Raw genomic sequence first — 72,089 nt, forward strand, 5'->3', positions numbered from 1 at the left:
GACAGACTAGTTCTTTTTATGGATGTAGTAAAGACAGCAAGGACAAGTGGAGTGATTTGTCCAAGGTGACTAAGCAACCTCAAGCAGCAGAGTCATGAAGGTTACAAAGGTCTTCTGAGACACACGATTCTTTATCTGTTGATGTGTTCAGACTCTTTGCTAGAGAAAATTGCTGTTGCTTTTGCCTTTTGTTGCTCTGCAGAACCAAAGCATCTCTCAGGGAATGAACCAGGCTTGGTTCCAGCTGGCACCTCTTCAACCAAATTCCTCACAGTCAGATTGCAGAGTCTTTGCAGGAGATGTGCAAGCCAGAGAAAAGCCAGCATCACTTTCAGAGTCTAGGATGAGTTTGGGATTGGAGCAGTTAGAGGGAAATACCACAGCTTTTTTACATTTAAACTGAGAGCTAAGCAGGGGTAGTATGGAAATCATTGAGAGACAATAAACAAGAAACTTCCAATCCTTCTTTAATTATTTAGATTTTCATTTTGGGGCCAATTAAAACTCAAAAAGGGCAAAGCACCACTTTAAGGGTTGCAACTGCTGTGGTCTGACTACATCTACTTATCTCTCCTTACCAGCCTACTAACTCCACACACAAGAAATGAAATCCTCAGCATGTTAAGGGATACTTGCCAAAAACCTCTACAACTCTTTACCTATATTTCTAAAAATATTTTAATAAACAAAGTAAAAAGCAAAAATACAGTCTACTTTTTATTATATCTATTGTTCATTTGCTTAGAGATGAAAAAAATATTTTTAGGAAAATTTTTTCTGCCATATTTAGTTCTTATGTATCATTCATGAAAAGACTATGCATACTTAATCATTTGTTCACTATTCATTGTTGATTGAACATGTAAAAGTAAATGCAAAAAAACCCCCAATGTAATGAAATATGAGTTTTTAAAATATTTACTTGTTTTCAAGGTAGGCAATATAAAACATTAAATACTAAGTAGTGCGGAAAAGACCTGAAGGTTGGCAATCTAGAAACTGGTATAAAGATTTTTGTTTATTATTCTCTTATCAATCATGTTGGTCATTGCTCAGCATAATGCGATCATAGTTTCTCTTTCCTGATCTATTTAACAGCAGTAGAAGGCAGTTGCAGGAAAGAAAGGAAGGAAGTGGCGGAAGGAAGTGGCGGAAGGAAGTGGCAGAAGGAAGTGGCGGAAGGAAGGAAGGAAGTGGCAGAAGGAAGTGGCGGAAGGAAGTGGCGGAAGGAAGTGGCGGAAGGAAGTGGCGGAAGGAAGTGGCGGAAGGAAGTGGCGGAAGGAAGGAAGGAAGGAAGTGGCGGAAGGAAGGAAGGAAGGAAGGAAGGAAGGAAGGAAGGAAGGAAGGAAGGAAGGAAGGAAGGAAGGAAGGAAGGAAGGAAGGAAGTGGCGGAAGGAAGTGGCGGAAGGAAGTGGCGGAAGGAAGTGGCGGAAGGAAGTGGCGGAAGGAAGTGGCGGAAGGAAGGAAGGAAGGAAGGAAGGAAGGAAGGAAGGAAGGAAGGAAGGAAGGAAGGAAGGAAGGAAGGAAGGAAGGAAGGAAGGAAGGAAGGAAGGAAGGAAGGAAGGAAGGAAGTGGCGGAAGGAAGTGGCGGAAGGAAGTGGCGGAAGGAAGTGGCGGAAGGAGGGAAGGAAGGAAGGAAGGAAGGAAGGAAGGAAGGAAGGAAGGAAGGAAGGAAGGAAGGAAGGAAGGAAGGAAGGAAGGAAGGAAGGAAGGAAGGAAGGAAGGAAGGAAGGAAGGAAGGAAGGAAGTGTCAGAAGGAAGTGTCGGAAGGAAGGAAGGAAGGAAGTGTCGGAAGGAAGTGTCGGAAGGAAGGAAGTGTCGGAAGGAAGGAAGTGTCGGAAGGAAGGAAGGAAGGAAGGAAGGAAGGAAGGAAGGAAGGAAGGAAGGAAGGAAGGAAGGAAGGAAGGAAGGAAGGAAGGAAGGAAGGAAGGAAGGAAGGAAGGAAGGAAGGAAGGAAGGAAGGAAGGAAGGAAGGAAGGAGTTCTCTGTCATTTTGGTTTGCTGTTGTTTTCCCTATAACTGTATCCCATGCTAAACAGGTCAGGTGTCCCCCATCAGACCTGTGTGCTACAGAAAGAAATGAAGAACCAATTTGCTCTAAATTGGCTTGGGCAAACTCTTTTATTTTTTCAAATTAGCCAGAATACTTGATTTCAAATTTATGACAACTTTTATGGGTTTTTTATGTTCCATGCCCCAGAACAGACCAGGCTTCATTTGGCAAAAAGTTGCTGATAAAAACTTAATTCATCAGGGTGCTTGAAGATACCTGAAAACAGCACAATAGAAGCAATCTGGACTGGCACTCTACATCATTTAGCCACACTCTTTTTGATCTGTCACTAGAAGCCATGCAGACAGTTTAACATATTGTCACACCAGGGCCAGACAGAGCTTTGAATGAGATAATTGGAGGGCTGGAGAGAGTGTTGCCAGCCCCGTGCAGCTGTACCAGCACTGAGCTGATAGCACTATCTTGCTTTTGGGGTCTTAACTTAGTCTTTCAGCTTGACACCTCACTGTGCAGTGTGAACATGCAGTGTTCTGCGACCTGAGTGAACAACTTGATTTTGGCTGCATGCTCTAAAAGAGCATAAGATTTTACTTTGGTCTCTTAGACTGTTTTTCCTCATAGCTGGAACAGACGGATTTTTATCATTTTCAGTTTGGGTTGTGTCTTCAGACAGATTTTTTTTTTGCCATAAAAAATAAGATTAGAACCAGATCTGATTTACAGTTTTCTATTATTTTTTAAATGAAAGGATTGGACTATTACAGTGTTAAAGGAAAAAACACCATCAAACCAGCATATTCTTTTTTTTACAATCAGAAAAAAAAGTGTACTTGCTTCTTTGAAATGATTAGTGAAATGCTGGCAATGAGTTGCCATGAGCAATGGTTGCATTGCTAGAAGATGTTTGGTATATATAGTATACACATGATGTTTCAATGATTTATCAGACATATTAAATATTTAATACTTATTGGCTGAAGTAAACAATCGATACTCAACTGAAATCACTTTAGACCATTTATTCCAGGCATCTGTACAAGACAAAATGAAAGTTTTTAATCAGAATTGGCTTGAAAACTGTTTATGAATAGAAAACTCAATTTTTATTATATAATATACTCACAAAAATCTTTTTTATCTGCTTCTTGATGGTTTGGGTGCTTTACCGTGTCTGTGAAAAGGGTTTCTGGAATCACAACCTCTATCTGTAACTACTCACAGTCTTAAGATCACAGTGTTTGGTTGCTCATAATAATCTGTGTAAATATTTAGGAATATTTTGAAACACATTAGAAGCAGTACTAAGCCAAAAAATTGAAAATTAGAGCCATGAGCAAGAAACAAGGGTCAGCAATACAATCATCATTCTTAAGATATTGTCAGGAAAACAGGTTTTAGCATGCAACTCATGTATAAACAAAGTTACCAATAATGACTGCCTCACACTCTTCACAAATTATTTGCTTTCTGAATTTCTGTCAGATTATAAAACCCAATACAGTGGTCAATACCAGCCTATTTTTTACTGTCAGTCACACTTTCTGGTTTTCAAATACTTCCTTTTAGCAGTGAGGGAGAATGCATAAAACACTGCAACACTCACATCCTATTGAAACATTTCTGTTTCTGCTAAATTGCATTACAACCATTTGTTTGTGTTAAAAGAGTTTAATATTTTGACTCTCTAGAAGAATAGCAGAACTATGGCTGAAATACATGTTGCATGCATCACACAGAAGTTACCAATTAGGACAGGTTCAATACATTTTCCCATTATGTTCTAACTGCTGTGGAAAAAGTTAATTGACCATTATCCAAATCCTAGCCATCTTTTCTTTACTTCAGTGTTCATCTCTTGGCACAGGATTTGATGAATTTCCAGCACTTGGCTTGTATCCCTTTTCTGTGAGATAAAGTATGCATCCAAAATGTTGAACCAGTCCTCTCATAGCTATTTGGTAGCCAGAAGAGAGTTCTGTAAAATAACTGCAGTTTCTAGAACTTTCTCATTTCTTGCCTTGTTTAGGGAAAGAATTTGGTTTATGTCTGACTGACTTTCAACAATACCAATCATAATTTGATCCAGTTGAGAGCTTCTGCATTTGCTGTAGTTAAATGTTTCAAAATATGAATCAGACATCACTCTGTGCCAGGTTTTGTTTAGATGCTGATGCTCTGCCAACAGACAGAAGATGGAAACCTACTTTGTCAAAAGAATCAGACTTGGAAGGGGTCCAACTGCTTATTACATTATGGTATTAGGCTGATTTAGCTTGTTAATGCATTTGTACTGCTTAAATAAATCTTTGAAATGAGCCCTTTGGATTCATACATGAATGTTTTAATGGAGATCCCCCATCAGGGGTTACATGGCACAAAATCTTTGAAACACTCTCTATGCTTATATACCACATGGCACTGTTTTCTCTGCTGTTTGCAGGATATTATACACAGTTTTTATAATACTGTTATTTAGAATCATGGCTTATTATGCTGACTTTTAATATCTGAACCTCAAATTTTCCCATATGAACGTGATTGAAACTACTCTAAGCAAACCTTCCACAACTGTGTATATTTATTCAGAATGCCACCCCTGTTAAACAGGTCCCCACCAGTTACCTGTAGAGCATACTAATAGCTCACCATCCAGACCAGGACAGAGGTGACACATCTGTTCACATGCTCTTATGGCCAACCACAGGCAGGAATGGAAATATTTAATGATGTACTTCATGTTGCTGCTTTACAGGAGACAAAAAAATGGAGAAGGAAAGCTAACAGCTCTACAAATCTGTGCAAGATTCAGTATCTGGCCTTTCACAAGTTTCAGCCATCAGTGGCTGTGGGAAGGGTCTCTGTCCTGCAATCATAGAGTGATGTAGCAGAGCACACACGAGACACAGAGTAAGATCCAAGGAGGTTAGTGGCTAATTCTATAAAATAACACCAACATGAAGAAAGGATTAATATATCCCTAGCAGAATGCCTGTGACTGGTAATGAGGTATTTCTGCCTCCATGAGGGCGTTCTGAGATGGCTGTAGAAATCCAATTAAAAACTCACTGCTCATTTCTGGGATGTGTCCACCAAGACTTGCATGCCTCATTAGGGTAGCTCATTGTCTACATGCTGCAGATCTGGGGACACAGATTCTGACAGGTTATATTCCTTGCTACCCTAAATCTATTTATAGAGGCACTTAATCTGGTGCTTCTATAAATCTTCATATAGATTTATTTGCCTTGGAGGCAAGGAAAAAAGAGGCCCTAGGATTCTGTAGAGAAACAATCTCAAGGAAAAGTGTTTTCTGTGTCCCCAGTCACTATCTGCATTGCACATAATTTAAGCACTATGTATACTATGAATATAGCTGGGAGCAGGTATAATGGTATCATTTCAGTATTAATTTTCAGTAAAATTGTTAAGGACTTTACTGAAATTCTAAAATCTGCTCCAGATGGTTTTGGGTGTTGTCAATGTAGCTTTGGTACAGGGAAAGGAAAGATAGTCAAAACCATCCTTTCTCATGACAAAAATCCAACATGGCCGTGAGTATTTTAGCCCCATTATTAATTACAACTGTAGAATTGAAAATGCAGTCTTGCTGAATGAAAAATGCACTTTTTTGATTTTTAAATTTTAAATTTTAATTTTTAATTTTTTTTAATAACTGTGGTTATATTTCTCCTGATAATGTGGAGAAGGATGAGGTAGTAGTGCTCAAATTTCAGGTTAATTGGGTTGTTTTTATTTGATGATATTTGTCAAGTTCTTAAAATATGGCAGAGATGTTTCTGCAAATCTTGCTAAACTCACATCAGCATGTTCTTCATTAATTATACATTCTGTACTGCACAAATACCATGAAGCCTTTTGGAAATGAAGTAATTTTTATATTTTTTATATAGGAATAGGTATGTATAATATCTATTCATTATACTCCATAAGTTTGCTGTAGGACTCAAGGGAGACAATGAATATTTCTTGCCATCCAAAAAAGAAATAATCATTTTCCTAGCTGTCCTATGCAGAAGATACTTTTACTTTATCAGGTCCATGATATTATTTGTTTCACTACACTGTCTTCAATCATCTAAACATTTAACTGTAGTTTAATTTTATTTGTTTTAGTGACTGCTTTCCATTTTTCATTAGACATGTATTATTCTCTTATATGAAGAAATGCAACCATTAAAACTTGATTCTGAGAGATTTTAAAGACTCCTACTTTTGTAAATAGAAATACTATATTTATGACACTTTGCTTTTTATTCTGATGTGATTGAGTGATGTATATAGAATAAAGAAAAATTCTTCTTGATTCCTTAGAATCAAGCCTCAGTTTATCACAGGTCTTTGATACATCCTTTACAAGTATGCACCTGTGATTAAGTGAAGCCATTCTAAACATTGGTATAGAATACTCTCTGTAGAGGAGCATTTTAAAATAAAATATTTGCACACATGAATTGATATTTCTTAAAAAAAATTATAGTAATCTTGGTAAAAACCCCCCCAAAAATTGTCTTCGTATTAATTGTTCTGGAATCCTACTTGTTCAATGAAAATGAAGAAACAGGCATACAAATAATATTTTCTAAAGGGAAACAGACAAATGAAAATTATTCCTACATTCATGTTTGAAATATCTTTAGTGAATTACTAGATACAATTGATACCATTACAGCTATTTTTTTCCTAACACATCTCTATTTTTAAAAGTTATTTGCTATTATTTTGCATAAATACTTTTGTTTTTACTGCATTTCTTAAACAATATGTATTAAATTTACACACAGACAGCAACAAAAATTTAATCCATTAACTCTCCATGACAAATGGTTTAATACTGATGAAGTAGTCATTGGAATCTTTCCTGCAGCCACAAGAAGCTGCTGGCTTATCAGCTGGAAACAAAGAAGGATCATAAAACATTTCGCAGCAAAGCCAAGAAGAATGATTTGATAACTAAGCCCTCCAGTAATTGAAAACATATAACCCATATACTTCTGAATTATAGCTGTGACTAATCTTTTATGAAATAATTTTTTTCCTCCCAAATACTCTCTATAGTGCAGCAGAAGTGCCTGTGAGTTAGCGGGATGCTCTGATATAGTCATCATTCAGGGTGAGCAAAGTCCCCAACAGTTCCTACGTGCTCTTATATCTAGTAATGTCTTGCTTGGCTTTATGTTTTTCCTGTGCTCTCTTCCCTGGACGCCAATTCCTTCCCTTACCACTAGCAACCACACAACCTAAAAGGCAAACTGGAAAGAGACAGAAAAATTTTGTTTTGTGATCTTCCTTGAAGTCACATGTCATTTTATTTATATCTCTATCCTTCAGGCGGCTACATTCATGAATACAATAATATGAATAGTTAAGAACATTTTTTCATCAAACACTTCCTTAATTTACATGAATTAAGGGATGTGGTAATACAGGTGGTATGTTAAAACTTGGGTTTAGGTAAATCAGTTAAATTTGATGAGTCATTAGCAGTAGTTTTGTCAGACACTTGTTCCTTGACCTGCATGGGATAAGTGGGCGGTCTTTTTCATGGGTCTACACAGATTGCAGAAAATACTGTCACAGTTGATGTGATCTGGCAGAAGGGATGGATGAACTTCCAAAGACCCATTGTATAGTAATATCCATATAATTAAATCTCAGAGCTTTATTAACATCTTAGTACAGGATGAAAATGTCCTAAAATGCAACTTTTAGCCATGCTTTTTATCAGACATTATTTTCTATTTAGGATATTTAGAATGATTTTATTAACATGAGACTTGCAAAGATATCTTGGATCAGACTATCCTGTTCTTGCTACAACAGGCAACAGCATTTATTCAGATTGCTTTAATAACATAAAACTCCATCTCAGATCATCAGTCTTTGTTATGAGTCTTTCAAGACGGTTTCACAGCAGTTTCTCAGCAGGACACCACACTGCAATTTCCAGCACAATCTCCCCTGTGTTATATATTACTGTGAAACAAGGCCCTACAGTTTTGTACCAAGTATTGTTACTGATTTAGGGTAGTTTAAAAATGGTAAAAAAAAGTATTCAACATGTTATGTCATTGTCCTCAACAGGATTCTTTTAGTGTTTTCTATTAGCATATTACCATCAGGAGAGATGTTAAAGCGTGGGAATTTCTGCTTTCAGATTCTTTCTGAATTCTTTTGGAAAATGACATATGGTAGACACATTTTTAAAACTCTAAAGCTCAAACATGAAAAGGAAAATACAAATATTAACATAGTTAGCAGATTTTTTTAGGAATCCTTCTGTATGCTTGGCTCAATCAATGTTTATCATGATGTAGCCAGTTTAGGATTTTATTATGCTTCATGCTGATATTTTGCATTATACAAAAAGAGTTTTCTTTACTAATTTTAAAACAAAAAATTAATTTCATTGAAAAATAAGCTTCATAAAAAATCTTAATTTATTATTACATGAATATTTCAATTAAACATGTCTAACAATATTGAATTCTGCTGTAAGAAATTTCTGAAATAACCTGTGAAAATGACTGGAAATGAAAGAAATTGTAGTTCAAGCTCTTCTAACTCAATACAAGAGAGCAATAGTTCCCCAGCTTCACTTTTGAAGCAGAGATGGAGCAAAATCTCTAAAGACAATAAAATTACAGGGGGAAAAAGGTCTTTTTTTTTTTCTGTTTCCCCCAGAATCTACTTTTCAGACATCAGTGAGTTTCTTTAAGGAAGGAGAGGATTTCTATATGAGAGATTTTGCTGCCAGTTAAGAGTCTGAAAAAAAAGACAGCAGAACTTCCTATCAGACTATAGTGACTGAAGTTCTGTGAGTTCTTAGAGGAATAGAAATCAGGGCATAGATGGAAGCCATATTTTTACACATCTTTTTGTGGTTTATGTATTTTCTATTTCCTGGTGTCTGCCCGTGTTCTTGAAGGATTAAATTCCATTCTTATCAGACCCTCACTGTAAGTGGTGCTGAGGTAACTTGAATTTTACTGCTTCTGATAAAATGAGGAGGTGTTCATTCCATGATCTTTTGCTTTTGTTCAGAAATTGTACTTCAATTATAAAAAAAACCCCAAGCAAACAAACTGAATCAAACTGAATCAAACCAAACCAAACCAACCACCAACCAGCCAATGCACCCCTACTCCAAAACCCACAAAAAAACCCCAAAAAACCCTTAAACAAATAAGTAAACAAAAAAGATTGAGCAGTATTTCCCCATTCATGCCTCTTTATCCCTGCATCCAAACGTAAAGATACACTTGCCGCGGAATTTATAGAAAAAATACTGTTAACTTCTCTAGTTTGCTTGTTTTGTGGCCATTCTCCAATTGAAGTTTCCTGGTGCCTAAGGAATGTGAAAGACTGAATTTTACCAGTGGCCCCCTTAATCACTTATCATTAGATAAATGCCAATGTAACTGTCACAAAAGGAATCCTAATTTTAAAAAAATGCAAAAGACATTTTGTATTTAACAATAGTATAGGACAAGAGTTGCTACATGCTCTTATATCTAGTAATGTGTTGCTTGGCTCTATATTTTTTCTGTGTTCTCTTCAGTTTAGAAGGTTGTCAAATTAAGCTAACTCTTGACATTTTTCACACACCTCCTCAGGGGATGGAGCACATTCTTTGACAAGCCCTGTCCTTAGGCTTGTTTCTCCATGAAATGAATATAGATTCAGAACATACATCTTCCTTCCTGAGCAGAATATCTGTTGAGTAGAAATTCACCCCTGGGGCTGGCAGACACCTTCTTCCTTGCTCTTGCCCTGCACTTCCAAACCCGATAACAGGTGATTTATCACCTAATCCCTGAATACTCTGTTGTGGGGATACAAACCCACAAGTGGTAGTTAATAGTGACTTTTGAAGACCTCTCCTAGCTGGCTGGGTTTCAGGAAAGCATAACAGTTATGTAAACAAATGTATTTAACCACCAATTTTTTTTCTTCTCTTTGTATCATCTTTTTTTTTTTTCAATTCTGTAGACTTAGAGTATAATGAGAGATCAGTAAGGCTATCTTTAGTATGCATAAATGACTTTCAGAAAAAAAAACAAACAGCTAAACTGTTCAAAACTGTCTCTTTCAAGAATTCTAAAAGTCTATTTTTAGTGAAAATAATACTTTTTCAATCACTCAATATTTCCATATTAGAAAATAAGAGACTTTCTATGAGATTCTTTGACCTGATTTATTTTAGGATAAATAATTAATTCAGGATAAATATTAGTGGCAATAAAAAGGAATAGGATGTTACTAGAATGAAGATCTTAAATGTGAGGCTCCACAAATAGTACTGTGATTTTTGGCTGAGTGGAAAGAGCCATGTGTTGGATAAAATTCATCTTTTCAGAGTGCAATTGTAGAAGGAAATTTTATTTAGTAAATTCTAGACAGTATCAAATTTAAAATATCCATTCATGAGAAGAAGTTTTGAGTTTAAAAGATCCACTTCAGTGTGCTGAACAGACAAAAGGAATCTATCATATACAGCTTGCCCTACAAAGGACTGGTTTTTGTAGGTGTGATTGTGTTTTTACATGTTTACATTGGTACCAATTCTGTAGTAACATGTTTAAGAAAGGGTAAAAACTGCTGCACAACAGCTTCTGGGAGAGAGGAATGAGAAAATGTAAGAGGAACAACCCTGCAGACCCCAAAAGAGGGAAAGGAGGTGCTTCAGCTGCCAGATCAGACCTGTGGAGATCATGGTGATGGAGGCTGACTTTCTGTAGCCCATGAAGGTCCATGGTGGAGCAGACATCCGTCCTCAGCCCATGGAGATCCACATGCCAGGAGGAGTAGGTGGATGTAAGCTCAAAGAAGTTGCAGCACGTGGACAGAGCATGCTGGAGCAGGGAGCATCCTGGCAAGACTGTGAGCCCACTGTGAGCCGTTTGGGAACTCATGCTGGAGGAGTGTTCCTGAAGGACTGCACCCTGTGGGGGGACCCACACCAGAGAAGTTACTGCAGAATGAGAGGGAACTATGATGGAGTAGGGGAAATATAAATAGGAAGAAATGGCGGAGATGAATGGTTATGAACTGACTGAAACCTTCGTTCCCCAGCTCCCCACACTGATGGAGGATAGGAGATGGAAATATTCATAGCAAAGTTTAGACAGGCAGCAAATTTAACCCCCCGCTAGTTCTCATCCTTATTCTATAAGAACATGTCAAAAGTCACTTACCGAGATCTCCTGCTTGGATTTTAGACCAATTAACATGCAACAACAACTACAGTCCTCTATCTGTTAGGATAATTAAAAAATAATAAAAGCAAATTTTAACTGAAATTGGCCTCTTACCAAGGCCAAGGAGGATTACTTAGACCCTCTACATAATATAATTTTCAACTTTGCTTTTCTTCTTTTCTATATTTGCCTCTATGTCAGCAGGGAACAGAGCAAGTCAGCACAGAACAAGTTTCTTGCCCCTCTAAGGCTTCCATTGATTTCTTGTTGCATTGTGATTGACTTACAGCCCCACTAAGTACTATTATGTAGCATTGCAAAAATAAAACACATAGTCAAATTTTTTTTTTATTTACACAACCTTTATGATAGAGACAGTTAAATTTATATTGTGTGTTTCAAAGCTTAACACAGACAGATGGTAGAAATATCTGAACTGAAAATTTTGTTTGATTTGGTAGGTTCTATGCCCAGACAAAGTTAGGAAACAACTACTTATTTTTGAAATGGGGCTTTTTTTTCACATTAAAATATGATATATATCTGCTTGCCACAAGGCTATGGAGGCAAAAGCATATAGGCATACATTGTCCTCAAACTATGCTGTAGCAGTTTTTGTCTTCAGAATCTCCGACTACTTTTATATTTAATTTCACCAGAAAATAATGTTCCTTTGTTCCTCTCAGAGGGCTACTTTACCCTCTGGGGTGATGTGATTAGTTTGAAGGAATGCAGAACCACTATACCCAAGGGAAATGTCTGTCTTGAATTGCCCTGCAAATCTGGGTGTGTATTGCAAGATTTCTCATAGACACAGCCAGTCCCATCCTGCCTTCAACCTTTCTCAAAACTTAGGAAACAGGGGTGGAGTAAACAAAGTCTTGCATGGTTTATACTGAGAACCTGATATTCAAGTATTGATAGTAGTCATCATACAGATCACTTGTGTATTGTTGTGGCTTTGTGCTCATATGCATATAATCCCATGAAAATCCACACTTCTGACTCCAAATTATGTATTTCATTAACTCACTCTGTCAATAAATTACCACATTTTTACAAGACTTAAGCCTAGAAAAATGCCCAATAGTCAAAGTCAAAAATTGAACAAATGTGGGAAAAGCTTGAACAGTGATTGGAAAAGCTTCTGGCCTCAGATTTCTTTTTAAAGCAGCATGAAGAAAGCAGTTACAGATTTGCAAAAGGGTCAGGCAAATGATTTATTGTCTGTGTTTTTAATCTTTATTTTTCATATTAACTAATATGTTTCAGTTGCTTTGCATGGGGAATGTAGAACAGCCATCAGCAATATTTACTGGTCCATTAGTCTGGGTAGGTGAAAAAGTTTCTTTGTGGAGTTGAGGAATGAATCTATACTGTGGTATTAAAGCATTATAAATATGGCTCGAATACTCAGGATTTTGGACTAATTCATTTCTCTGTATGCTAGTCAGCAAGATTTCAGAGAAAGGATGCTGATCTTAGTATTTTAGCCACTCTGAATTGGCATAAGTGCCTGATTGTTACTTCTGCTCATCCTCATTTTCTCTGTTGCAGAGTACGGAGCAAGTACTTAAACAGGGCCGGATGGGTTTTCCTGTCAAAAAACAGTCTGCATAAAACTAGAATAATAAAACAGAAAATAGAATAATAAAACATAGCACTTCAAAATGTGCAGATCTATCTCATGTGGGATTAACATAATGACTTTAGTGGAGTTGCTCCATAAGTACACTGCTGGATGTCACTAAACCCACAGCATTCAATGCAGAGCTAGTCATTGTCTCCCACAGAGTTTTGACTCACTAATTTAAAAACTAGAATGATCATATAAGTCCATTACCCTTCCAGTCTGTAGAAGACATAAATCTGGAAGAAGCTTCTAAACAACTGTGCTGCTCAGCAGGAATTTATAAATATGCCCAAATTAAAAGTATGTTTCCAAAATGCTATTTCTTTGCTATGGACAACCTCTCCATGTATATAAAGGTAGTGGGAGAATTAAAAATCAAAATATTATTTTGTGACTCATCTTAACAAACTGTCTTAATTTACATTTGAAGTTTGTATTGGGTTTGCATGACCAGGTTTTGGTGTGTGGGGGGCTACAGGGGTTGCTTCTGTGAGAAAATTCCAGAAGCTTACCCCATGCCTGGCAGAGCCAATGCCAGCTGGCTCCAGGACTGGCCCACTGCTGGCCAAGGCCAAGCCCATCAGGGAAGGTAATAGGCCTTCTGTGATAAGATATTTAAGAAAGGCAAAAAAATGTCTTTCAGATTTAACTATGCTCCAAGAAGAGAGGAGTGAAAATGTGCAAGAGAAACAACTCTGCAGACACCCAGGTCAGTGGAGAAGGAGGGGCAGGACGTGCTGCAGACACCGAGCTGGGACTCCCCTGCAGCCCATGGCGCAGACCATGTGCAGCAGCTGTGCCCCTGCAGCCCATGGAGGTGCATGGGGGCAGAGACCCACCTGCAGCCTGGGGAGGACACCCACACCAGAGCAGGTGGATGCCTGAGGGGGCTGTGACCATGGGAAACCCACACTGAAACAGGGCCCTGCAGACCCACAGCGGGAGGAACCCACACTGGAGCAGGTTTCCTGGTGGGACTTGGGACACTGTGGGAAGTCCACAATGGAGCAGCCTGTTCTTGGAGGGACTGCCCCCCATGGGAAGGGACCCACACTGGAGCAGTTCGTGAAGAACTGAAGCCAATGGGAACGAATCAAGTTAGACAAGTTCATGGTGGGCTGTCTGCTGTGGGAGGATCCCCATGCAGGAGCAGGGGAACATCTCCTCTCCCTGAACAAAAGCAGAAACCAAATGTAATTAACTGACTGCAGCCCCCATTCCCTGTCTCCTGCACTGCTGGGGGAGGACCTAGAGCGTGAGAAAGAGGGAACAGTGAGTGGAAGTTGAGTTTTTAAGATTTGTTTTAGTTCTCATTATCCTGCTCTAATTTTCATTTGTAATAAATTCAATTGATTTCCCCAAATTGGTCTTTTTTGCCCATTACAGTAATCAGTGAATGATCTCTGTTCTTACCTCAACTCATGAGCCTTTTGTTTCCTCCCTTGTCCAGTTGCAGAGGGGAGTGATGGAATGGCTTTGATGGGTACCTGGCATCCAGCCAGGATCAACCCACCACAAAGGGAATGCCTGGGACATGTTCACCTAAACCAAAGTGTCAGCCTGTTGGGGAACCTCTTGTGTCCTACAGCACACATTTACCAATGAAACATTTCCTTTAAGACAATGGATACTGTAAAGTCTTCTTATAAGCTTCATGATCTCTCTCAGAGGAATGTACCTACTCAATTGTGCAAGACCACAAAGTTCTTCAAAACATTATAATAGACTCAAATGCCTATGTAAATCAGAGTTGTAGAGAAAATAACCTTTTGAAAAGTCTGTTTCTCTCTTTTCCATTGGTAGTGAATTCAAGCATAGCCTGTTGTATTTATAATCTTGTTTATTTATTTTTACTGCCCATTTTAGAACAATTATTCTGGATTTTCACATGAAAGTCTCTCTGCTACAGTTACCAGAATATATTTTCCAAAAATCTGAACTTTGCCTCACTTGTAATATTCTTTTCCATGCAATGTTTCTCAAAGTAATGTTTGTAGCCTCCAAAACTGAATTTCCATCACAAATCCAACCCATTCTCTTTCTAGATTTCCATCAGGAGAGGAAGAGATGGGGAAGAAAAAAAGAAAAGACCTTAACTTTGGTGCTGGAATAAGATTACCCTACTGTGCTGATTCTTTCAAGATTTCTTGAGAATTGTCTGAAGCATTTAGAGCAAAACCAGTGTTGAACTCCCTTTGTGGAGCACTTGCAAGCAGCCATATGTGGAGACAAAAAATGCAGAGATGCAAATCTATGCTCTTTTCTATATTGGATGAACTGATCTAAGACTTGATTTTAAGGTATAATGTAAAATTTGCCTGGCCTTATAGCACCTCCCAAGTTCTGTACACACTTTGGGCTCAAGCATTTTGCTACTTTAGCAGCGTGCAAAGGCAGCATGGGTGAACTAAATGACAGTGTGCCGTGATCATTGCTGCCTCATGGAAGCTGTGCTGCTGCTGAAGTACATGGTGCAATACTTCCTGGTAATACCACAAATGGTTCCTGTCACCACTGGTGATTAAGAGCTTTTGTGACATTTAGATATTTTGTTGCCTTTTTAAAAAAATTATTTTATTAAACTTTCTGTTTACACTTTGATAGCTTTTCTAAAGCAAATAATAAACAGAGATGTCTTTTGCACTACATACATAAAAGGAAAGGGCTTGCCTGCTGTATGTTCTAGTCTCACAGGACTCAGATCAGAGAGCTGGCTTAATTCACTGTCATTTAAAACCAGATGTTTTTTTCTGGCACATTGTCTTGCAAAAGCAGCAATGAAATCCATCAGATGGTACTCAGGGAAGCTCTAGTGCATTAAATTAAATACCACAAAGTAAGAACAATGAAGAACTGAAAATAAATCCTAAAAAAGAAACACACATAAAGAAGAGACATTTTCCTCAACCCTCTACTAAGTGATAAGTTCAAAGGAGGTCTTTAATACAACTTTGCCAACAAGATGGAAAGCTATTTCCAAAGGGAACTCTGTATTGGTTCTGTATGGTTGCTAAACTACTGAACTGAAATTTAAAGCTGTTTGCCCCAGATCTGTACCTGGCCCCTCTATCGAGGGCCATGTTCTATTCTCTAGATAAAACAGGAAAAAGTAAATCAGTGTAAATATAGGGAGGATGGGTTAGGGTGTCCTTTTCCTTTTCCTTTTCCTTTTCCTTTTCCTTTTCCTTTTCCTTTTCCTTTTCCTTTCCCTTTCCCTTTCCCTTTCCTTTTTCCTTCTTTTCCTCACTAATAACATTTGGATAGCCAGCTCTAAGTTATGCTGCAGACTTTGTGTGCAGCATGACAGATACACAAAGGATACAAAACATATCACATATTCGGTAAATTTCCTCATCAGTTCCTTGATAAAAGTCAGCTTGAACTAATCCTAAATGAAATAAATTCTGATTTCAAGCTACCTATCTGAACAAGGTAACTCCACTAATTCATCAAACCTGAGAATCTACATTGAAGTTTCAAAGCTCTGATTGTTCTTCATCAAAGATATCATTGCTAAAAATGTGAAGTAAAGACTTTTCTACTTGTGCTGGCAAATAAAGAAAAATTATGAAACCTCCAGGCTGAGAGAAATATAGTTTAATTATCTAAAGTGTATACCAATCACCAGAATGATGTTTTTATTCAAAAAGAAAGTCTAAGTAAACAAGAGAACTCAGAGAATCAAATGAGAACTGTGATTAATTTTAGGAAAATTTATAACAGAGAAGACAATTCAAGGATGAAAATTCTATTGAGAATATCCTCATATAAATCAAAGTTAAGAAAGATAACAATAATAAAAAAGATAATAATATCTTTTGCAAAAGGATTTTTGCAAGCATTTTTTTTTCATTTTGCAAGCAAAGTTGTTTAACTCTAAAATGAGAAATGTTAGAAGTACCACAATGCAAAGCCATTGTGGTAACTGGTGATATAAAGTCTAAAGAAAGTCATACATGTAGTGTTCAACACAGCAGTTTGACAAAATTTACAAAAGTTAACAACAATGACTTGCAGCACTAACTCAGTGCATAAACATAAAATGTGAATAAATGGGCCTTCTTTCTTTTTCATTCACTGTGTAATATCTGTTCATCCTAAGGCAGTAGATTGCAGAATTTTAATTCTCTTTCTTTAAAAGATGCTTTATTTTTCTGCTTTTTCATCTTTCTTTCACAGTGAGTCTATTTCCTTCCCATATTGTTCTAAACTGTAGTAGTCCATCTTTGCTTCCCCTCAGTCTCTGATGCTAACACAAAAAATTCTAAAATGCCTGTTGAACTCATCCTTCAGACATCATGTGAACAGCATGAAGGAAAGCTGCAACAATTCAAAACAATGCTTGTGGTACTGAGAATGTTGCAATATTTTCCCTCCCAGATACTGGGGTGCCAAAAAGAATATGCTGAATCATTTTCTCAGGTTTGTCAGACACTTCTCAACCTCTCTCACAGAGTCTGCTCCTTCCTAGACTTTGCATACAGTTGAGTAAATGTACCAAGGCCTCCTTTATCCAAGAATAATATGTGGGAAAGTGCCTTAAATTCATAAGCACTCATATGGATTTGAGTAACGGTGCCACATATGCCGCAGGGTCACTGCTGTACCCCTGTCATTCCTGGACACTGTTTAGATCCCTGAATAAGACTTCATTTTATATATCTTCTACATATTGAGAACTAGTGGGAAAAAAGATAAATTAGAACTGTAGCACTAGAGGGCACCACAACATCCAAGATAATATTGGACAAAATTTTCCTCTATAAGAAACAAACAAATATAGTAAAATATGTTCCACTAATTTTGCTACATTTGAACAGTCTACAGAAGTGGCCTAAGAGCGACTATCAGTGATTTATAAAAACAAAACAAAACAAAACAAAACAAAACAAAACCCAAATTATTTCTCTTTCCTTTTTATTTTATGATTCATATGACTAACCAAATCCATGGGAGTGGATATTGAAAAGTACATGAGACTTTTTAGATGCAAAGAAACAGTAAGAGATGGAAAATGAACAAGGAAAGAAAAAAAGCAGAAGGAAACTGAGTAGACAATAGCAGATGATTTTGTTTCAGTGTGATATTTCATATGAAATATCTGGTAAAATCTCCCTTTCTAATAAATTTGACTTTTGCTCAATACAAATAGAATGATCTGGACTGAAAATATATGTGAAATACAAAAACATGGTAACGAACAGTAAATTATTTTTTTCCTAGAAAATATACAGGGAATAACCTTGATATTGGAAAAGTAGTAATGCAGAAAATGCAGAAATTACAACCAGAATCCCACAGCTCTCATATAAGAGATTAATTTGAATAATAATAAAAAAATAATTGATATAGAGTTGCTGATATTTCACTGAACAAAAAAGAAATATTTTTTTCTGTGCAATTCCAAAGCACAATATGAAGTCCACATTGGTTTGTATCTCTGGAGTTACATTGCTGATACTTATCTTATACCTACGATTTACGTGCTTAAGCACCTTTCCAGTTATGGACTGCATTTTTTTACATAAACTGTTGTCCAGAATATGCCATTCAATTAAACAGTGGTTGGGTACTTCGTTCTGTTTTGGCAACCTGCTACTTCTTGTAGCCAGTATGTCTTTCAAGAGCCATTTAAACTCAGAATGGATAATTGTAAATGTGAGGAGTTATTTCATTGAATCATCATCATATATTGCTTTGGGTTTGAAAGGATCTTGAAGATGATCTATGTCCAACAGTTATGGACTTTTCCCATAACAGTTCTCATACTATTGGGACAAAGGTGGTCTCAAAATTATTTACTAGCATAGAATATGAGCTAATGATGATTTGCCTGTGATCATCTATATGATGATTTGTCTGATCACAGAAAAATCACCTTGCAAGGGAACAGAAGTACTGAAAGAAGCAGAAGAGAGAGCCAGGAAACAAAAATGAAAGCAAGAAACAAAACAAACCTCCAAACCGATTTTCCTGCTGGGATGGTGGAACAAACAATTGGAAGCAAATTACTTAATAATAGACTGATAACAACATTTTGTTCTCCAGGGTATTTATGCCACTCAGTTTCCACAGTAAAGTGAAGATGGTTCACCCAGAGCATTTTGAACAGCACCTGATACAAATGCTCCCTTTCAACTCTCTGGAGAAATCTTTCTTCACTGATTACAGACAGAGCCTAAGGACACTACCAAAGCATTTAATGACAGCCATTAAAATAAATAGCTGAAAGAAATATAACCTATCTTCTGAGATGGAAGTTGTGAGGCAAAGAAGAAATAAGAAGCTGCTGCATAGTGTCAAATGTAGCAATTCATGAACTGTGACTCAATAGATCTGCAGGTGGTGGAGGGAAACACACCTTTCCCTGTCAGCAGGAGATGCCCTGCTCAGGGGTTTCATTACCTGGAGGAGAATCGGAACTAAATGGTTAGGATTTCATAGTTTGACTATATAATTTATGGTTAACAGGACAAGCAGCATCAGAAGCCAGTGAGCTCTGCAGGGATTGTAGTCTTCCTCAGAAATCAGAAACTTTGAAAGCAATTATTCAAAAGGTTAAAATGCATTAAAAGCTGTTAATGAAATTTCAGATCGTTACTAAACAATAAATGTCTTCTACTCCTGACAAACATCTAGCCAAAAAAAGCAAAAACTTTCCAAAATTTGTCCACTTACAGTGCTAATTTGCTACTGATGGAGATAAGAATTTTCAATTCATGACCTTTTCCTGACTCAGAAATAAAAAAAAAAATCTCAGCAAGTTTCACAAATTTAAAAACAAATCCCACATTTTTTGTTAGTAATAGCTCTAAATAAACTTGTCAAAAGAAGATTCATTTCAAGCTTCCTTGGCAGTTCTGTATTATGGGAAAACCAGTCCAGCTAATGTTCTGGGAAAAAAGAAAACAGGAAGTAAGCCTGCAGCTTTTACCAAAATTTGTACAGAATTTGGTATTTAGCTAAAGTACTTTATTTTTCACCACATTAGTGAAATAATGTTTTCTTCTAACATAAATAGTTTCCCCCTGCCTCTCCAAACCCCCATGATTTTTTTTAAGAAATCTGCAATGAAAATCTTTCAACTCACATGACAGTGTTATTCTCAGCTTGGGTTTTTATTAGGGACATTTTTCTGTTACCACTGCTCCAATGTAACCAATATAAAAATATGAAAATCCCAGGGACAGATTGCATCTGGTGCGTAAACCAGTTTAATGTACAGCACATTTGGAATGGGGTCAGCGTGAAGGATGGCCAGATGTTTGCCATGTCCTGGCAGCTTCCTCTGCCTCTGAAGCAGGGGAGATTGGCACTTCCTTGAGCAAATTTGGTCACTGTGCAGCTGGGTAGGCATGACAGGAAAGACAATATAGGACGGATGTTGTAACCATGATAAAGATAAAATTTCCTGAAAAGGCAGCAAATTTAACACTTCCAAAGAACTTTTTTTCAAAGTTATATTGAGATGGACTATATTTCCCCTCTACCTGTCACAGAGACTGCCTAATGTGCTTTATGAAAGCATTATTCACTGAACACTCACAAGGAACTTAGTCTTTTAGTTTTCACCTATATTTTATTTTTTTTTAACCAGAAATTCCAGTTTTTGTAATACACAACTGGGATTTGGTGCCCGGTTGTTCTAAACACTAAATCTATACAGATAAAAGTCAGATCTTTGTTCCAAAGAACAATTAGAAATCCCAATTTGTCAAATACAGTTTACTGTATTCCTCAGAAGTGTCAGTGTCTGTCACCTTCAGCAGCTCTTTTGATGATGGAAATATTTTTAATTTTTTGACATAAAATATGGGATTGAGGTTTGGGGGACTTTTTATACTTTTGCTATTGTCAATGAAATAATTTTCTATTTTTGTAGAAAAACTTCTGAGCTAAAGGGAACACCATTTTTCAACATAGATCTATAGCTCAATCTATATCAACAAAGACCACATAAGTTCAGCTACAACATTTCTTTATGAAAAATAAGAGCAATAAAAAATCATTTGGCATTTTAAGTCTGATAAACCAGTGTGTAGTATCAGAGGTCAAAGGATCTGTGATGGGTTTAATAAAAGCAAACATTTTGTGTCATCAAGGATGCTTTCAGCTGTCTGCTGAGGAGGGGTATTACAGCTCTCAGGAAATGAGTATGTAATTATAAGAGACAAGTTTGCAAGTAATAATAGCTTTTGTGGAATTTAAAGGAAGAACACATTTTTCTTTTCCTATTTTACTCCCCACTCCCCCAAACAGTGCAATCAGATGATTTTGTTTGCTTCCATTCTTATTTTCAAAAAAAAAAAAAACCAGTAAAAATCCCCTTCAACCAATCAAAATACCCAAAACAACAAAAAAGTAAAGTAAATTAAATAGTAACTGAACTTTTGATATTTGAGATCTGCATCTTATTATCTCACAGAGTGAAACAATGCAGATTAGTATTGAACTTGACTGCATTCAATCAAAATCTTCTCTGGGATGTTCAGGATTTTTGAACCTGCTAACGAACACAAGTACATTCACAAAGACATTGTTTTCTTGATAGCCCATTGCAGAAATTAAAACAATAAAGACTCTTATTGGTCATATTGTGAGAAAGGAGGAAAAGAATGCAGGAAACAAGGAATGATGAGGGAGGAGGAGAGATAGAAAAGCAGGAGGGAAAGAGGGAGGAAATCTTTATGAAAGATTATTATTTCTGTGGTTATGAATCAAATAAAATTATATCAATTCTTCATAAAGTTACTACATTGAGATATAATTTAGATTAAATATATATGTATAGATATATATAAATATATTAAAGCTGGCAAATTCCTGCTTTTAATGAAGGATTTACAAGATCTTGTAATGTCTCAAATGCTCACAGTGTTTTCCATCCCAAAGGAAATGGAGTGCTGGTGCCCATGGAGCATTAGCCTCTTGACATCATCAGCACTACTAGGGTTGGAATATAACACTGTGAGGTCACAGAGGCTGACATATATAATTACACAAGATCACTACCACTGGAATAAATAGAGTTATATTCTGCTTTCCTTTCTGGCTTGGCCTTCAAAAAAACAAAAATAAATTTGGTAAGTTTTCAATCGAGTCTGTGGATTTGCTGCTTCCCCCACTTTTTTCACCCTGTGTGAAGATGAAGATCCTGATGCTGTTTGATCATGGACACACTGGACTCTGCAGGACATGTATCAGGAGTGAGCCAAAGGCAAGAAGAAAGATCAACAGAGGAATGTTGATCCACCATAACTATGGTGGAGTCTACCAGGCCAAACCACACCTCCTAAGGAAGGATTCTGGATGTGAAAATACATGTGAAAACAGTATGGAGAAATAGGAGCCAGTTTGCTGAGTAAAACCCTTGCTCTTGAGAATCCCAAATCTGCTATATGCTCATGAAGTTTGACCAGCTCTAATTTAGGCCCATGAACTGGACAACCACTAGGCACAGCAGCACATACCAGTGAGACACAGAGTACAGAAATGGCTCAGTCACACTTGGGGCAAATCAAGCTTGCAAGTTCCAACACTGTTCAGTGATGTGAAACAAGGGATGCTGTGTGGGTGCATTTGGGAATGCACTTCTGACCCAAATGAAAATGCTGATTTAGACCATGTGAACTCTCTTTTCCTCAGCCCAAGGGCAAAAGCTGCTCAGTTTGAGATATTTTCAAAGTACTTTCTTGAGAGTAAGGCCGTATAAATTGTCATCAATCCCAGTAACTATTCCTTTGCCCTTTTAGTCATGTTGGCCTGCTTTTTACCTTTTCTTTCTGCTGTATATCACCCATTCATAAAAATGTTACATGATAGGGATTGATGTCCTTCTCTAACTAAACAATATCTTCAGTTACTGTGACAAAGAATAACACTGCTGAATTATGTATCAAGTAGTACAGAAAACAGTTCTGTCAAAAAAATAAAACTAGCAATCTTAGAAAATATTTAAATGAGAAACTATTTTCTCCTGTTTTGGTTCTTTTTGAGCAATGGAAATTATAGCTGTTACTGGTATCATTAGGCTGTAGTTGACTTCAGAGGAAAGTATGATATTTAAATGGTTTCTTTTTATCATGAAACTACAATTTAAGAAGGTCCTGAAATAGAGCCTAAATCCATTTTTACTACTGCAACCGGAAGAGAATAAGGTTTGACGAAACCTCAAAGAATCATACATAGAAGCACTTGCCTAGTTTATGCTTATATAGCCCCAACAGTGAACAGAACTTTACTAAGAATTAGTTATTTTAAAGTTTGGAAAAATTTTAATATTTTTGTAACTCTCCTGCCTTGTTGTAGTGTGTTTTCTAAGTTTTGTGTTTGCTCCCCCACTTGATGTAACCTCCCCCATGTTCTTGTAAATGGTTCTTCCCCTCTCAGCTTTCCCGCCACTGTTCTCCTGCCAGTCCGGTTTCCATGGTTACCCCCTCCCCCTTAGTTCTTAAGCTCCTAGGTTATGTAACTTCTCCTCCCCTTTCTTATCCTTATAAGTCAAGTTTTTCTCCTCCCTGGGCACAGTCAATCAACCCCACTCCTCCCTCTGTTCTAGAGGCTTCTTCCCTCTGGGGGTTGTGGTTGGCTGTGGTCCCAGGGCTCCTCCTTAACTTTGTATTTATTGGTTACTCCTGCATGTCTATTAAGTTCTGTACCTCCCATGTTGTTTGGTTATTGGCTAGCTGGGCACCCCTCCTTTCTCCACCCCTCTCCTTTAAAACCTTGTCCCTCCCCATGTTCTTGGCCATTTTGTTGGGGTCTCTTCCACCTGTTGGTTGCGTTCACCTTCAATAAACCGACGTTTTCCACCCCAGCGAGTGGTCGCCTCCTTCCTCGGCTCATAGGCGCGCATTCAACCACGTCCGCAACCCAGCCCAGCCTGAGGCCAGGACGCCAAGGGGGGCTGGTTCTCAGATGCGCGGAGGCGTCGGCCGCCTTCTCCCATAAGCTAGCCGGACCTCAGGGCCACGTACGCCCTCGCGCACTGCCTAGTTTATTATCTCTGCTTAACAAGATTCTGTCTGCTCAGTAAACAAGGGGAAAAATTATTCCTGCCATTGGGAAATGGTTGGCACAAAAATTTGAACAAACCAGCTGTTGAATGTTCTTTCATTTTCTATGGATTGTGAGCTGAAAATTCTTCCGTCTTCCCTCATTGATTACATTTCCCATATTATTCTCCAAAGATGCCCACAGTTGATAAATAGCTTTAGGATATTTGTTTCCTGGAGCAGAATATTTTATTGGATATTTCACCAGTACTGAGTAGAACAGGAGAATTACTTCTGGAATTTAGCAAATAATTTCCTGCAATGCAGGAAATTTCCTCCAATGCAACCTTTTGGCCTTCCTGACCAGTTGTCATCAGACAGATCTTGGCCTTCAGGAATAACCTACAGTTGAACGCAGTCACTGTGGGAGATATACAAAGGCTTTGGGATATTAGTGGAGAGATCACTGCATTAGTTTCTGGTTTGCAACTGACAGAAATCCCAGAAAGCTGATAACTCAAAACTTAGGGAATTGTTGCCAGCATTGATTAGAGATGTATGACTCCTCTGTGATTTGGGATGTGATGCTGACCAGGGAAAGGTGATGTATTACTTGTTCCCAAGTAGTCTGAACAATGTATCAGATTTACATGTAGCAGTATCCAGTCGTTTGGGAAATAGTTCTGGTTGAAGGTTTATTAACCAGACTATGATTATCTGCATGACTTAGCTACCCCAGAGCTTTTGGGAAGGTCCAAGCATCTGGTTTGTCTTTATTGTTTTTCAACAAAACCTTATAAATGATTTACAAATCAACCCTTGCTTTGTCAGCCTGAGAGGTTGGCAAGACAGGCCAGAGGTACTTTTGTGTGACTGATTCATCCAAGATTCATGATCGAGAAATGCCCTTCACTCTCTTTCCTGAATTAAATAGATTTGGGAATAAGTTGTAGCTGCCAAAATAAAAGGTCAGCAAGTAAAATTTTGAATCTACTCTGAAAGATGTCAGAGGACTGGAGGACGGGATATCCTTCAGTCTTGCCTTTCTGATTCAGTTTCTTGGACAAACATGAATATAATTATGAATCTTTTAAGAATATGATCCATGTTTCCAGGCTTATCTAGAAAGATCATAATTTATTCTGATTTTCAAAACATTTCTAAATCCTTTCAAAGGTTTACGCTACAAGATTCTAAAAGGCAGTTTATTTCTGTGTAATTCTTTTCAGCATAAAAACGAGTCAACATATTAGTGAATATGCTATTGAAAGTGGAGTTTTGGGATTTCAACATTATGAATCTTGGATTAGGTTTATCAGCAATCAAAGAAATATCTCCAAATTGCTATTGACTTTTCTCTATTTATCTGAAAGCCAGCATTTAAATAAATACAAGGAAACTTCCGGCAGAAAAATATTTCTTATGTTGCCTAATGTATTTAGTACAGCATGGCTAAGTATAGAACCTGGGTATTTTCTGGGTTGTCCTGTAAATTAAGAGTAATGTAAATTAATTTCTACATTACACCAATAAAAAATTGTAACAACTTTGTAATACATTTAAATGATTTTGTTCCCCTATTTGTTAATATTATGGTGATATCATCCCCAAAGATGCCAGATATGTATAAAATAATAGGGTGCTTAGAATTAAGTCCTCTGCTAAAACAGAAGTGAAATCACCATAAGCCTGACATTAGGATTTGAGCAATGTCAAAATATGTATTCCATTGCACATTGCTACCTTCAATTCAGACAGGTATTCCATGTATAAGAGTATCTAAATGTTAAAGAGAGGAGCTACTTTCAAGAGACAAGATTGATTTATCTCTTTTTTTTTGTTCTTGCTAATACCAGACCATTTCTGAGTACTACAATGAACAGAGCTTTATTCTGTACTAAGTTTAGGAATATTTACCTAATTAGATCTTTCAGATTGTATTTTGTTTCTTCCATTGTGCAAGTATTTTGTGTATTAATTTAATTTTAATATGGCTGCTTAGGATGGCAAAATTAACACATAATGAAATACAGATCAGGGTGGTGGGTTTACCTGGAGCAGAAATTAGGCACACATAAAGTCACTCACTCAATTCCCCACATACCCCTACCTGCCATGGAATGGGTAAGGAATGGGAAAAGTAAAAGTAGGAAAACTCAGGGATTTGGATAAAGACTGTATACCAAGCAAAGAAAAGAGGGAGAAGCACTTACAGAAGCAATCATTCACCACCTCTCACAAGCAGATAAATGGCCAGTCAGCCTCCAAAGCAGCAGCCACTTTGTAAGGCAATTCCCCACCTCCCTTCCCTTATTTATCCCAGCTTTCCAAGCTCTAGTCTCCAGCCCTTCACCTTCTAGGCAGAGGTGGGGTCCCTGTGTGCAGAATCAGAGAAAGAAAGCGCAGAGTCTGTGTAAGGCCTGTTCACAGTAGCCAAGTGTGATACCAGCAGGGCTTCAGCCATAAATGCAAAGCACAGCCCCATATGGGCTGCTGTGAAGAATGTCAACCCAGCCAGGCCCAGTGCAATCAGTTCCATGCAATTTAAGTGTCAACACTGCAAAGGTGTAAAACATGTGACTATTGCTTGGACATTTTAGGTATTTTCTTCACACTTTGGCACAGAGGTAGAATCATGGCATATGCCAATGTTCATGTGCTAGGTGCAATTAACGCTGACAAAGGTGAGGTTACCAGCCAAAATAAGCAAGATAGATTAAAGTAAAAAACAAAATCAATTTCATTCCCATAGAGCATCTCAACTAATTTGAAATTAGAAAATGAGTTTAAATATACCACTCTTCCCAAAATAATAGTAAAAAATGAAACAAAAAAACCTGCAAAAAACCAAAAAATTCCCAGAAACCAAACTAGTTAATCACTGTGTAGGAGATAAATTCTGATCACACATTAATTAATTTTAAATGGAACTTTTTTCTATAACCTTATATAACCTTATGTTATCTAACTGTCATGCTTGTTTGATATCAGACAACAGATTAGAAAAGATAAAACATCAAAGTGGATGTTTTCCATTCTAATCTTGTCAAGATATTTTCATTAAATAGGAGAATTCATTTACCTATAATATGAACAGGACAGTATTGGCTGAAATTCAGAATACCTAGAATTTTACTTTGGCATCAGTGCTTCTCATGTTATGAAAATTTCTCTCTTCTAAAAAATAATAATTTTGATTTAATGTAAAGATCATTCTTTCAGTCATTTAAGAAAAATGACTACATACACACATGAATACAAAGTGGAAGCTTCTAATCCACTAAAGTTTTCTATGCTTTTTAGATGCTGAATTCATCTTTGTTTTTAAAAGAAGAAATTTAACCAGAACTCCTTAAAAGGAACGTTAACACTTGCCTTATCCCAAAGTTACACTGCAGCAGCAGAGTGGAGAATACAGTCCATAGGGAAAGCTAGGGCCACAGGGAATTAGCTTTGGCAGCTGTGTAAACAAGATAACTGTAATTCTCAGTTTTAAAGGGGGTGATAGTGAGTTTCTTTATGTAGACTGAATGAACAAGCCAGAATATTTGTGCAAAATGTAGCCATGTAGCCACCCTAGCTGACAAGACTACATGGCAGAATTTTGAAGAATTTCAGCAGCAGCCTGAGCCTGTGAGCTGTGGTGCACGGCAGATGCACTGCCCTGACTTTGCGTGCTGTCCCACTGTTTTTATCATTGAGGAACACCTTCTAGAGCATCCAGGGGACTAACCTGATCTTTAGTGCTAGGCTTGTGAAATGCACTGGCTCAACTGCCTGCCCAAAACTGTGTCCTGCTTTCCTTGTGCTACACAGATGTCAGGAGATTATCCGTGTGTAAAACACCAAATAGTTTTGAGCTAACCTAGTGCTGCTTTTAGGGGATGACTTCTACACTGTGATGCTCTTCCACTGAAGTCAGAGCACCTTATTCTAATACACAATTAGGAAGAGGCCAACTGGATATTATAAAAATTTTAAAGAGAAGATGATTTGTATTGTGATTTAGGAAAACTATGCACAGGCTTTAAATCCTTAAATTACAAGCTATCTGGATCTTATAGCATTTCTACTATATGCTAATTATCCCTTAGGACTGCTTTTAATCCAGATAATTTCAGCAGTCTATTTTAAACAGTTATGAAAACAGTCCTGGTGGAATGCAAAGCAGATGTGGGTACTCGTGTCCAGAATGAAGGGAAGGGTCCAGAGTGTCTCTACTTTTCTCCACGGCTGAAGCCAGCATATTTAAAAACTATGGTATAATTGGTTCCTCTATCTGGAACTATACACAACCTTTATATTAGTTCTGTAAATGAGAAAAAGAGTGGAATCTTCATACTGTGGCTAAGGAAATGCAATGTGAAGAATTATTTTACAAAAATATTGAAGGAGATTTCTTCGCTCTTCTTCCTTAGACTCTTCAAAATGTACTCTTTCCTCACACAGAAATTATTAGCTACCACTGGCCTTCCAGGAGGTGTTACAGTGACTAGCAAAGAGTTAGTAGGTTCATAATATAATTTAGGTGATCCTGTAGCATTTTTTGGGCATAACAAAATAAGCATATATTTAACGACTGTGCATAATAAAATTCTATGTCTTCTCAGTTTCTTCCCTGCAGTAACTAATTGCTAATATTTTTCTTTAATGTGAATACAACTCTTTTGACTATATGGAAAAATAATATCAACAAATATCAAAAGCACAAATAATAGCTTGATTGTCTTAAGGAAAAAATCTTTAATATAAATTGCAGTTTTTATTTGCTCATTTCTTGTTGATTTGCCATGCACCTTGTTAATGTTAAGCAATCTTATTAATCTGTAATTTTCAGGATCACCAGAATTTCTTTTGAGTTATGATTCACAGTATTTACTATTAAACATTCTGCCATAGGCTGTGTTCCAAAAATATTTTAGATATTTTCTTTCAAAAGTTGGTGTTTTATTTGTGACATCCATCTGAAGGTTTGGAGTGCCTCCCTTTTTATCTCATTTTCTTCTGCATGAAAGGAACAAACCAAACATTTTGCTTGCTTTGAAAACAACAAAATGGACAAAGACAAAGAAAGAGAAAATGTGATCCAAATCAAGATGTTTTCTTCCCATTAGTTATAGTTAATAAATGCAAAAAGCAGTGGTCCAAAAGCAACACAGAGAAAATTTCTGGTGATCAAATTTCCAAGAATGCAAATCTTAATGTCTCAGAGAAACAGGTAAAAAAATAAGATAAATAAAAGGTCCTAGGAGATCTTGAATAGATCAAGGGTCCATTAAAAGATATATAATGGGAAGGGAAAAGAGTGAACCATGAATCATGTTTTTACTAGGACTAGAAGAAAGAAAGAAAATGTTTCATCTGGCAGTTTCTCAAGCAAATAGAAATGCACAAGAATAAGGTCACTGGAAAAGAAAGGAAGGAAGATATTACCAAACCTAGCATTGAATCAACCAGAAATGAGATTGAGACACCTGTGCTTTTCATCTTTGACTACCTCCTAGATCCCAGCCTCTTTAAAACTTTGAAGCAGAAACAGGATTCATAATTTCAATTGCTGTTCTGCTGCTTAAATCCAGAAAACTGTATTTCTATGACCACATATGCAACTGAAACAATCTTTGCAAATTCACCATTGCCAAAAGAAGTCCTGCCCAACCAGATCCCACTTTCCTTCACACTCAAAAAACATGACTAATTACCTCCCTAATTCCAAAAATATTATTATTTTTAAATTTTCTTAATAAACATGGAGTTGTTGGTTTTGAGTGGGAGATTTTTTGCCACTTATTTGGAACTTTCTGATTTTTAAAGGAGTTTCAGAATCGCATGAAAGGATTGCTCTCACAGTATTCCTAATGTAGAATTTATATCCTTGTTCTTCTGAGTGAAAGGATGATTTGGAATCTGGTTTCACTGTGTATGAGGTGATCTTTCAATTTTTTTTTTAATTCCAAATTTACTAAGGAATCTATACCTTATCTAGATATTTTTAAGATTTATCACCTTATGTAGTCAATGTATTTTTTTAGTCAGTGAGTCAAATGACATCAAAAGACGAGAGAGTAAATTCACCTCCTTTTCTTTAACACTTTCATTGAATTTAGTATGTTTTGAGCCAAGAAATTATACACCATTTTTATCTGTTAAATGAATGAAATATATTAGATATATTAATTAATGAATGAAAATCAGGATGGGATGTAAAACAAAATAGAACCCTAGTCTCTATAATTCTCTTGTATAGTAACAAGATGATTAATTTCTTTTTAACTACACGTATTTCCACATCAGATTAAAAAAAAAACAAACAAAATAGACAATTTGTTTAAATGGATTGTGGTTGTAGACAAAAGTAGAGCTCGAGCCTTGTTTTCTTACTTTGAAAACTCAGAAGTTCATGACTGGCAAACAGAAACTTTATCTCTTTGCCTTTTGGAAGTGTAGACCTTTAAAAGACTCCAACTCAGCAAGAGTTCAAAGCAGTTTAAAATACTGTTATAGTTACAGCCTGGATTACCAAGCAGAAGAATGCACTTTTACTAGGGCAGGCATCTTTGAAACTGAGCTTCTTAGTGCTATCAGAAGAGAATCTGGTGGTTTTATGCTACACCACTCTTCCACCTTTGCACTGTTCAACTTTGATTTCTGACTTTTTAAAAGCCTGAATGACACCAAAGTATTTGCTACTACTCTATAACACAATCATCTGGTCATCTTATCTAGATTAAGCCTCTTTACTGGACAAGTTTTTAGAAATGTGTATTGAAATTAGGAGATCTGACCTTAAAAACATTGCAGTGCAAGATATGAACATGGAACCTCTATTTGAGATAACAGAAAGAATGAATCTTGCATGCAGGCTATGAAAACTAGTGACAAGGAAGATAATGTTATCAGCCATCAGGAGGGACAGGGGGAACTAAGTGGAAAAAAAAATTCAATCCCCAAACTGTTTTCATCTGGAGAGTTTAAATAGTCAGTTCTGAACATTCTACATGAATTCCCTTAAATATATGAGTTTTTCTTGTTTTTTCTCATCTACTGATTTCAAAACAAGTCAAAAATTACCATTTTGCATGGATCATTTCAATCTGAAATTCTGACATTAAACCTCAGCAATTAAATTTTTTGCATTTTTGTCCTAAGTAATTTAAATCTAAATTGTAAATTAAACACTAGAACTAGAAATACAATAAATAAAGAAATTTAATCCAATTGCATGATATATCTCATATATGTAGATTTTCTTTTTTTTACAATTTCTAGTCACATTTCACCTTCATGTGAGCAGGTATCAACTAAGAGGAGAGGGCTCAATTAAATCACTGTCAAAGTGATTACTTTTATAATTATTAAACTGAAAACCTTGCTTGTTGGATGATTAACATGGCCAGCATTATCAATTTCTCTCATCTGGGATAGGGTTAAAGTGGTCAAAGTTCTTAATGAGTGAATAGAAAAATTTCGCATTTTACCTCTGCCATCCTGAGGGTTAAATTGTTTTAATAGATTTCAAAACTGTTGCTCGGTATTTTTGTTCAACTACATCTTGCTTATTAATTTCCAGAGGTCTTGCTACCAAATTGTCTTGCTTGGGATCAATGTCTGTAAGGACTGAACACCCTCTGACAATTAGTAACTCTCTGATTAGAAAAATATTTTGGTCAGCTGCTGAAAGTATTTTGACTGACATTTGGATGCTGTCCTTATATTGAATGTCAAAAGTGTTTTGGAAAACTGACATCGCAGAAGTCAATTAAAAAAGTCATCATAGAAAGACCAGCACAAAAGGACTTAAACAGTAGACCAGTGCACTTGCAGATATTCCTTTGTATGATCTGTGATATTGGACAGGATGCTTATCTCATTGGTAAATATAGCTTTGGCTTAGGGAAAATGCTTTCCAGCTGAGTAGAACATTCAAGTTCCCAGATGTCTTTATTAAAAGAAGAATATAAACATGCTGTGTTTTAGGCTGCTGGAAAATCTGTAAGTTGTTTTCCACACACACACACCTTAGGGGAAAAAATCCCTGCAAAGAAACGTTGTCAATTTTATAAACACACAAACCAAACCTTCTGACTGCATTCTGTATGAACATATAGCTGATGGGGTGTAATGTTCAGATTATTATGGCTAATATCCAAAATTCATAAACAAGTAACATGATTTGCTGTCCCTCCTCTCTCCTGGTGTGATGCTCATCCATCCTCACGCAAGTCATATTCTCTTGCACAAGTCAGCTATAAATACTGTTGGCATCTTGCCTTGCTGATAGTACTCAAATCCTTTTTTTTTTCAGGATCGCTGGACTTCATAAAATTTGCTCCTTTAAAAATTTCTGGGTAGTTCTAATGCTATCTGTATTATAGCTGCCTTAAATATTCTATCAGGTTATGCTCTGAAAACTTCCGTCAGATTAAATATTTTTACCTTTGGATCCGTTGTTCCCCTGTGCAAAAGACAGGTCTATATAATTTCTGTTGAGCACTTCATAAATTGCTTCACTCCAAGACAATACCAGTTAAAAATAAAGCCTCATACAAGATTAAGCCTACCCACTATCAATTAGAAAAGCACGTTTGCAAGGCTTAGTTAATTGAAAGTTTCCCAGCAGGATTACTCTGGCAACAATGATGTATTTTCACTCTCAATTCTTGTTAATTAGTCAGTCATAAAACACTTCTTACTCACCATAAAATCTTTGAAGTTCAATTCACTAGGACAAATTTCATTCAGCCCATTGATTGTTCAAGTTTTGATCAAATAAAAATACTGCTTATTATTTTTCTTACCAAGATGCATACTTATTTCTAACACGCTTTCATATTAATTTGTGTATCAGGAAGATCTGTTTGACTAATTCTTTATCACCCTTTTACAAAAAGTGCTCTTCTGTTAGCAGGCAATAAATTACATTAAAATATGTACATTTTCAGGTACAATTATTTTGTAGGAAAAAACAGTATGAATTGTCCTGCCAATGGTGTATAAAATGGTGCTAAAATTTTGGTGTGTGAAGAAAAATTAAGTGTTTAAAGATGCTGTGGCCAAGAAAGGAGAGGAAATAATATAGAAATAACATATCTGCTAGGTGACTGATAACTTGACCAGTACCACATGAAGCACAGATGGGGGTAATATTACCATAGCAGTAAAAATAACCATGGAAATTCAAATACTCTACAATTTTTTCCAGTAATAGACTTTTTTTCTGAAATAGACAATACCCCTGTTTTTTTAATTGTAAATCTCACAAAAGGTCTTTCCTGTGCTTAATTCATTTGCTCAATGTCTTTGAAAGGCAACCAGACTCCAGAATAATTGCTAAGAATTAATTGAGGAAGTTAACTACTCTTTCTCCAGGACATAACTTATGGTTGTTGAGCCTTTACAATTCAGCAAGATCAGTTTGGCAGAGCACTTAGCACTTCAGTGCACTCTCAGGAGAGTGACAGTATTGACACCTGCTCAGCCAGAAATATGCCTTACAGTCTGCTTCCCTTCTCCAGTACCATCTCTGTGGTTAGGATTTCCATTAACTTGTTGAAATTAAGATAAACAATTCCCTTAAGGACAGATGGTGTGTAAGCATGTTTAGAAAAGAACAAGAATGGCAACAAAGATTCACAGGTTTCTTTGCCTCAGGCTTCATTTTAACACCTTTACTGAGCTCCATTTTTCTTCCCCACCGTTCCCACTTTATTTTCCTCATTTATCCACCACTGAAGCAGACTATGAGTTCCATGAACATATGCTAGGAATATTCCACATGCCCTTTTTTCTGGAATAGCTCTTTGTTTCCAGGACTCTCACATCTGTCCCAAGCTGAGTCATCATCCTTAGGCTGCACTTGCTGTGAAGGCACCTTGTAAATGATGTCAATAAAACTTTGCAGAGGGATTCTCAGAGCCCTCCCAAAAATATGGCCTCACTTTGGCTAAGATGGTAAAAAAGTCCATGAATTTCTGAGCTGTCAGCTACATTTTTCTGAGGTTTACAAATTGCAGATTAGGAAGGAATGTGTAAGATGGCTTTTGTGCCCTTCTGATCTCAATCCACCTGGCTCCAGGGTGTTTTCTCATGTGACCAAAAGGTTGTTACCAGTTAAGCCAGCTGGCAATGACCTCAAAGAGCTAATTTTTTTCATTTTGTGGTAGATCTGCAGAAATCTCTTGCCAAATTGGCCTCTATCCAAAGCCATAGAAATTCTTTGAAATGTACTTGAAAACTGAGTTTACCATCTAGAAAAGATAAAGCCACAATAGGAGAGGCTCCCATCTACAGAGATTTCTGACTGGAGTTAGGCTTCTGTAACACAGCCACCAGATAGCAAAAGGGAGACATTGTAGTAGCTTGTATGATTTTCTTTTAAGGGCAAAGAGACAGTGAACTCTGTTTGTACCAAAGGCTTTGGATAGTCCTTTAACTCCTTATGACAAATACAGTATTCCAAAAGAAGATGGCTCCTCTTTGAGCTGCTGTTTCAGTTGGGTCTGGATTCTCACACAGAGATGTTTCTATACTCCCCATGAGTGCCATGGACACAGCTGAGAGTAGTGATATTCCATCCAGAATGATGTATAAAACTAGGGAAGACTGTGGACTAGAGACACAAGATGTGTGTTGAGGGAGTGTGATTTATCTATCAATTTCATCCACATAAGAGAAGACATTACTATATCATCAGTATTACCAGTACTGATAGTTCTAATCAGTCTTTATAAACAGTGAATAATTTTCTCATATCAAATTTCAATGTAAACATAAAATAGAGAAAGTATTGTCAGGTTGTAGTCTCACAGTTGCACAGTTTCTTGCACAGAGGCCACACATAAATACAGAGGCTGGGAGCACTTTCCTGTCTGTAGATCAGAGCAAATACCTCCACTGCGTCCTGACTGCAAGCCAGTGGGCTTTCGGTGGTCCCAGCCCACTCTCCATGCTCAGGTATGTTGGCACAAGCAGTTGTTCAGTGTGTTCCAACATGCATTTTTTGTGTAGCCTACACTTCATTCAGTAGAAAGGCTTATGTGTCCTGTTTGTGCGTCTGTTTCCTCTAGCTATATGTTTTGGTTTAATAGGAGATATTATCTCTCTGCAATTATTCTGTAAATGTTATGACGTACATGTCATATATGTCACGACAGATTTGGTGTAAAAATATGGGACTTTTCTGTGAAATACAATAAAGCCTTTGTTTTTTAGCATGGCCCTTTTTTGAACCCTGGAATAGAAAGTTTCACTTTATTTAGATATTATTAATTCAGAAAGTGTAGAGATGAACATCCAGATGGCATAAAGGTACATTATACATTAAATCTTTAATACCGAAACTTAATGGCCTGACAACCTTTCTTCAACCTTTTTTCTTCTGTCTATCACCCCAGGTGCTTTTTGACTAGGGCTCATGCCATGTCTCCAGCCTTCTCATGGGGCTCATCACATACTCAGATTTAATTATTTTTGTGCTGGTTGTCTTTGGCTGTGGGATGCCCTAGGCAGTGGGGAGCTGGTAGGAAGCAGCAGCTGAGCACATTTCTGATGCATGGCCTGCTTCAGTGGTGGGCTGTTGGTTGCCTCCTGTTTGGCTGGATGGGTGTAAACAAACTCCCTCCAGCTGGAATCACGCAGGCATCTTGAGCCCCGTGGAAGTGAGTTCTTAAAAAGGTGGTGCTGTCCTTTGACAAGGCTGTAAATCCTGCTGATGAAGATAAGTGCATTTTGGAGTCGTTCTTCAGCTGCTACAAGGTGCTTGATCTATAAAAATATGGTTTAAAGGTAAAAATGAGGAGTAAAAAAAAATAAATCTAGGATGCATGAAAGTAGAATAGAGGCTGAAATACAGTCAGGCTACAAACCCCAACACCTTACTGGGAAATATCATCCAGTTAGGGATTTTGTTCATTTGGTTTTATGAGGGTAATTCTCACCTCAGTCTTTTGTAATACTTTAATTATTAAATAGAAGAAAATGTGAAATCAAAATAAAGACTGCAGGTCAGAGATGGTGGGACTGTAAATTATAGTGGTGAGATGTGATCAAAGATAAAAAATATGAAGTCTTTCTTGTCACAGTTTTGTATTATGTCAGAGAAAGGCTGGAAAGAGCTGGATCATCACTCATAGGAAGGGAAAAATTCCTCTTTTTTTTCTTACTGCCTGCTCACTGGAAATATTCAGAATTCAGAAAGCTTATGTGTCATCCTTTTAAGTGGATGAATAGAATCTATTTAAAAGATTCAACTGAAGAAAATATTAAAATGTTTACTTCTTGAGGGTATCTTCATTGTTAGATATTTTAAAATAGAATAAAAGACAAATTTCAGCACTACAAGGAATTTCTTCAAAAAATATAAAATTCTATACTATCAAAATATAGACTTTATTTTTACAAGGGGATTAAACACATACATGGAATATGTTTGTATTTTAAAGATAGCTTAGTGGCATAAAATCTAAATTTTCCTAGATTTTAAATTATGGGAGTTATATGTCTTTTCATACTTTAGAGAGAGCACAAAATCTGTTTTCAGTGAAAAAAAATTTCTCTTGAACTGCCCTGCCTTCACAGGAATTCTCTTTTGAAAGCCACATATCTGTACTAAATGTCATTAAGGGGTTATCATCTCCCTGCATGCCACAGGTGAACCCTAGGAAACATCTTGAGTTAAGAAGAAATAAAGTATTTTATTACTTCTTGAAATCAGCATGCTCAAAGATGATCCAGTTAGAGCAGTGAACTAGTAAAGAGTAACAATGATGATAGCCCTTATAATGTGGAAAGAGGAAGATATAGATAAGTTATTTTAGAAAAAGAGCTGAAGAGGAAATAATGTGGGCACTTCTACCTGCAAAAGATCCTTAATGAATGTATTATCTCACATTTTGAATTTATGCATGTGGTAGCAATTGTTTTAATAATGTGTCAGCAGTTACACTTGAATAGATAAAAGGACAGTGCAGTTATGTATAATGCTAGGGGGTTTCAGTTTATTAGCTAACTCCATAGCAAAAAGCAGGCTTGAAAGAGCTTCAAGTTCTTTTGCAATATTCTGTTTTAAATGCAGTAATTTGCAGTTACTGTCTTTTTTTCCTGCAGTAAAAACATAGCCGCTGTCAGTAAAATACAGAAAGTGAAGAAAATAAAAATAAAAAAGTAAAATAAATAGTGCAAAGAATTCCACAGCAGAGAAAATAAAGGAGCTGTAAACAAGCAGAGCTAAACTTGTACAAAATATTTGTGTAATGAATCCAGCATTTTACAAGAGCTGGTGTTGAAATGCATATGGTTCAGTGGTTGGCTGCACTGTATGGTTCTTAATAAGCCTTTAGTACCACCTATACCAGATGAATCCTTTCCTGTTTAATACAAAGTTAAGGCAAAGCAATTTGCTTTGTGGAATGAAAAAGAATCTGAAGAGTCCAGACAGAAAAATCCAATTTCATCTCCAGACAGCCCCAGTGCTATATGCCTCCCATTTTAATGACTGACAAATCCTACTCCTCCTCTCCCCAAGTGAAGAATCAGTTAAAAGCTCAGTGTTATATTTTGAGGGGGTTATTTTGATTGTAAAATCTGGCAATGCATGTACGTACATTTGTTAATACCTTGCTTCCCTCTTCCATTAATTCAGCTAAAATACAATTGCCAGGTTAATGAACTGCAGGTTTATATAAATTCTGTCTGTTGCTCCACCAGCCTTTTCTGATTCTATTCCATCGATCCACCAAGTGTGAGCTGATTGCAGATTTCTAAAATGTAAAAATCCTCTTGAAGACTAAAGCTGTACCTAAACCTCTGAAACACTCATTGATAGAGAATTTCTCTATCAATCTATAACACATTTTAGAAAGTATATTTCTTATTTTTCCTTCTCCTGTCACAGAATGTCAAGTTCAAGGATTTTTAGATTGATCGAAGTCTATCTTCAGAGGAATGACTAGTTTTATGTGCTAGTTCCAGTAAAAGACTCAAATTTGGCCTGATGTTGACAACAAATTTTGAAGGAAAATTTACAGGTTTAGGAGTCAAAACATCAATTTGTTTACACATAGTCAAGTCTCTTGATCCTATAAATACATTAAAATTAAATTATTTAATTGCTAAATATCTGAGAAGCATTTTATTCTTATTAAAGGTGTCATTCAACTTTTCCAGTAGTAAAGGTTCGACTTTGTTGCACACTTCACTGTTTACATATAAATCTGTTCATGCATTCAGACCAGAAACAACATAACTCAAAATTTTCATTGTGTGGGAAATTAAAAAGTTATTAAAAAATCAAAAGAACTGACCTATTAAAGAAAAAAATGAATTATGGACAGCAAATATTTCATTAAACAGTAATTCAAACTGGTTTGCATAAAAATATTCTTAATGAAATCACCTTAACATCTAAATTCTTAGGCTTTGTTGTATCATTTTTAAAGGGAGAACCCCTAAACTTCTAGTTTGAAATGTCTGAACGCTCCTGGTAAGTAACTCTTGGATCTCCACAAGGATTTTCAGATGTCCAAGTTCAGTGGTGCCGGAGCTGGACATTTGGAATGGAAACCTAGCATCTGGGCACAGTGAGCTTGGAGCTTGTGGCTTCTGAGCCCAAGTCTCTGCGTGGTTTTGGTCCTGGCAGCTCAGAGAGTTAATAGGTAACCAGGCAGCTGAAAATAGTGGATGTCTTGGAATGATATTCCACTGAACACTATTCCTTCAGAAATTAAAAAGAAACTCGATTTTATTTGTAAAAAGGATGATGTGACTTCAAGTAAATGAATATTTGCTACATTTGTGGAAAAAGCTGAAATCCTTTTGGTCAATGTACTGTTATTCTTTTTTCTTTGGAAACTGTCACACATACTACATCACTTATTTCTTGACTGTAGAAATCCTCTGAACTTGCATAGAACAGTTGGGTTTCTCCTGATTAAAATGAATAAAAACTCACATAATGCCTAAACTGAACAGTTGGGGTAGTTCAGTCCTCAATCTTTTCCTAACCCAGTAGACATCACTATCCTAGTCAGTTTATTAATCTGTTGGAAAAAATTAAATTGGGTATATCACAACAGACTTTATTTGGTAATACATTTTCTTTGTGTTACACTTGTTTTGTTACAGCAGAAAAACTACATGAGCTTTTAAACCTGTGACATATCTAGCTAAATAACAGCATGGACAGGAACTTAATCTTCACTTGTTGCACTAGCTCATATGCATTTCCTTGAATTTCCTGGTGTTACAGTACAGCTAAGCACAGACTCGATGGGATTTTGGGTAGGCTTTTACTTGCTTACTTGACTTTGGAGGTGGGGTTTTTTTGTCCTTTTTTTATTCTCTTCCCTATTTTTATTCAGTTTCCATTAAGAAAACAAACCACAAAACCCCAACAGAAATAGAAGTTTATCAATTATTTGCTCACTGAATAACAATTGTTTTTTCTAAATGCTTCACTTTGAACTGGATCAAAATGAAGGAATGTGATATGATAAATAGCTCTTTAAGTATCCCTAGCATATGCAGAGAGTAATTTGATAACACACAGTATGCAATACACTTACCAACTATTTAATTGCCCTTCAAATAAGGTTAACATACTTCCAATGAATACTTCCAAAGAAATTTATTAGTATAGCATTAGCATTCTAAATGCTATTCATTAAAACATATGAAATAAATTAATCCAAGATAGTAGTATTTTAAGAGATGTCAGGATGTTTGGGTTTTAAATATGCTTACACTCAGCAATATAAGAAATGTTTATTTTTTAAATTTATCTTGAGATTGTACTCTGTTTCACTCCTTGTTTCTTCTTCTGGTTTTATGTTTCACTTCCTGACTAATAATTTCCAATTTTTTTCCTCTATTACTGTAAGAAAAGCACTCTGCAGGTAATTGGTAGTCTTCATTTGATTGCTCTCAGCATGTTGGCTTCACAGTATATTATCTTTCACCATTTTATGTTTTTACCCTGGGAACTGATTTCTAGAACTGATTACTTGGAAAAACTGCAATCTGCTCAATGTTTTTGAAGTCTTAAGAAAAGCTTTTTTTAGCAACATCATCTCTTTTGGTATATTCTTCATCAAATCTTGAACTGTTTATGCTATTTATTGTTTTTGTTTATCTTTGTGGCCATCATCTGGAGATACGCTTAATCATATCAGCTTTGTTTTATTGCCAGACTCCAGTTTCAGGGAAATAAATCAGAGTTTTGTTGTTTTAGTGTACTGGGACAGAAAATTGACTTTCAGTTAAAAAATCTTGGCAGAAGGAGAAGTATGATAACAAACTCCCAAGTTAGTGCAAGCTTTCCTAACATGAGATCTTAGATTCTGCAGTAAATCTTACCAACAACTAGAGCAGTTTTGGGACTACTCAGGCTGACTCTCACTTAGGGCGACTGTGACTCCTGGCACAATTTTTTATCAGCAATTCTAAGCATGACAGTGATCAACAAAATGTGTTCTTATATAAATAAAGCAGGGGCTGATTGCATGAACCAGTTCTGATCCATGCAGCTGGTGCTGATATTTTCCCCACTTATCAAAGGCTGAGATTGAACACAGTGGCAACCCGTATTTGTGTGGAATTAAGGATTACTGTTATAATTAACAGATTGCTTAAATTGCCAGCAATTAGTAGACTGTATATAATATTGCCATAATACTGTTAATATTGCCATAATATTGTTAATATTGTTATATAGAACATCTGTGATATTTAACTCCTTGTTCATGTAAATAGATGACTTAGTGGCTCCTTGAAAATAGTGAAATTATGAACTTGCAACAGCTGAGAACATTATCTATCACATTTGTACAATACCATCCCCACACTTAACAACACACTGACATCCTTCTAAGACAGCTTAGAACTTATGCACTTCAGAAAGTGTTATTTTCTAATTGTAGTGTTAAATTTGATGTATAATAAGGAAAATAAAAAGAACAAAAAAAAGAACCAACAAATCAATGCAAACCAAAATAGTAAATGAAACAACAAAGATAGAAGTTAAAACCAAAATAATAAAACCTTCCAACCATGACTTCATGCACAAAATGTTACTGGAATGTGTTAAAAGTATTTTAAACTCTGAAAAAAATGGATTTCTGCAAACTTGCTCATGATTTCTTTTTTGAATGGGTGGTTTAGAGCCCTTTCATTTTGCTTTGAGATACTGTGATTAAGATACAAGACACTTATGTTTTACTAGAAGTGTAATAATAGCAATTCAAAGGTGAACTCATTTTCAAGTTGCTACTTTTGCCAATTCTGAATATAGCAGTTCTTCAAAACATGATCATTCCTCAGAGGCATTCATCACACTGTTTCCAAAATGAGCTCCAAGTGATCATGGTCATACTATAATGATGCTTTAGAGCTGTCTACTTTGCAGTTTATAAGGAGTAATCTTCATGTAATCATCACCCTGAAAGATGATTTGAAAGTTGATGAATGTTTTAAGATCATTGCTTCTTCAATGAGATTTTATGTAGAAATGAAAAAATAACAGGAAACTTCTAGAATGTTTTGTACATTTACGCCTTACCTAAATGTAAAATAAGAACTACTGAATTTGCCAAGACCAACTTCTCAGGTCTAAGCAGCAGAGCACAGAGAGGACTATGGTAGAAAATAGAGAATAAATTTGAGACAGCTCCTTGAACAGGTTGAACACATCTGAGCTGGCAGACGAAGCCTTGCAGCCTATGAAAAGTTCATGTGCCCTAAGCCCTTGTGGTTAGGTCTGCTGTTTTCAAGGGATAATCTACCTGAGCTTCCCACATCCACTTAAGGTTTGAGGATATGTGCTTTAGTTTCAACATCTGCTCTTGATCCAGCTAAAACAGTTTGAGGGAAAACAAACCAATTATGCAAAAAATAAAATTAGTCCAATAATTTCATTGTCTACTAGATTCTGCTACTGCAATACAATTCTAGTAGCCTTTCAAGACTCCAGGGAACTGAAGGTGACAAGAAACACAATTTCTTATGTTTCTGAAGTTTCACACTTCCCTCTTACTTCTTTTTCTTTTGGTCATCTAAATCTCAGTAACTGGTCTACAGATCTCTGAGTTTTGCTAGGAGCAGAAATTAACATCTGTTTAGCTTTAATAAATGTAGCACTGTTTTTAATAACGTACCTACAAAACAAGCAAACAGACACATTGAGAACAAACAAAAAGATAAATGAATACTTTATTAGACTATTGAATTGGCACAAGTGATGCATGTTCTAATCTTTTTCTCATAAAAGCCTTGAAAAATTTCTTTTCATCTTTAGAGTGAATCTAATATGTTGATCCTTGATTATGCAGGCCTTATCACTATATTTATTGTTGGCCCGAAGTACTAAGTGGTTCTGCTCAAATCTCTACAATTGTAACTACCATGCTTATGCTTCTGAATTAAAACATTCTACAAAATCCAATAATTTGTTTCCTGTTTTCGTTATTTTTTGGAGTGAATCTACTTACTGTAAAATATTTCTATTGATGTAGTTTCCAACTGTTAGTTCCAGGAGTTAGGTTTTTACTGAATAAATAAAGTACAGGAAGAAACTCTGATTATCTTGGATACTGTGAATTTCATGCTGTAGCTTTATTAATTCCAGTCCCATGCACCTGAAGCTTGAGACTGGTTGTATAGCCAAATATCTATGTAAGTGATGAATTACTCCTCTCAGGAAAAGTTTTCTGTTTTGTTGGGGGTATTTTTGTTATTTATTTATTTCCTTTTTTTAAAAGAAGGTGGTTTTTCTAATCTTGGATAAGATAAGATTGCTATTCTACTGATACTGCTTTTGGCCTTTCAAATGTAACTGATTGCAAATGGAAAGATCAAGCACAATTCTTTGTGAAAGAGGAAACACCCCACTTTTTATTGATTGACAAAGTTAAAGTCTGTGGCTCTGATATATGTGTATGTATATATACTTTTTTCCCCTTGAATACTAAATTACTGACTCTAGTGTGTCCAGAGAAGCAGAGATGATTTCCTTGTCTTTATTAACCTGTGCTTGCAATTCACTGATATTCCTCCACTGTTATTTCCCACATGCATCTGGCTCTATGTACGGGTATAAATCATATTATTCTGAAACATTTAGTTCTTGACGTGTATTCCAGGCAGGGAACAAATAGAAGGTACAGTTATTTGAGTTACAGCACAAACTTTTAAAACAAACAAACAGGACTGGACAAAATTAATTTAAAGCCTTAAGATAGAGGGCTCTCTTTTTATAATTTTGCATATTTGAGGTTTAAGTAAATGAAAAGTCTTGACAAAACCCAGGTGATAAGGATGGCAGCTGGTTACAAAAAGATAATGTTTAAAAAAAATCTTAAAGTGCTGATTTGGCAAACCCAAGCTTTTTGTGGGCACCTGCCAGTTTTGCTGAATCTTCAGTTAGAAAACATTTCTCAGAGCCAGGAGATTTCTTTCTAAAGTAAGAAGAACAGAAAAACAAATCAGTTGTGGAATTCATCCAACTCTGACAGTCTCATATTCATCTCTCACTGCCTTCAGTCAGATCCAGTTCCTCTCTGTCTCATCTCCCTCTTTTGTCGTTCACAGGTTTTGAGTCCAAATGGATGTTCTAGAACTTCCTCTATAGGAGTACCTAAAAAGTTTCCATTAGTGGAACTGTTACACATTGTTTAAAAAAAGAAAGATAACTTTTTTGCTATTTTTAAAAGGAAGAAAAAAACAAAGTTGTCTTCTACATGAAATGTTGACATGTTTGAATGCCTCATGGTTTCATAACTCCAGTTTCCTACCATCACTAATTATATGTTCACAAGGGAGTTTTTGGTTACACAAAAATGGGGCTGGCCAGTCTTTGGCAGGCAGCTAGTTTGGTTCTGCAAAACCATGACAATAAGGTCACAAATGATGATTAACAAACAATGATTAAACTGAAGACTGCAGAAAATCAACTGCTTCACAACAGACTGATTATCTATAGGGTGAATGCTGAGTCTGGATAATTTACAAGTAGTAAAAAAACCCCAAATCCAGTCAATAGTTTAAAGTAAAATGTTTCATAGATGATGTTTCAAATGTTTCATAAATTTTCATAGATGATATGGCATACATTACTGCTTTTTTAACCTAAAGATTATGTTGTAAAAAAAAGGAAACACGAGGTAAATATTTTCCAACAGTAGAGGAGATTTAATATCTACTGTCTATCTGTTATGGAAAATCAAAACTTATTTGAGCAATATCTATATCTAGTTATATCTACTAAAAAAACAACAAATACAGTAATATTTTTGCTTTTGACCCAGAGGCTGTATATGCTTAGACAAGTTTTGGAAGTGTTGCAGTCCAACATCTGTGCAGAACACAGAACTGGATGACTCAAAAGATAATCTATAGTGAAACTGCCTTAAGACATTACCAAATCCCTTCTGCAAAGAAAGCCACATGGAGGAAAAAGACCAACTCTACATTACTTAGAAGAACTCTAGATTGTACCCAAAAAAAGGTGAATGCTGCAGGAAGAAGAAAATGTGGTTATACATACAGATCCAGAGAAATAAAAGCAGGATCAATGCCTTAATTTAGATTTTCCCTTTAGTTCAGGGGTGAGATATTAAGTCCATTATTCACAGGATGAAAATCATATTTAATCACCCAGAGCTTCAAGACAGTTTACTGATGTAAATTAATTATGGGGGTGGCTAAATTTTCTTGTGTATTGGCATCATACAAACTGCTGCTGAAAATATAAATGCGCCTACATTTAGCTGTTACTGAATGGGGTTTGGACAGAGAAGCTAAGAGCTCAATCACTCTTGTGTTCCTCTGCAATAACTAACATCTTAATGTAATAGAGAGTAATGGAAGGTATCCATTTAACCAGATGCATAAAATCTACTCAAGGGTTCTTAATTAGGGGAGTGGTGTGGAATAGGAGATGAAATTTGCATTCTGTTAATAGGTGATGTACATTCAGAGTTGCTTGCTTTCCAAAAATGGAAAGACACTCATAATAATATGATTATTACTATTGCCGTAATAGAAAGGGGTTAAAATGATTAAAAAAGCATGTTTCAGAAGATTGCTTTTGAATTTCTGAGGTAGCCTGGATTCTCCTCCTTTGATTTATATTAGCAAAGTGCTTTCTTGATAAAAAGGTATTCTTGTTTAAACAATTAAGTAAGAACAACACTTTTAGGAGGGAAGAAGAAAATTGAGAGACATTCAGATTAAATTAGGGAGAATAAAAATATAATCAAGGTGTATTAAGCTGTTAAAAAATCTACTCTGTGATAAAATGGGGAAGAAGTGACAGAAAAAGCTGTGTGTAATGTCTGTTTCTTCCTCATGGTAGATCTACAGAACAGACAGCATATGCTGAAAAAAAGCTGTGTAAATGAGGCCAAGATAACAGGTTTTCTACAGGAATCTGAACTAGCATGAATATTTCTGTGCTTTATCACGGTATTCTAAACTCTTTTATTAGTTAAAAGAGGACTGGTATGAACTTTGAATGACAGAGTGCATAGATATTCCCAGAAGACTTAACTGGGTTAAACATATGCCCTTTAGAGGCATGTTAATCACTGAGTGTTTTACAAAAAAACCCCAGGGTTAGAAAAATTGCTGTTTTGATTTCTGCATTCTCTGACCAAAGAGGCAGCCTATGGAGGCACTGAGCTGACATCAGCTAACTCTTGAGCAAAAAGTAGTTATGGCACCTTATCCTACTTCAGCAAACTGGACTGGACACTAAGATAATCCTAGCTGTCTTGGCAACATGAAAAGCTCTCAAGAAAAACCTACAAAGAAAATTCTGTAACAGGTCATCCTGAAGATCACAGTGGTTAGAAAAATAACTTAGTGTGGATGCTGAGCATCTCTGAGTTTTCTTTTCTAAACTCTCACTTGCCAATAATGCAGTTTGAGCTTTTAACTTCCACCATGTTGGCTGCCTTTTTTCTTCAATGATACAATAGACCTTTCTTGAAACAGAAGTTTCTTAAAAAGGAAATAGGCTGGAAATTAGCCTTTAAAATTTTGTAAGATGATACATCTGGTTTACTTAAATAATTCCTATCTCTTGATAATGTGAGTCAGAAATAGATTTTCAAAAATGTCTTTTTTTTTTGTGATGGTGCTTTATTTTCCCAAATTTCCATCATTAAAATTAATAATGTAAATATATTTTTGAGTTTAATTTCTTTTCTCCAGTTCTACATTGCACTGCATGTTCTGAACAGCATATGACATATGATACAGTCAAGTGTTTGATTTCAAATGTACAAGTATTTTTTAAAATGTACAGAATTACTACATATCATATTCCAAAAAATCTTGAAAGACATATCACAGCACTTCCTATAGTAAAATGGGAAATATTAACAATGTGGTCTGTATAACAAGATATTCTGTTACATATTTTAGAAATGCATCTTTTGTGATTAGTTGTATCAGATATGGTGCTGCAGAAATTAGAAATTTACTGCAGATGTTTCATTAAGCATATATTTCTATGCCTTGTATAAATAAAATCATGATAATTTAAGTGATTTTTTTGCATCATAATAGTTGAGTTAGCTATTCACTCTTAAATTCAACATGTATTATGTATCTGCAATAAATTGTTTCAGTGATCCTTTCTTTCTGCTGCTCTCATTCAGATTCAGATTATTGAATTAGTGGTCACAGCTCTCTCTGCCCTCTCTTCTGAAGTCCAGGGGACACATACACACACAGTGAAATTGTTTTTGGTTTGTTGGCTTTGAATTTTTTTCCAGTAAGCCACCTGACAGTCATTTTTCCTTTTTTCAAAGTCTTAAAGTGTATTTTCTCTATGAAAATTATAGTGTAGGGTTTACAATACTGTATTGGTTTTTATCTCCTTTCATCCAGCTGGCACTCTCAGCATTTTTAAACCATGGCTGTGTAGGATTCACACAAAAATTCCTAGTTACTATGTGTCTGCTGCTCAGCCAGCTGAATTATTAGAAACCTTGTAAAGGTACAGTATTTCATCTTCTAGAAGAAATGCCAGCACATTACTAAACTCACAACCCAGAAATTTAAATTGTCTGTAATATTTGCTCCTTTGAGTAACATTCAGAAATTGAAAGGAGCTGTCTTACAGTTTACAGCTATGTGATGTGCAATTTGGCAGTGTTTATGGACCTAGCATCTTTATTTGATGAGCTTCCAGAAGTCTTAAAAAAATTAGATTACCTTTGTTATCTCTTTCATATCTGTTTTCTTACAGCGTTCACCACCATCTTGCAAGAGCACATTAAGTTGCACTGTTAGTGCAGTCATAGGTTGTTTATTCTGTCCCACAAGAGACAGGGACAAACAGCATGGGTGTTGCTAGAGTGTGTTTTATACACACCTGTGTTTACATGGTCTTCCTTCCTGCTCTTCTTGAAAACTGGGACAACATTCACCAGTTTGCTATCAGCCAGGGTAACTCTCCAGATTCCCAAGGCCATTCAAAAATCATCAAGAGAGGCTTTGCAATGACATCAACAAGATGTTTGAGGATTCTCTGATGAATCCCATGAGACCCCATAGATTTAGAGGAATTCAGTTGGAGCAGCAGATTCCATGCAATTACAGGGTCACCTGGGAGTTTATCATTATCACAGACATGATCCTCCAGCTCAGGGTACTGAGATCCCCTTGGTCCATCATCAGTGTTGTGGACAGAGGCAAAGAATGCATTAAACACCTCTGGCTTGTCTCTGTCCCTGTTTGTGAGGTGACCATTCTCATCCATTAAAGGATAACAGAAGCATTTTCACACTGCTTTTGGCCAGCTTCATCTCCTATTGAGTTTAGGCAGCAAGAATTTTCTCCCTCCATTGAAAAACAAAATCTCTGCATTCTTCCCATGTAACCCAACCTTGCTTCCACTGGGTTTAAACCTTCATTTTCTGCCTTATTTCTGAGACAAATCCCTGTTCAGCCAAGCCTTCCTTCTCCCTCACCTGCTGTAGAATTGCCTGTTCCTGGGCTCTTAGGAGGTGATTAAGAAGGCAGCAGCACTGATGGATCCCAGGACCTGAAAAACATTTTCCCAGGGGATTTCACTCAGTAGTTCCCTGAGCAGCCTGAATTCAGTTTTCCTCATGTCCAAGTCCAGGGCTGGAGTTTTGCTGGCACTTTTCCTCCTGTCCACAGAGATTTAAATCTGGATCACTTTTGTGGTTGCTGTGGCCAAGATGGTTGCCAATCTCCACTTTGTTTACAAGATCCACTCTGTTGACAAGCAGTAGATGAAAGAGGGCATCTTTCCAAGTCAGCTCCCATAAGACCTGTTCCATAAAGTTGTCATCCAGGTTTTCTGGGTATCTTCTGGCCCAGGTTGGACCAGCTGTGTGATGTTCCCAGCTGAATTCCAGCAAGTTAAAATCCTCCATAAGGACGAGGGCAGTTTCCCTGGAAATGTCCCTTAGTTCCTTAGAGAATAGCTTGTCAGTGTCATTGTCCTGGCTGGGAGGTCTACAGCAGACTTCCACGGTGACATCTGCAGTATTTGTTTGTCCTTTTTTTGCTACTCAGCAGCTCTCAACTGCGCCATTGCCAGCTGTGAGCTCCGTACATTCTGGCATTTCCATTATATACACATCAGCCTCCTGCCCTTCTGCCCTGCCTCTTCCTTCTAAAGAGCCTGTAACAACAAATTAGTTACATATAAGTGTGCGTGTTCCTGAAATTTATGTTCTAATAATTCTGGAGCAACGTGCTTTCCCCTTAATGCTGGAGCAAGAGATGTTCTGTGTGTGTTTCTGTGTGTCTGTGTGTCTGCTCGTGCATGTTGGCTGGATGTGAGAGTGGTAAGAACAGAGGGGGGCATGGGGGAATGGAATATTTATTTTGCACTCAGTTAAACCTGTAACAGATGTTGTCTACCACAGATGACTGTGATACATTCCACAAAGAGTTCAGTTTTCCACTCAAATCAAAACACCTATTGTGGTTTTCACTTCCATATCTTTTAAATGTATTTTAAGTTGCCTGGGAGAACATAAAGATTGTGATTTCATATTCCATGGAAAGCCATTGTGTAGATCAGAAGAGGGGTCAGAGATGTTTGTGATATCCTGAGTAAGTGGAGAAAGTGGAGAAAGATATGGAAGCAGCAGTAGGGTTTCCATCCTCAACACTACCAGTACCTTCAGCTGTTTCTGTCTTAGGCTTCATCAGTTAATTTAATATTCCCAGTATACTTAAAGTGACATCATTATTTATCTGTATTGATATTTGGAGTTTCTTACAATTTCACCTAAAGAAAAAAAGGCCTAAATTATCAATTACAGTAAAGTAGAGAATGACATAACGCAAAGTGGTTAAAAGGACTGTCAGCTTTAATTTTTGAAATGTTATATAGAACTCTTTAAATCATTTTGCACATATATGTTTAAAATTTGCATTTAAGCATGTCATTTTTTAATCCTGGGACTAATATGGACACATAAGAACTGGAATATCTAAAAATCTTTGATTTACAAATTTTTCCGATTATTGTATTCTAGACAAACATGAAATTTATAAGAATTTTTACATAATTTTCTTTAAATATTTTAATTTTCTTAAAATGTGTTGATTTTTTTTTCTTGTGTTTAGGCATATTCATATCTGGATTATATTGTTTCTACTGTATTGAAACTGAATTGAGGGTTTAATCTTGTTTAGCTCACAATTCCTTATCTATCTTTTCAAATGTTCTTCGATTTCATTTTTCCTCTTACAAATAGTAATCAAAAATGCATTACTTTGAAATGTTTATTTAAAACCCTAAAGCTGAAGTGTCTAAGTATTTACTTATGAGTCTGGCTGTATATGAAGCTATTTACACAAGTGAATACATTTGCAGATTGTTGAGTTGCACAGGATAATACATAGACTGATCTACTGGTTTTACTTTAAGCACATTTATCTGCACTGTGTTTGTCCAAAAATAGTTTCATTTATTTCAGCATCTCTGCAAGACATAAGTGATAATGGATTGCTTTAAAGAGCCACAATCTGCTTCCTTGCCTTCCATTCTCTGTTGCACAGCAGTGCTTCAGATGCTGTATTTTAGCTGCAAATCCCCACTCACTACCAGTGGCATTGCAGAGGCAGCTATTCAACTTGCAATGGGATGTTCCAAAGATACCACTGGGAATCAAAGACTGAGTAGGTTGTGGCTTCTCATCTTTCTCAACATGGGAAAGCAGTAAGTGCTGTGTTGTAAGCTGAAGCTTAAATGCTGTAATACTAACAGCTTATAAACTGGCTTCTTGCTGAAAGGAGTTCCAAAAGGAAAAAAAACCAACCAAACAAAGGAAAAGAAAACCCCTTTAACTGTTAGAATTGGAATTTAAGAGCTTATAACTGGGGGCTACAGTAACTCATAATCTCTATTCCCTGATTTTAACATGGATTAAGTTATGCACATGCTCTGGTGTAAGAGTTTTCACCAAGAGTTTCAACTTAAATGATTGAGGGCGTGCAATTCCCATCAGAACTTGTACTTTTCAGAGGAAGCCTAGGGAGCTTTAGAAGACATTCTTTGTCACTGTACCAAACAAGATCACAGTGAGATTGTCACCATTTAATTGACAGGAAGGCAAGAAAGAAAAAAGCTATGTTTAATATGTTCTCTTAGAAAAGGTCATTCGCAAAATGTGTTCTTTCACACGGGCATGAGCTCAGCAATTTTACCCCTGGCATCTGGGGTTTTCTGATGGATTATTATCTTTTCTTTGCTTACATTTCTTTGGAGATTGCAGGAGTCATGTTCCTGCAATGCACAAGAAAACAATTTCAAGGATTTTTCTGTTCAGACACAGTGATCAATTTAAAACATGTTTTCATAAAAGTTTCTGCCTGCTATTTATGACCCATGTAAATGAAAAGCATGCATTGTACACACCCTTAAGGTATTCACAATAACGTTTTATACATCCAGATGCAAATGTATGTTTAATTCAAAATCCAGTTTTATGAATTTTACACTCCACCTGTGTAGAACACTTATGTGTGAAGTGCAAAAATGCTTTTACAAACTGTGTAATTTTGCAATTAAGGTGGCTGCTCCTGAGATTTTATTTGGAAATACAAGGAGCAAATGGGCATAGGAGTTACTTATCTATATAGCACCATATGATGAAATACTGTGCTCCTTTTTCTATAATTTGTGAACTGTACAGTGCTTCCAAGCTTCTTGTATTGATCATCAGTGAAGTGTTTGAAAGTCACTGGCATTTGCAACTGAGGCTAATGTGGAAAGCAACATACTGTTTCTTTCTTAGTACACTTGTCCACATGCAAAAGAAGTTGTTGGGCTGCAGTTCATCTCATGAAGCTTAGGTATTTCAAAGCTATCAGTAGGATTCACAGCTAACTGTCTAATCTGAAAGTAAATATTTACCAGCTTGGTAGATGTGTTACCCTCACTCTACCTGTCTGCATGTGTCAATGTGAAGGTATTTTTGGACATCCAGTCATATATAAATGTCATTTAGTTATTTTATACCTCAACTGGTTTCCACTGCACATGTCCAAGATTTTATGGGTCATCTTCTGTTCTCATCAGAGTTATTTGAAGGAAAAGTTGCCATTTCTGCTACATTTAGTGCTCAAAAAAAAAAGTGATTTGTGGCTTCATTTTGGCAGGCTCTGTGCTACACAGTGGCCATTCCTGTTTATTCTGGAGAGTTTGTGGCGCCTATGGCATTCAACATAATTAAAGTTCTCATTTTTTCTCATTTCCAAGTGCTTAAAATAAAAAAAAGGTCATTGGGGAAAAAAACCCACCAAAAAAATAAAAACAGCAGCACCAAAACCCAGATGGGAAAAAACTCACAAACCCCAACTGAACAAACAGAATGATTTTTCAACAATGTGAATCTTAAGGAGAGAGTTACACATACTGGTTCAAGGCAAGAAAAAGAAAATTGGGGATATTTGAGGGAGGAAGACTCAGTGGGATAATGATGGCAGATTATAGAGGCTACAATGAACAAAACATTTTTCCACAGAGATAGGTTTCTGGTGTGAAGTATTTTTATGTAAGGAGAAACTTGAAGAGTCTGTTCTCTTTTTTGGTTTTCTTATCAGAAAGCAAAATTGGTAGAAAAAAGGCTCTCCACAAATAATGCTGTTTCTAAATTCTAAAGACTACTGCTGAATTTTTGCTACTACTTTAAGGTTTATGTGCACCAAAGCATCACTTTTCATATGTTCTCTATAAGGTGGTTGTGTGGAGTTCAGCTCTCTTCCTCAATGAAAGTTAAGTTAACCCAAGCTGGCGCACAATGTCTTCCTAGCATCCTAGAAAGAGCATAGTGTGCCAGCTGTTCAGGACTGACTGAAATCCTAAGAAATAGTATCAGACCAAATGTGCACCAGCCCTTATTGCACACAGGCTCTTCTCAAAACCTTTGTTCTCCCAAAGACTAGATGAAACCTGCATGCAATATTCATACACAGCCTGCAGGACTTGCATAATTCACAGTTCAAGATGATAATGCTACCTATGTTTCAGAGAATCACAAAATCTTAGAATGGCTTGGATTGGAAGGGACCTTCAACACCACCTACTTCCAACTGCCCTGCCATGACACCTTTCAGCAGACCAGGTTGTTCAGAGCCCCATCCAACCTGGGCTTGAACATTCCTAGGGATGGGGGATCCATGGCTTCCCTGGGCACCTGTTCCAGTGGCTCAACACCCTCACAGTCAAGAATTTCTTCCTAATATCTGATCTAAACCTAGACTTCAGGCTTGGAGCCATTCCCCTTTATTGTGTCACTGCATGCTCTTGTAAATAGTCTCTATTCACCATTCTTGTGGATACTCTTCAGGTACAGTACTCTTCAGGTACTGTCTCTCTCTTTTTTCAGGATGATCACAATTCTCTCAGTCTTTCCTCCACCCCTCTCATCATCTTAGTGGCCTGCTTGGGATTCCCTCCACCAGGTCCATGTCCTTCCTTTGCTCAGGACCTCAGAGCTGGATGCGGCACTGCAGGTGAGGTCTCATCAGAGCACAATAGAGGGGCAGAATTCCCTCCCTGCTGCCCACGCTGCTTTGGATGCAGCCCAGGACACCTTTGGCTCTCTGGGCTGTGAGTGCCGTTGCTGGGTGATGTCCAGCCTCTCATCTGCCTGCACCCCCCAGTCCTTGTCAAAACAGGGTTGCTGTCCATCCCTCAGCCTGGATTGACCCTGGTGCAGCCAGGTATTTGATGGGTTACATTGTCTTTTAGAAACTGTAAATATTCCACTATATTTTTTTTTGTGGTAGGACTATAGTGTGTTTCCACTATTCAAAAATGCAAGGAGAGAATCAAGATTGCCAAAGGAAAGTATGGACTTCCTGCTCTGTCTCCCAAGATCTAATTATTTTAGCAGGCAAAAAGAAAGAAAGGAAAGAGAAAAAACAAGAAAACTTCAGATACAATACAATCCTTTACATCTGGGGAAACATACAAGGTATTGCTTGAAGGCTTAATTGGTCTTTACCAGAGTTCACAAACAGGACAGGCATTGTATAGCTTTTCTGCTTTCAGCCCAAGGGACTTCACATTTCTTTTTCAATGGCACCTCTACTTAAGAGCAAAAATAACAGAGACTTAAAACTGGCTTCTAGAAATCATTTGGTGTATCGGAACAGATCCAGGATGACATGCTCTTTCCTTTGATGTACATTTACCAGTATTGTTATCAAGACATACCATCATATCCATGCAGAGAAACTTCTTTGTTTATATTTCATTATTGGAGAATCTTGCCAGGAAAAATAACTATGCCAAAATTCATCAATTTATACTTCTTAAAGAGTTATTGTCAAGGACATATTCCAACAAAGCAAAAAATATACATAACTGTAAAAAGAAAAGAACATCAGTTGAGTGAAAGGCAAGGCTCTTATTTACTTAACAAGAATTTTTAAATCTTATTATTTGTGTAACAAAAATTTTTTAAATTGAGCCATGCCTTTTCATGTCAAAAAATGCATGGGCAAGGCTTTGCCAGAAGTTTTTCTTGTATTATTTCCTTATTAATAAGAATATTTTTATAGTTACAGTTATTATAGAAAATTACATACAATCATTTTGTTCCATGGAACTTTTTTTGGCCCACTTCCCACTCTTCCTATGACTTTATGCAGAGAAATCAGTATTTACTTTTAGCAATTTTTGCATTTTGCTTTGGGTACAACACACAATATTTCTACGATGATAAGTTATGGCAATTTGTAACAAACCCCAAGGTATTAATTTTTCTCTAAAATATTTCCAGCATGGCAATCAATAAACTAGCTTATGCTGCACTGCTCTCAGGAAGAAAAGACAAATAAAAGGAAAAACTTTGCGAAGCAGTAATAGAATATTCTGCATTTGATTAAAAAAATGCTTATATATCTTAGGATTTGAATTTGGATTTTGTTATCTGCTGGGAAATTTTAGCTTTGGAAAAATATCAGTGTTCATTTCCATACAATGTTAATGGTAATATCTACAGTTGAAAACACTACATTCAGAAAACAATAAGCTTACACTTGGTAGTAAAAAAATGGGGTTTCAGTATTTGAAATTACCTTAAAAAATTACTTCTCTCGATTTTTTACTTGTTTATTGTAGTTGAGTATTTATTTTCCCACTCAGGTAGGAAAAGCTAAATTGGCATAATGTCGTTAGTTATAGCCGATTATTTATAATACAGTTGTCCATCTCTTGTAGGACAGTTTTTGTTTCCACTTTAAGAGGACTATATTTACCTTAATTGTCACCTGTAATAGGGAAATTATTACTGAATCAGTTTTTCAAGATGTTCTAAGTGTACTTGCTCTTTGATTTTGAGCTTTTACAAAAGCTTCAAACACAAGCACTGGACTTCTTCAGTCAAAGCAATATGGACTGCATGGGGTAACACCTCTCTTGGTATGTTTGATAAAAAATAGGGGTATGGCGTCAAAATCAAGACATCCACAAATTAATTCCCCCCAGAACTGACATTTTACAGATGGGTTAAAACCCCAGCCTTCCTATAAACTTCTACTGTCTTGAACCAATGAAAAATATCTGTACCTAAGTGTTTTTGCAGTAAGTAAAACTGTGGTGGGTTTTTTGGTTTTGTTTTTTGCTTGCCTTTTATTTTTAAATCAGGCAGAGATTTTTTGCCTGAGATTTTTTGAATGACATTCTTACAGGCAAACACTTGGGGGTTTTGAAAATGTCTAAGAGGTTTTTTTCCAAAGAAGCTTTATTTCTGGGCAAGAGATCTTGAGAAAACGAGCTGTGTCAGCAGAACTTAAAAGATACATAGTCAGCTATGTCACTTCAAAAAACCCATCAGTGTAAAGTACAAGGGAAAAAGCCCTGTTCAACAAACCCTTTTAATGTGTTCATTTCTGTATGAAAGTGTACAGTTTAGGTTCCTCTTTATTTTTCCTTTATTTTCTCTACATATGTGGGAATTTTCAGTTCTTCCTTTGTCTGTGTCCCCTCTGGGGAAATGCATATTATCCTTGTTTTCTATGAACTTATTTTGGTTTTAATTTTAATTTTCTTAAAGGCATTTCTGTCTTTAAGTCTCCAGTGTCCTACATTCAGATCTGTCAGGTTTTTAAAGTTAGGCCTTCCATTTTTGCATACATTTGTTTATTTGTTATATTTAAAAGAACTTTATCACTATAAGGTGCTACATTTGAGTCTCACTTCAACCCTGTCTTAAGTGATATTCTGGCACAGATTCCATTTTGTTCTCCATATTTTCTGGATTCTTAATTGCTCTCAAATTCTTAGTCACTGTTTTCATTGTCTTTGAAAATAAACTACCACCAAAACCAAAGAGGAATTAGAGGAGAAGCAGAAATTAAATATCATTATCTCTTTAGGGGTTTACTTCACAAAACTATTTCTTAGAAAAAATTTGGGTTTTCTTTTCCTTTTGAATAGTATGTCTTGGCTTCAATGAACCTTAACTAATCAGTTTGCTAAATTAATGAGAACATCTCTTAAAATGATTTTAGGCTGTATCTCAATTTAACCTAAATTACTTTTGTTCTTGTTTTATGAGGAAGAGCTCCAGGTAAACCTCCTATATCTTATCTACTGTTTGGCATAACTCCACAGTTCTGCCCTTGGTTTCAAAACAAGTCCTTACATGATTTCAGTGGCCTTTGACTCAAACCAAGCCTTATAGTCCCTCTGAAGTTCAGTGACACATTGATAAAACCACATTTGTATTTCTGTTCAGCTGAATTAGCTGTGTTAGCTGCATCTTTCTGCTTAGTTCAATCCCAAAGGTTTCAAAATCACTTCCTGGAGATAAACTTGAAAGAAGGCAACACAACTTTTTCTCTGAGTCGTTACTTTGTCTTGATGATAGATATTCTGTGTCACAGTTGCATTACATTATAAAAACAGTTGGCAGTCAAAGGACACAATTTTTTGGAGAATATAGGATGTTCAGCTGCCCTATATGTTGTGGGGTTTTTTAGTTGTTTGTTTTGAGTAACCTTTTAAACCATGAAAATTGCAAAAATAATTACATGAAACAAAATTATGTTTTTTAAAAAGCATACATTTATAATCTACAAAATCTCTGGCTGCTTGAGGGTTCTATACTTTGTAATGAAATTTTTAGCTTATCTGATAGCTAAATTATTGAAGATATTTCAATAATATTGCTAGTGTGGCACACAATCCTTTAAAAAAGCCTTTGAGAAAAGAAAAATAAGAGAAAAGAAAAGAGAAAAGAAAAAAGAAAAGAAAAGAAAAGAAAAAAGAAAAGAAAAGAAAAGAAAAGAAAAGAAAAGAAAAGAAAAGAAAAGAAAAGAAAAGAAAAGAAAAGAAAAGAAAAGAAAAGAATATTGTTCCATTCAACTCTCCTAGCTTGTTAGAGGTTGTGTGTTATTTGAATGCATTTGGAGGAAAGCTAATCCTGCTTCTTTTATCTAACTGTATTTGAAAATTTTTAAGCCAGCATCTTATAGAGACCCTGAAATTTAAGGCAATGAAATGCTTTCACTGAACTGAGTAAAAAACCATTTAAAATCTACATTTTTCATTAAGATATGATTTTTAGAAACCTTTAATTGACTCTTTGAAGACATTATCTCACTCAGAAAAGAGTGTTCTCCATGCTTTACTCTTCTGCAGTAAGTACACTGAGACCCATGCTAATGGCATTGAATTGATCTGTGATACATCAGGAGGACCTTCCTGGGGGTTTCCACATGACTCTCCTCAGGAATCACACTGTAAGCGTGCTGAGTTTGTGTGGGCTGGGAGTAAAGGCATTCTGCTGCTGGTTGAAGGGTGGCCAGTGCAGAGCTGGGACTGAAATGCTGATTGGGGTAGGGGAATTTGGGAAAGGTCTCCCTCATTGTGTTCAAATGGAAATGGGGGAGCATCTGAGGTTGCAGCTTCTACTCCTTGGCAGCACGTCTTCTGCACAACTTTCATTAAAAAGAAAGCAATTTTGGAAGCAGGAGCTCATACTCTGCCATTAGTGGTTTAGCCACAAGGTTTCCCTCTTTAGTTGCTCTTCTGCTGATGCCTGCTCTTCTGTAGATAATGACTGCACAGGTTGCAGTCCCATGGGCAAGGCGGCCTTGAGTTGTGTGAGACTCTGAAGATGACATGGGAGACCAGGTCCCTCCCTTCTTGGCCCAATGCCCTGATATATTACTTATATCAGAGTAACAGTTGCATGTTCACTTAACAGCAAACATTTCTGCTGTTTCTTGATCATGATAAAATGGCAGAGGAGCCTAAGCAAGACCTTTGAATAGGAACTTCCTACACCTCCTAGCACAGAGGTATAGGAATACCTATAGAATACCTCCATACCTCTTTGAGCCACAAACCTGACAACAGCCATCTTAAAGGTTCTGCCAGTAGTTTTTATGTTGTTGTTTTGTTTCTTTTTTTTTTCTCTGTGATGAGCAACTTCAGTGGTTTTATCAAAAGAAACCGAGATAGAATTAAATCCTGTGGCACCATTCTTACTGACCTCACTGTGTTTGTGAATCCTGAAGGTGAGGCCAGACACTTAGTAACCTGCAAATCCTCTTTAAAATTCTCATTGGCAGCATCAGAAATGTTTTATATGCAGTTCATGTGATGCACATGCAACTGGAATGCAAAAGCCTATGCTGCCCTTTCTCATACTACTTTACTTCCCTATGAGGCTGTGTCTTTTTCTTTCAGAAAAAAAAAGTTAATCTGGGCTACAACTGGCAATTTAAGTTAGAAAGCCAAAGGCTAAATGATGTAATTTTTCACTTTTATACTAAATAAACAATTTATAATTTACTCTATATGAAGAAAACAGACAGGAAAAGGAGAGAAAAGAGAAAGAAAGGCAAAACTTCTACTTCTCTGAGGAAGTTTTGCCTGAGAAATTACTTGCATCTCTGGTGGTTTTCTTAAATTTTACAGCGGTTTTTCTAAATTTTACAGGGGTAACTGTATTTACAGTTGACTTTTGTGCTGTTTTCCATTTTTCCCCTCCCTTTTCTCTTTCCTTTTCCCTTTCCTTTTAATTTCTCTTTCTCTTCTCTCCTTTGACTTATAGGATATGCTTGAAATATGGCCAGCCTTTGGTAAGGGAAAGAGAAATACCACATTTATCATATTTTTCAGAGAGGAAACAATGTGTCTGAGAAAGTTCTCCCACTCCTCAAAATTGCCTTCTAGCAATGATGTAAGGAGGGAATAATTTCAATTATAATGTCAGCTATATAGGAGAGCAATGAGTGAAGGGCTTATGTCCTAGACTAGAAAAACATATCCAGGAAGTATTGGACAGTGAAATAGTTCTGCTCCCAAGTGCCAAACATAACAGCTCCCTATTCTTCCTGCAAATTATAGAGAGCAACCTGTGTGCTGCAACCACCCTATGCTCCGGCATCAGTCTTAGTTTCTATTTCCCTTCTCTTCCCTTCCCTTTCCCAGATGTTTCAATCAGGAAGAGGATGAGCAGCAGGATTTTTTGCCAGAATGGCATTAGGGCACACCCACGGCAAGGTTGCTGTACACTGAGCTGCTTCTGCCAGCAAGCCCTGTAAATCCAGGAATTATCCAGTGTGCCACCAAACTTCTTATGCAGATGCTTCCTGGGACTGGACTCAAACCTGACTGGCTGAGAAGACAAGAGGAGTGATATACTGAACTTTGCAAAACTGTCTGCAAGTGTCTCCTTCTTGCCTTTTATCCCCGTGACATGAGGCACTTAATGACAATCTTGCTTTAAAATTATCTACCTGAAAAGTTTGAGGAGAGTGCTTACTGCCTGAGCAACAACTACCTTATAGTCTGAGCAAAGCATCCTGGAAGTCAATGACTGTGGATAAAGTGGACCTAAGTGCTGTTACTGTTAGCACACCGCAATCACAGACACTCAGATTACTGTGGGGAGGGAATCACTTATTGTTCTTCTGTCTAAAGGGGTGCAGAGAGGAAATCCATGAAACCAGCTGTTACAAGGGGTTACCAAGGGCTCTATTATAGCTATAGTCTATCTTTTGGTCTTTGATTCCTTTCTATGAGTTCATATTATTCTGAGCCTCAATTAACACTGTTGTCTTTGAAATGGTCTATTTCAAATATAATACACTATTGTCTATTTCAAACATAAAATCCTGGGGTTGTTATAGGAGACAGGGAGTGAAACTCCGGAGACTCCAGGGCCAGCAAGGTCGTTATGATGGTTCCTGCTGGCCACAGAATTATGATAAGCTCAAAGTAATAGAAAGGATCTTTTGGTGGGAAGTAAAGCTTAGGTAAAGGGATTTCAATTCCTGGGCTCTGGGACTCTTGCCTGGAAGATTCAGATAAAGGTTAGAAAAGAGCCATCAGGCTGATGTTCACTGATCACATAGACACCTTAATTCCAGGTGAAATGGTCAGCCAGGGGAACATCATGCAGTCATGGGAATACACAAATGAGCTCTATGTTTCCTTCATTCCTTCATTCACTTCTTCCTCTGGCTTATGCTGTGTTCATCTTGGCTATAAATTCATAGGATTAATTCCCTCTGTGGAAACAATTGGTGTCAGATTTATGACCAAATACTGGATCATTTTGCAGTTTTTACAGTAATGTTGACATAAATTATCAATACCATATTAACAATAATTAGATTTTTTCTTTTTCTGTGACCTTTAATAAACCTTCATTTCAGTTATGAATTCTATAAAAACAGCCAAAAAATTTGTGCAGCCAAAAATACTACAGAAATATGAGAAACTGAATATGCACTTTGTAAAATGGATTGTTAATGCTTTTTCAGTATACTGCTAAATCTTTGTATATTTTCCCCTTCTTTTCAAGTTTAGGAAAGTTGCACCCCTATCTATGTCATGCATGTGCCAAATACCAAATGAAGTTTCTTTTTACTTCAACTATTTCCTTAGATATTTAATTATCTTTTCTATGGATTTTACCCTTCCAGACCAATTCCTAGTAGAACATGATGATTTTGACCCCACTTCAGGAAGTTGTACCCCAGATTTTATTACACTGTCTTATGGAGTTCCAGGCTTCATGAGAATTTTATTTGGCATACACTGTTGTGTCAATATGTGAATGTACTCAAAAATGAGGTATCTACTGGTTATTGTATAAGTTCACATGCTTCTATGCTTTCATATGCTAAAGGGTATGTTTTTATACATACTTGATTTTATTATTCCCTGATGGAAATATTAAAGGAGTTTATTATTTGCTAGGAATCCAGGATTTTCATGGTGTCTGTTTTAAAATCAATGAGGAGATGATGGGAATTATAATTCATTGTATCTGACATTAGGACAGGGTTACAGCATATAGTGTGACAAAAATTTTGCCTGAACTGTTCAAAAGTATCTGTTCTTGGAATTAGCTCATCTGAGAAGAGTAAGAGCTGTAAAACTTTTACCCCTCCCATTTCCCACTTCAAAAAAAGGGGAAGAATATCACACTGGTCCCAGTAAGGGTACCTTCCATATCCAAGTTCCATTTGTAGTATGCTTGTTGAGCTATTATTTGTTCCCTGCAACATGAGAAGTTGGAGCCACCTTATTTTTATTATATGGATATTTATACCCCTTAGAAGCCAAAGTGCTCCATTTGTATGACAATAGTTTATTGTTATATGTTCAGCATGCAAAGCTGCTTTTCTTAAAAATCAGAACCAGCTGGCATAAGTACAACAATGATGGCAATGGGTCATGCACGCCTGAATTAGATGCAGTGAGAGCCAAGAAAGGCTAATTCTTTAACTCTGTCTCACTTGTTCATGACTGATGTCTTCTGTAAAGAAAGATTACACAATCCTGTACCCTTGAAATTCTGCACTGACATATAACAGATGCTGAAACAAAATACTCCATTGTATACTTTTTAGGAAGCTGTATTTCATACCATCAGCAGTTATGGTGGTGAATAGAAGTTTTCATATTGGTACAACCAATATAGCACAGGGAAAGAAAAACTGATTTTAACAGATTCAAACTACTAGAACATTCTCAAATGTCTGTGTTTTATGTAGCACGTGTTTCATGCAGCAAAAATCCATGCCTTTTCCACTATATGAATGTTTGACAACTATACTACGCAAGGTACAGCAGATACAGCAAATATTTACAGATAACAAACCAATATTTCTGAAGCAATTTTTACAGCTTCTGACATACCCATCTATAAAATGTTAAAGTGTTAAAATGATAAAAATTGACAATCTTAGAATATCTCCTTCAAAGGACTGTATTTTGGAAGGCATTTATAAACCACCATTGATATTACATTTTGTTCTTTTTCCATGCTAGTAGTGAGCATTGAAAGTGAGTAAGTTGCCTCAAACCTCATGGCATGGATAAGAAGACGTTTTTCATACCTTTGGACGGATAAATTATTTGTCAAAAGTCATAGAGAAAAATGTAATGCAAGAGGTGCTATCAAATCTTTGGGTTCTATGCTGGAATTCTCACTAAAGTACATTTAAATCTGATGGCAGTACCCAGGAGTAAAAGATAAAATCATAGCAATCTTTGATATCAATTTTACTAAAATTAATTTATTTTCTAAAAGGGTAAAGCATTCACCAGCACTGTTTATCTCCTGTTCATCTAATTTTGGCTTTCTGAATTGCTTAAATTTGCTAATTTCAGAGGTATACATGGCCTTCCAAAGCTTACCCTTTGTATTATATACAGAACATTCTATAATGGATGCTTTTTCTTCTCCTCTGAGTGTAAGTCGATGGCCATTAAGGTGGCAAAGCACATTTGAAACTACCAAATTTCCCAGCAGGAAATCTTAATTTTGTGAAGCAAGTAATTTGAATTCAAGGCCAGGAACTAGTTCCAAGAGACACATTTACCAATTGCTTAACTAAGTCTCAAGCCAAACCACAATGACATACATGCATAAAACATCGTTTTGCTGTTGCAGATAAACATGGTGGCTTTAGAATTTATAATCACTATTTGTGCTTATCCCTAAAATCTGGAATGAGGTATGCTGTTCCAAGCCTGTGGCCTACTATGGAAGAATGTCAGTCACTTTAAAATGTGAAGAAAACACTAAAGTTGTTTTGGGTAATAGAGATAGTTAACATGTAGCACACAATAAAAATCAAAGAGAAATGCAAAAGAATGCATGAATCATCCTTAATAGGATTAATTTTATTTACTCTTAAATCTTCTAAGGTGTCCGGAATTCAGGTGTGTTTCAGGATGCTGAGAAACAGAATTTCCAAATACCAAGTAAGTCTGGAAACTCTAAGCAGATTAGATAGTTGTCAATGATTTTTAAAAAATAGGTATCAATTTCTTCACAATAAACGATAAGAAAATTCAATCTCATGTTTTCTTTCTTCCTACCAGCAAACTATAGGGTACATCTCTGCTGGAGACAAAAACTCTATGACATTCTGCCTCAATCAAAGTTGATTTTCAGATTTGAGATTTAGATAATCTAGAGGATATCTATTTTCAGAACAACCCCTATGTTTATAGCTTCAGATGCAGCCTAAAATGATTCTTTCCTTTAATTATTGTTCATTTGTCATTTCTTATGTGACTTATCTCATGAATAGTCTCATTCTCATTAGCTGTGAGTTCACTATGAATGCAATAAAAAATAATAAACCTCCTGGGTTGAAGCAAAATGAGTTCAAATATTAGAAAGACATTTCTGTAAGAAACACAAGAATAGATATTTTTAATGGCAATTACAGAATGTACAGGCTTGTTGCAAATGGTTTAAGTCTTGATGATTCTGTCTTGAACTAGAGTGAATGAATCTCTTGAAGTGTATTGCACACCTAATCTATTCATTCTCTGAAGAAAAATGAGGTGGAAAGTCATGATTTTGACTTAATTTTTAATAGTTTCATTCTTGTCCACTATGATAGATTATAAAATGCAAGTTTAAATATTGAAATGTATATTTCTCAAAACAGTCAGTTTTATTCCTTAGAAATGCTTTTACAAGAAAAAGGAATGTTATATTCCAGTCTTAATTACACTCAGGTGCAGAAATGCTTCTTTAATGGAAGTTGAGGTCAGGTTTTTAGTAATGCCTTGTGAGTGGAAGGTAGACCCTTCCTACTAAAGATTGATATATTACATAGAGTAGGTTTTATTGCCCGATGGTGACTATGTGAATATGCTGAAGCACTCTGTATTAGTGGAAACTTGCTGTGTGGGTTTTAAGTTAACAGTTGAGAGCTTTCCTTTGGCCTGCTGTTCCTTGCCCTCCTTGCAGTGAGTGGATATCACACCAGTCTTAATCCCTTTTAAATTACATTTCTGATTATGGAACAGAATTGCACACAGTTCTCCTACCATACTATTAAGATTTAATCTGTAAGCTTATTTCCAAGGCCAGGGTTTGGTAACTATTACACTTTAACAACTCTATATAATAAAATTAATTTCAGAAAGCATTTTCTATGTTTATCTTCTATTCTTGTCTCTCATATATTAGTCTGTTAAAAGTCTGAATAATAAATGTAGCTTAAAACCAAACACTACCACACTTAACAAAAAAATTCTTTATGTCCTATAATTACCCATTTCTGTGGTGAATCACCATAAGCAACTAATAGAGCATCAGAATAAAATATACATGAAATTCATATAGAATTTTGATCAAAACCAGAAGGCAGAACATGACTGCATGCCATCTTCCCTTCTTCTGCATTTTGGATGATACAGAACATGTTTCATGAAGTTCCAAAATTTTCAAAGTTAGGCCTTTTAATAACTGGCTATCAACCCAAAGGACCTCATCCTAAGAGACACTAAAAAGCTAAATCTTTTCTACTTAGTATTTTCCTTTTGCTTCTGTTATCCTAAAACTGTTGCATCTCCGATGGTAATGGTAACTGACACTGCTGAGGATCTTTAGCCATTTTATGAGTAATGTCTACTAGTTCCTTGCTGTATCTTTTGTTTATCTAATGACTGTAGAATTGCTATGCCAGAGAGTTTATAGTCCTTAAGGATAAATCTGAGCAACTACTGTGAGTCTGTAATGTGTGCTCTGCTTCTAACGAGCCTTTGCCATAGCAGGAATAGGAACATGCTGCTTTGTGAGTCAGGAACATTAACCAAAATCCCAAATTGCTGAGAAATTAGGATTTTAATATGAAATGATGACATGACCCTCATATTCCTTTATGGTTCTGGAACATCCTGCTGTGAATCATCCTTATAGTTTAAAATCAACAATTTAAAATCAACTCATATGGAAATCAGAAGGAAAGAAGCAATGCCAGATATAGTTTTGGATCTAAAGAACACTTCCAGTGACAGTATGACAACAAAGTAATCTGCAAATAGATTAAAAAACAATTGTAAATTTCAGACATATAAACCAAAAAATACTTGAATTATGTGACAAGTCATCAACAGTTTTTAAGTATAACATTTACAAAAGTATCAAACAAGCTTTAGAACTTTTGAGCACAAACTCTCTACACAGAAACAGAAGAACAATGGGAGAAAAAAGGTTTGCACGAAGACCAAGGTGCATGTGACAGAGATGAAGCAAAGCTGTTCAAAAAGAAACATCTTTTCTGAAATGTTTTTCTTTTTGTAATTAATTCATTTTTACTCAGCTCTACTACTCTAACAAGCCTTTCTCCCTAAATTCGATCTTTCTAAATGAAAGGACAATAATGCTATTTATTCATATACCTATATTCATTGCCCTTTTTCAAGTCATCTTTCTAAGGCTCAGGTCTTCAGCAATCTCTACATAAAACAAGGTAAATATAACTGCTACTGTTTCTTCTGATAAAAACATTGTGCAAAATTTACTACATTTATTTTTCTGTATTTATTACCTCCAGCATAACCCTGTTCTAGGTAAAAGACAATTTGCAACAGGAAAATTAGGTCTCTCAAGGAAGCACTACTGTGTTATGGGTTCTGACCTTGCTGGGCCATCTATTTGACAATATGACATCATCTGTAAAAATAATAGTAAATATATTCAACTGCAAAATGGAATGAACCACATGAGATACTGATCTTTGAAATCACCCTAGCAAAACATTGACACACAACACAATGGGCTTATTGGTATGCAGAATATTTGTGCGGTCACAAATTGCTGTAGAGCTGCCTTGAACTTGTTTCCCACTGCTGGCATGCAAGAGGGACATTAGTGGCACATGAAGGACTGATGCACTTACAGCAGAAGCCTACCCAGAGCTGCTGTCATGGCAGAGGTGAATACCTATGACAGCTACTTGAAGATAGTGAAACAAAACAGGGATAAAATGCAGATTTCATTTTAAATTGGACAATGTTTTGTGCAGTCTATAATACCTTGCTCTGGTACTAGTTCTTGTGAAATTTCATTTCGCACAATTCAGTGATCCAACAATTACAAATGTTAATAATTTCCTTCAACAGCTATTGACTACTAAAAAGAATTCTTTATCATCCAAAAATAATGAAAATCAAATAATGTCAGAAAAAAATATAACAAAAATTAATGCTTGTGAAATTTACGCCTTATATTTTAAGATTCAGAATTCAAAAGTCAAATGTAAGATGACCAAAATAGAATAATCTTTTGCAAATATATTCATTGGGAGTCAAATGAATTACTGCATTGCTACTATAGCCACTACTGCATTACTATTGTAAGATTTATTGCCTTTTGACATAAGGACACATAACACAAAGACCACATGGAGGTTTGAAGATTCATATATACTACTGGATTCTTTTTACTGTGACACTAGTTACAAGATATGATTTACCTGGTTGAGCTGTGCAACTGGAAATGTCAGAACCAGGTTTTTACAATATATAATGGAAAATGTGGTCCTTGTGAAAAGCTACATTTCCCCTTATAACAGAATCTAAACTTGAATTTCAACACTAAAGGGGTGTTCCTGATTGCAACTAGTCATCATTAATGTGAACATGTGAACTGGGCAATCTGCTGTGAGCAGGCTTTTCTGCCCTTTGTTTAAAGTAGTCCATATTTAAGTCATTACTGATGACTTCTTTTCTCTGACTCTCTTATGTAATCCCCGTAATACTGCACAACTTATAGTGGGATAAAAAAGTGTGTCTGAAGGATTATTAGATAGAGAGCTGGAAGATGTCATTTTTTGTATGAAGAATATATCTTCATTTGATGGGGTAGAGTGAGAGCAAAAGAAATTAATAAATACAACTGAAGAATATAAAAAAATAAATACATGTGAATAAAACTTATGGAGCTGGGAAGCAGCGTACTGGGAATATGTACAGGCATCATAATGAATGAAGAAATAAATTTTTTATACAATGAGAAGGTTCAAAGGCAAGAGAATCTTGATAGGAAAAATATATCCAAAACCAGTGGATGAGGTAGACCTGATTTCAGGAAACCATTTTATCAGTCTCTGGGAAAGCTGATAACAAAAGAGAAGACACTGAAAGATCTGGGATAATGAGGAATTAATAAAAGTTTCTAAGACGGTCACGAGAATCACAGTGGGAAGTGAAAGAAGGAAAATAGGAGCAGGAGTTCCAAACTCTCTTTTTCAGTCTGTTAAAAGAAAAATGAGAAAAGCTATCTTTTTCTGGCATCACATCTTCCGCAATAGCCATGTGAAAGAGAATCCAAGTGTTTATGTTCAACTTTTTCTTGCTTGTATTTTTATCCATTGAGTCTGTAGAGACACGTGAAGGGCAAAACTGGGTTTATTAACCAGTCATGTGTCATCAAGCATGCAGACATCTGTGCTAAGCCTGCCCAGGCTTCTTTCCCAGCTCAGTGATACCTGCCATGTCACATGACTCTAAGACTCTTAAAAAAGGGCTTTGATGTTTTCCAGCACAAGCAGAAGGAAAGATGCAATCTAAATTCAAGCTGCGTTCACTCTCAGAATTGTAGGTGGCTGAACTACAGCTGCTAACTTGCTTGTGTATGATTTACTGTGCCAGGCAGCCCACCTTACTTTATCTGACTCCATTCTCTAGCTCAGCAGCAGTATGGATTGAATTTTTTCAATAATCTGCAGCTGGGTAGTCTGGTTTTGAGGTCGGACTAAGCTGGGTACTAAAAAGATTCAATTATCCCACCTTCACTCACAGCTCTTTTGGCTGTGTCCTTGACAGGTTTTGCATAGTTTACTTACTGCCTCATAGCACTAAATGCTATAAACAAGATCAGAGGAATGACCAGCACTGAATACTTCTGTTAAACATCTCTGAAGGGACTTTTGCTTTACTAGATGAGAGAAAATAAATAAAGATGCAATTGATTTTGGCTTTTGCTGAAGAGAAAAGGAAGGTTAAGAAAGGATTGGGAGACATAATATACAGGATAATCTTCTTCTGCAAGCCTGAATACTTGGAGAGATCAAATCTCCCTCAGGATTTTATAGAGGAAAAAATGGTCACTGAGTGCAATGTCTGCATAGGGGTGGGCTATGGCAGAGCTGTACTCCCATAAACCAGCACAAAGATTGACTATAAATACTACAGGTTTCCATTAGCAAGGATGGAGATATTCCATGCAGAACAGCAGCTTTGCCTGAAAATGTGAATTTTCTTTGGAAAAGTGCTTCCTTTTGGTGGTGTCTGCAATCCTCTCCTTTCCAAAAACCTGTCACTTAAAATCCTCATTTTATTCCCTTTTCCAGTGTAGTCCCAAACCTCACAGACAACCAATCATGACTGAGACATTTGAGCTTCTTAACTATTTTCATCTGATTTACTGTTTTACTAGTGTTGCTGATAGTGGAATAATTTGTTCCCCTTTACTTAAATGTTTCCATTTACTTCAATCCATTTAATTCAAGATTTGCAAGCCTTGGCCAACTCAAAAGAACTTTTTCATTACAGATTTTTTAAAATAAGTTTGCTCACCAGGTGCTCTCTCAGTTCTACTTCAAATAAATGCCTCTTACCTTCCTTTAAAAATAAAATCATAAAAGGTGGGTGTCCATTTATCTGAAAATATTCTGCATGCTCATGATTCTTCCTTCCCCCCAACATTTTTCTCCCCCCATTTTGACATAATTTACATCTGCACATTCTCAAGTGAAGGGGGACAGGAGGGAAATTATTCTATTTCTTATACTCTGGACTAAACAGCACATGTTCTGCTGTTTTTCACATTTAAAGTCTGGAACGCTCTCCTCTGCTTTCAAACATGTACTTGACTGAACTTCCATCAACCCCGACAGTGCAACTGCACTGGAACTCTGTGCAGACACAAGGAAGCTGTTAGTTGTCAGTGAACACCTTGATGTATTCAAGTTTTGCAAATAACCAAAACTATTTTGCAAGAAAGAAAATTGAGCTAGTCATTTTAACAAACATTCTCTTCTACCACCTAATTTCTCTATAAAATAAGACAGAGCTGATTTTTTCTGTGGTTGAATGGAGGAAAATAGTTTAGGATAACTGGCTTTTTTCAAGCATATTCTATCACAACTTGTGACAGGGAGTAACACAAGTACAAATTACATAATTCTCTCAAACTGAGTTACCTGGGATCAGAGGAAATTGAAACTTTTCCTAAGGTCTTTTACTTCCAGAATTTAGGCTTAAATAATTCACATTGTTTTTCATATTACTTCCTGCCCCCTCTGCAGTATATAAAGTATGTTCTGTGCCAATCTGCTCCGCTGGCATCAGAGCAATACAAACACATCCCATGTGGCAGAGGGAACCACTGAGTCATATTTTCCTTTTAGGATTGAGGCGTAGGCAGTGGGTCAGAGAGATGGGAAAGGAAGGCATTTCTCATGACTCAATGATTTCAGGTGAGTTAGGAATAAGATTTTACATATTTACACAGAGAAAACTCTGACTGTATTTGCAGTATCTCTTGTGAGCCACATGATTCCATATTGATAATCTTTGCTGAAATAATTTTCTGCCCTATTATTTTCTGAGTTACCACATGGAGAATAGTTCATCTGAAGTAGAAAGTGCTGAGGTACTAAACCTCCCTAAAAGTTTATCTTCAGCAAAGCTGTTCTCCCATTAGACCCATCCTAATAGTGGCATTTTGCTAATATAGCCTACAAACACTTTTAAGTCTATTCCATAGGCTGTGCAGAAATATGGGGGGGATTTAACTTGCCCATTTTGTTTACCTTATTTGCTGCAGATCAGACTTACAGACTATTGGCTGTTTGCCATGTAAGCAAGTTAGAAATACTCAGTGTAGCTTCCCTTCCCCTGGACGATTTCACAAATCAGTATATATTCCTAAGAACAGCTAGAATACTGCATGTGCAGTTTCTCTTCTTGCTATGCAAAAATTGGGCAATTGTTTTGTAAAAGTACTCCTTAATAAAGTTTGTTTTAACAATTACATGCTGCTAAAAAGAAGATAAAGGAGTTTCAAAAGTGCAACCCAATACTTCTGTGCCAATCAGGGGCAATCACTAAAATTAAAATGAATTTTTAAATTATAGGGAAAAAAAAGTTGGATACTGATGTTTGTAAGTATCACAAGCACTGTACATAAACTAACAGGAGTTGTAGCAATTATGGTCAATAGATAGGACACTATTTCTTTTTCTATTCACTTTATCATTAAGAACAGATGAAATAACAAAACAGCATTTAAAAATATTTTTTATATGTAAAGAAAATTGTTTCTATATTTTCTGAGGACTTAATGACAATGTCTATCAAATAAAGCTGTTTTCAAAATAAATTGTTTAGTTCTTGACTAGATAAGTCCACTTAGGTGCCTGTGCTGCAGCTGTGTAGAAATTAAAAGGAAAAAAAAAGTTGCTTTAAAATTAACAGTTCATATATAGCTCAAGAAATATTGCATATTTGCATGCTTGTAACTTAGGAATAAAATTAAAGTGAATAAAAATAAAACAGAAAAGAAGATAAAAAATTCATCCTTCCATCAGAAGAGAAGTCATGATTCTCCTCCTGTCTATTCTTAATTCGATTTTCAAGTTTCTACATCCCCAGTTGTTCCCCTTTGGGAACAATTACCCAGGAAAATACGTTGCACTTTCACTTTTAGTTGTGTTGGATGACCCACACTCAGAGGGATATTGCTGCAATTAGTCTCCAATGGATCATTTTCTGCTTGTTAACAGACCTCTCCTTTGCTGCAGAGTTCCCCTGGCTTTGGGTGCTGAACCTTGGCTCAGGTAACCTGAGCTTCTCTGCTTCAGTCAGGCACTTCTGTTTGTTTCTCTAGTTGTTATATAGTCCTCTTTTATGGTTATGTCTGTCAGAAGGGATGAAAACAATTCCTTTCTTCCTCCTTGCCCATTTACAAAAAGTAAATATACTTTCAGCCTCAGGTTTCACTGCTTGTTATCATTAAGAGATGTAGATGTAATCCTGTCTAATGCTGAAGCTACAAACACTATTCCAGCAATTGCAAGAAATGTTGATTTAAGTATCAATGGGCCTTTTTTGTACACTGGGAGAGGGACTGAAGACTTTTAAAAATCCACATTAGTTTTTCTTATTGCTACAATAATGTTTCTTTTTCTATGAAGAATGTTCTTATGCCATGTACCCTTTTTTGGAAGAATTCTGGCATTTTGGGCTGTTAGCTGTCTCTGTGACATTTCAGATTGCTTTTTTCCAAAGAATATCTGAAAAAGTGGGTTCCCTTCCTCCAACACTTTCAAATTAACTTTGGAATCCACAGGCAGAGGAAACTGTTGCTCTTTTATTGGTTGGTTGGTTTTGTTTGTTCATTTGTTTGGGTTTTTTTTTTTTTCATTCAAGAAAATAATCTAAACTCAGACATTGATTATAGGCATAAGTACCTATGTGTAAAGTCAAAGTGTCCAATTGTATTAGAGAGAAAAAAGATGCTCTGATGGAGGATTTTGAAATATCTCAAGCTAGCAGTCTGATCTTAATGAATCTGATAGTTTTATCTGAGATTACATAGAAGAACATTTGTCTTACTGTCTAGATAACATTAGGTGATGGGCAAAGATCTAAATAAATAAGATTTCACAAGGAGGAAATTTGCATAAATTTAGAGGGAATGGGAAAATCACCTACTAGATTTAGTCAGGAAAATTATTACTTCATGTCATCAAAAGGCTACTTTTCACAATTCAAAAAGGAGAGTAAGAGTCAAGTAAGGAACCACATAGACAGGAATAAATACTATGGTTTTAATTTTAGAAAATGTCAGATTGGTTGGTTTTTTTTAAACATTAATAGTCGCATCTCAGAATAGCATCTTGGATTCTTCCCTGCTTGAGGGTATGACCTAAAAGGAAAGGACTTCTGAAGAATTGAGGACAGGCTTTGATTATGTCATTATAATTTATTATACTGTTATAAGAAATATTGCAACTAAAAAGGTTGCTTACTGAAGGAAGTAATAAATAAAAACTAGAACTTACTATTCAACACTCCAACTTACTATTTGAGAAGAATAACTTTTTTTCCCAATTAGCTTTCCAATAAATCTGTTTCAATAAACCAAGAAATCAGAACATAAAATTTAAAACTAAATAGGTCAAAATATTATTTCTTATGTCAGTGATGAATTTTTTTAGTAACTTTTCAAATAAAAGCATAATCTTAAATGTTTTAAAGGATATTCACAAAACTCTAACTTATCTTTATGGGAGTCACATGGCAAAACTCTTCTGTAGCATCTTAAAGTGTTCTTGCTCTGTGGTGTCTCAGAAAATGAACTTTGCATACTGTAAATAAGGTTACTCAACACCATGTGTGAGGTTAAATAAATACATCACTGTATGAATGCTTTATTACCCATAAGAGATAA

Source organism: Ammospiza caudacuta, chromosome 5 (assembly GCF_027887145.1).
Source record: "Ammospiza caudacuta isolate bAmmCau1 chromosome 5, bAmmCau1.pri, whole genome shotgun sequence".
NCBI lineage: Eukaryota > Metazoa > Chordata > Aves > Passeriformes > Passerellidae > Ammospiza > Ammospiza caudacuta.